Source organism: Pieris rapae, chromosome 9 (assembly GCF_905147795.1).
Source record: "Pieris rapae chromosome 9, ilPieRapa1.1, whole genome shotgun sequence".
Taxonomy (NCBI): Eukaryota; Metazoa; Arthropoda; class Insecta; order Lepidoptera; family Pieridae; genus Pieris; species Pieris rapae.
In genome coordinates, this window is record NC_059517.1 from 2054008 (window position 1) to 2126096 (window position 72089).

A 72089-nucleotide genomic window follows, 5' to 3' on the forward strand; every position below is an offset into this window, starting at 1 on the left:
TCAATACACCTGGTCTTGGTCTTGGTCTTGGTATTGCGCTCTCAGTCTTGGTCTTGGTCTTGATCTTGCAGCAAGAGTCTCGCAAGTCTCGCGAGACTTGCAAATACCTATTAGCCAATTGCTATTTATTGAACACGTTAGTTTAGATTTTAGATCATGATTCGCGTTGTAAGACGTATGTAGTTGACTCTGTAACTACATACCTCTTAAAGCGCGAATAATATTTGAATCAACAATCTAGCACTAGCCTGCAAATTGCAAAAAAAAATGAGTTTCGCGGGCTATATTATTATAAATCTATTTACTTAAATGTAAATTTATTTATTTAGTAAAGACGATGATTTACTAACTAATAATAATTAATTTGTTTAATGGAATGGGATGGAAGAGTTGTAGAATAAAGACAATCTATGCAATTTAACATTTATTTCAATAAGAAAATTGCAGTACAGTACACTAGCATTGACATAATTAACTTCCAGTAGACTTGCAAACGTTATACAAAACGAGTTCGAAAAGTAATAAGTACAAATCAAAGCGTTTCCTTACACAAAAATTCGCCTAATGTACCTATGTAAATACCTATGTATTATTGTATCTACCTATAAATTGGTAAAAAAATGATATGAACGGCTCGCCAACATAAACAGATATAAACCCCGAGAGGCTTTTGTTGTGTGGCTAAAACTAAAAGTGAATATAGTTGTTTTAGAATAAACAAAAATTGGTTACTTTATATTAATTCTTTTGACCAAGAATTAATACAAAGTAACCACCTGGCTGATTCATCACTTAATCTATTTCTATGTTTTCTAATTACTAACGATGCTTTAGAAAATAATCTCTCAGCAGGTACTGAAGTTGCAGGTATCGAAAGAAAATCACGAGCCATCTGGGATAAAATCGGATATTCCGTCTCATGCGTCCTCCACCACTCTAGAATGTCTTCTGAGCTGGCGGCTCTCGGTTTACTTAGGTACTTCTCCAACTCGTCAGTAACTAAGCCTTGAAGACAAGATCCAGATGACGACGTAGAGGGACATGCATACAGTTTCTCAAAGTCTATTACATCTTCATCTTCACATACTTTGTTTTCATTTCTTGGTAATTCTGGAGATTTAGACACCGAGTGTTGCTGTACGTGTAGACTTTTATATTCTTTATAAAGTTCCTTAAATTTGTGCAGGCTTTCTGTTTTAATTTGCTGCCCCCATAATGTAATATCAAAAGTCTGAGCTTTGTGCCTTGGGTCTAAAATTAAAGTGGTACAGTAAATCCAGTTGCTCTTCTTATAATGTTTAAGCATTTTATCTCGGGCTGCTTGGAAACCTAAAATGAGCCTTTCATCCACTTCAGTTCGATTAGGTTTCTCATCTAATTTTTTTACCATGGATTCAATGTTATCAAGCAATAGATTGAATGATACAATGACTAGCGGTAATGTAACATATTTTTCTCCACCAAGTTTCGTTGATAAAAGTTTAAAGTTTATTAAAAACTTATGTATTTTTTCGAGTATTTGCCATTCAGTTTCTGTGATTTGAAAATCATTCAATTCGGTAACTGAAACGCATAATATGTTAATGCCAGTTCTCACTTTTAAACCAAATCCAATCATATCATGTGTGGAATTCCATCTTGTTGGACAGTCGAGTATAGGATTGAGATTTGATGGCACGCCAACTGCTTCACAAGCAGACTGGAACTTCCTCTTCAATATCTCGCTTCTTTTTATTTTACTGGAAATACTCCGTAATTTTGTAATACCTGTACGTGAGTCAGCAATATTTGGCGCATATTCTTCATCTTCCTCAGTTTCGTCTTCATAGTCTTCATACTGCTGTTCTTGTTCTTTATTGTCAGTTTCGCTGTATAATGCTAAGGTCTTTAGTAAATCTTGTACACCAAGGTTCAAAATGTGAGCAAAGCACCGGAAATGTTGATTATCTGAATCAAAATGCAGCAGTTGTTTGCCAAGTTCACACATAAATTTGGTATTTGCAGTTGCGTTGTCCACCGTGATACCCTGTATTTTATCAATTATGCCATATTCCAATAAACATTCGTGGAAAATCGTTGCAATATCTAACCCAGTATGTCGACCGCGCGATGGTATAAAATCAAGGACTACAGATCGATACTTCCATTCATTGTCTATATAATGAATAGTAACCCCGTAGTAACTCCTACCAGCAATGGACGTCCATCCATCAATGGTAAATGACATTTTACATGAATATTGTTGAAGTCGATTTTTAACATTCGATTGTAGTTCTTCAAATCGCTCTTTGACTTTCCTTCTTAGTGTCGACCTTTTAGGAAATATCGTATTCGGGCAAATCGATCGAAAATATTCCTGTGTATCTTCATCATCGAAAAATGAGAAAGGAAGATATTTTTTTACAATCCAATCAACTGTAGCTGTCATGAAGTTGTCACTGCGGTTTTCAGATACTGACTGAAATAAAATATTAAAACATGTGTTAATAATAGTAATAATAGGTACCTATTAGATTTTAAAACTATGAGTATAGCATGATATCTATAAAAATATACTATAGGTACTAGCAAACCTGCGGCGGCTTTACTGTCGTAAATAAAGGCATGAGTTTCTATAAATAAATACCTAAACTAGCTTCGCATTTGAATAAATTACCTAGGTATAGGTACAGATTAAAATCGTGTTACGGAAAGCATATACTTATGTACATACAAATCAAGGGCACGAATTCCTATGGTGATAAGTGATAACAAACCAATAAGGCAACATTTTTTAATACCTATAATTACCTACATAATTATAAATGTTTGTAAGTGAATTCATTCAAATCATTCATTACATAGGTACCTACGTCAGCTGATCGGTGTCAAATAGTGTCAATCAATTATTCATCCAAGAAACAACTCCGTATAAGATTTGATTTTTATTATTATATTGATAGTTTTATGCCACAAAATAACAAATACTTGAACACAAATTAGTTAGTAGTAGTAAAATAAACTTAAGTACTGCCGCGGCTGCCTCAGTAATTAAGTAACGATGTACCTACTTAAGTAGAGTACTTTATTTAGCTCACGGTTCATATGAATTGCCCATAATGGCCACGCTGAGGACTACGTACTACTAAATAATTTATAAAAAAAATTATAAAACTATAAAAAGTAAAGTAGACCTAAGTAAACTCATAAATTTTAAAGTAGTTATTTATGAAACACCCTTATTTGCATTGTTTTTTCATAAATTTACAAAAATAATGTACTTACGACAAACAGCTAGGTACTTTACTTTGGTAAATTACTGTAATTATTAATTGGGTACCTAGTATTTACGTAACATATTTTTTTCTTACCTGTCTACTTATTGCAGTGGTTGTTAAAAACCTTGTGATATCTCCACTTTGTCTTTGACTTAATGTTGGTTTTCTTACAGGAAGAAATATTTGAGATTCCTTCCCGTGAAAAGATAGTAGATGCTTCCTTAAGCCTGAAGTGTTTCTGTTTTTCATTTTTATTTCAACTTTCTTAGGTTGGCACAATTTACACATACCAATTTGGGACGCATTAATTATTTCGAAAAACTCGTCATATTTGCTTTTAGGTCTTTTAGATCTAATTCTGCAACTCTCACTGCTCCGACTAGAGCTATTTGAATCTTCGTCACTCATGTCAAATTGTAAACATTCACTCCGAAAGCAATAAGAATTTAGAGTACCTAGCTAATGGGCGAGAATAATAAATAAGATAGACTCGAAGCGAAGCTCAATTGGAAATGACCGAAATTGAAATAAAAACTCATATTTATAAGCACACAAGCCGAAGACCGACAAAGAAAAATGCGGCATTCTTTGATAGATAGAATAAATCTTTGAAAGATTAAGAAACAGAAGTATCAGAATCAAAATCAGATAGGTTTTGTGCCTACGCAAAAATAAAGTGTAGATAATTATGCAAATAATGTTGTTTATTATGTTCATTTTTTATTGAAACTGTAAGTTGCCTGCTGTTTTTATGGAGGTTACTAGCTACTAGAGTAGATACGATAGAAGTTGATAAACCGACACTGCAAATCTCGATTTTTGGAAATGTGTGATTTTAAAACCAAATGCGTAAAGCAACATGACGTCGCTCATATTTGGAGTTTTTCCACGTTTCAAGTTTGTTTAAATCACCCACTTCCAAATTTGCAGTGCAATGTCCTTCAAAAAGGTATAATAGGTATTGATAATAATATAAACTAGGTATATTATGATAACTAAATTTTTTATAATATAAGGATATTATAAAAAATTTACGACTACAATCTTCCTTGCGAGGACAACATAATCTACGTCCGTTCTGAGCACCCGAAAACCTATTTTATTCTTTGGAACCATAGGCAGTGGCGGCGACCTTTGACATGAAAGCGACGCGACGGCGGCAACACAAAGTCTAAGACAAAATTTTTACCTATTTTGGTAGGGTTGTCAATGGTGGCATTAGCACAGAAAAATAAAATTAAGTAAGCACAACGTTTATCACTTTTTTAATAACTAGGTATCCACGATAGAATATTTTTTCTACTAATTCCCTAAGTACTCAGTCTTAATATATTTTTCATAATTTTTTGTTTTTCAATAATTTATTGTGTGTAATTTAAAAGTAAACTCCAAATCTTACTTGAGAGCTTTTTTAAAATAAACTTAAGTTAATAAAACGAAAGCACTGACATGGCATATACAATTTTCAATCTTGCTGCTCACGCTTTAGTACCTAGGTATATCACTCACTATCTATCATTTACCGATATTAACAATGATTATTTCAAAATCAAAATATTCGCAATTCAATAGATGCAATACCTACTTAGTTATTAATTATCATCTCGCCCGACAGCCAGTGTGAGAATGTATTTGTACAAGAAACTCAGAGCATTCAATTTATACCTACCTACTGCTAGACATCTTCACGGTCATTTAATTTTATCCTCCTGTACCAACCCTACCAAACCCGAATGCGGCGCTCAAACAGTGTCAAATGCTGTGATACACTTGTTGCGAACCGCGGCGTCTTTGTCGGTAAATTATCAAATATGAAGGTATATAATACACCGACCGACCAATAGTTTATTCGCAGAACGTCACATTTTCTCAATCAACCTTGAACCTTAATTCTCTAACGATAAAGTTGAAAATCCGTTAAAGAAATTTGATAACGCCCAAATCTCAGTTTGTCCTAACTGCAAGACGCAAGAGTATTGCAGGCTTAAGTATTGTCTTGCTCAAGTCTTGCAGGCTTCAGTCTTGGTATTGGTCTTGCTACGATAAGGCGGTCTTGGTATTGGTATTGGTCTTGCAAAAATGCAAGAACAAGACCAAGACTGCAAGACCAAGACCGATTTTGGGCAACACTACTTCTAATGGGAAGTCACTCCACATGACAGTACCACAGAATAAAATCGCTCATAGCGTTAGGGCTGATTGCAAATTACCGCAGAGAAAAAAAAACTATAAAGTCAAAAAGTGACTTTAGATCAGTCACAACTTAGTCCATACATAAGTTGAGGCTTGAGAATACTTAATTTTTAAAGCCTATTAAAAATCACTATGACTTTCATTTAGTCAATTTAAATGATTTAAAGCCCTAGGCTATAAATATGTATGACATGCATTTAAAAGCACATCATATGCCAGACATATTCAAAGTTTGAGTCAGACTTCAAATTAAATTGTGAGCTTTGCGCAGCTTTTGATTAAAAAGGATTCTTTTGTTTTTAAAAAAGGAATTGTATGCGCCCAACGTTGTCTGGGGTTTTTAATCTGGAACCTTAAGTTCATACAAAGAGTCTTCAAAATCTACTATTGTTTTTTTATTAAAGTGAAATAGAACTTTGATTATGAATGGTTTAAATGTATACAGTAGTCTTGATACGAGTTAATTTATAAAATATGAATATAATATTAAATAATGTAGGCTCAGTATTCCTTGCTAATTTTATTAGAATTGCATTGATTTTTATTAATAATGTAAATTACTCTACTCTATGATGATAACGATTATGTGTGTCCTGGATTCGATTTACAGCGACCGGTCAAAATAAACACAAAATATCCTTTTTAAAATTAATTAAAATATAAATAAATAAAAATTATTTTTATCGCGTTTTAGGATCAAAGGTCATTCCTTTTAAGAGAAATGATCCACAGATGAGACCATTTGGCAAACACATGAGTAGGCGTTCACTAGTCCTGGTACTCTGTAATTACAAAATCCAGCATCAAAATTTTACGTTCAATTTGATTTCGGATTTTTTGTTACATATGACACAACATTTACATATAAATTAAAAAATGCAAGAAAATTAAAAACAAACTCGAGATTGCAATTGCATCGCTATTGAAAGTTACATAGTATCGGTGCAGTCCGTTCCTAAGCATAAAAGTATAATATGAGATCTGTTATTCCATGTCATTAAATTTGATGTCATAAAAAACTCTCGGTACTCTTTTAAAACAGCAAATCATCATACAAATTGACTATGTCAAACAACATTTATTTTAAAATAAATTTTGCAAATTTATTAGAAGTAGCCTGTCTAGCATTAGTCCCAGGCCATTTTATCAACAAGATAATCGTTAAATTTATAGTAAGCCTTTTTACACAGCTTTTCTTTAACGCATTTCCAAAATTTATTAAAAGATAAAAGAGCCTCTTGGATTTTATTAAAGATCCCTTTTCCCAAAAAGCATTACTAACATTAGATAGTCTAGTACGGGGAAATTGTAGCCTGCGTTTGTAGCCTGCGTTTGTTCCGAGTTGTATGTTTTTTCTATTCTAGAATAATTCATAGATATAGAATCACAATTGTAAAGTAGTTCTTAAGCTTATAAAATACAGCTTTAAAAAACAACCTCCGCACGGACTTCGCATTACAAGCTGAATTTAAAGCCTTCGACATTCTTCTACCAAAACGTCGACCAAATCCTCTAAAGTTATTCAAATGAGCCGCACCACAGTATTCCGAATAAATGCATATTGAATTTGTTTACGTTTGCAGAAGTCAGTGCTATACCTACTTTCTATTTAAATTTGAGAATTACCATATTATTGCTTTTGATTCCAATCCATGGATTTAGTGTCTGTCTCGGCCTAACGCTACTAAGATCTCTTATAAAAGTATATATGACATCTATGTGAATGGATTGTGTGTGATGTTTATAACAAATATTCAGTCAAGTTGCACCTTTTTAACTATATTTATTTGTATGTTGTAAAACAACGTGAATGCATACAAATACACAAATGTTTCAACACATACATATCATATTATAACATAAGCGTAATATATATATTATTTGACTGAATGCGCCAAGAATAGATTAGATTAAAAGTGTGCGGCTTTTACTTTGTTTTACTGGGCCAAAAAATCGGTCATTCAAAACGTAAAAAAGCTATGAAACTAAAACTAAATCTAGCTCTCCCCCCGCTCTCGCACTGATTACCCACGAAATAAGATCACGAAATATGCACGTTCTATAGCAACACCTGTAATAAGACAATAATTATTTTTTTATGTAAATTAAAATAAATGAGAATATAATATTTATGAAAAAGTACTACAAACAAGTAGTCTTAAGCAATACGATAACTGTAAAAAAACTAAAACAAATCTTATAATTAATTTTAATTAATAAAAATTGGCACCAGTAGGATTATTAGGTCTATTCCACCAAACCGTTTTTATGTTGTATTGATTCAGGGCCTTTTCCGAAACCTTATAATAATAATAATAGCCTCCCGAAACCTTACAAAGTTAAAAACTTAAAACAAAATTTGATATAACACAAGAAAACAAATTATAAATCAGAGACGTCCGATACACGGCAATCACAGTCCACCACTCCTCTATTATATTATGTACAACATATATCGGTTATATTTTCTGTGTTAAACATTGCAATGAATATAGGATTATAAGATGAAACTGAAGATATTGGTTCCATCAATAGATGATTTGATGAGTTGATATTGTATTGGTTTTTCTTCGGTCTTATTTTTGCAGCACCACAAAAGGCTTCTTAGTTATATTAAGAATGAATCGAATGTGTTTTAATCATAGATAATAATAATAATACATTTTATTTCCTTACAATATCGCATTCTACAGGTGTTTTTTCGAGAATTCGGATGTGAATGTCGATCTGTATTGGTACATCATCCATATTTAGCCGTGAGGTGTCATTCTTCTGTTTGGGCGTCACCACAATGGTTTTAGTTTGAGACGCAAACTTCAGAATATCATTAATGTATCCCCCCCTGATGGGGGGATACATAATGATATCCTCATATTGATATATGAGGAGTTAGTTAACTTGGGCTTCAATGGTGACAAGTGATAACAATCCCAGCGGCGAGATCAGTAGACGCAACTTGATGAAAAATCGCTGCTTCTTTGGCCTTCTGATCGCGACTTCCAGAAATAATACCACCACTATGGTTGTAAAACCTTGCCGTTTATCAAGAAAGACGAGATTACTCTCCTTTTATTCGTATATACTTCGAGGAACTTTCGCTATGTTTGCGAAAACGGTGTTTGAATTCGCTACAGTGAAGAACTTTATAACATCATTGAGGACGTCAACATGGTCCAATTCATAAAGTGCAACAGGCTCAAGTGCTTGGGTTAGTGGTAGGTCTGCATATCGAACGAAGGTGAACTGCAGAATCCTAAGGTCCTTTCTGAAGTCACAACCCGGTGGCAAGAGAAAACCCGGCTGTGGTGGCATGGAGTTACTATTGGGGACGTGGGAGGCACACGGCCCACAAGGGGCTGTTTAGCCATTGATAATGATGATGATGTATGGGGGTTGTCTCATACTCATTTATTGATGTAAAGAATCAACAGTAAAATTATTAATTTAATGTATGATTAAGGCTAAAAGGTATACATAATTTTTAGGATCTGTGTCTACCATGACTGGAATAACCCCCGTGAGTTAAAAGATTAATAACTTACTTAAAAATTAGTGGACCAAAAATAAGTACACTTTTGTTTTTAGTGAATAAAAATCACGTTCAGCCCTCTTCACTAAATACACTTCTTATTTTAGAGCGTCGTAAAGTTGTGTTTTGTTTTATAGGCATCATGAAACTAGTACAAGATCTTATCTTTATAGATATTTTATATCTCTAATATTACTTATCTTTATGTCTATTTTAGGAGATATGTACTGTTGTAAAATAATTTGTGTATGATTTTCTTATGACACTACTAAGTACTGTGTAAAATATTTACAAAATTCGCGTAAGTGCAGTAGTCAATAGCTTTATACACTTGTTACTTGTTTAGACGTTAACGCAAACTTCGTAAAACACACGACACTCAAGTCTTTACTTACCTTGCCCCACGTCCCAAACCGCCATCATCTCTTAAATTTATTTTAAATAGATTTTTTTAAACTTATTTTTAAAAATAATGACGTGAGTTTTGTGAGCTAACCAGAGTTAATTTACACGTTATATTATAATATTAATTAGTTATGCGATTTTTTTTATGTTACAGAAGGCGAAGAATTAGATATATATAGATTGTTGTATCTATTTCATGATCAAAAAGGCAATCAAAAAGGCAAGAATGAAAACCTGACACCACCACCGACACCCGCCGTCGACTTTTTGAGTCTGTAGGAAGCTGGTTTCCTAACGATGTGTTCCTTCACCGTTCGAGGGAATGTTAAATGCGCATAAAGAAAGTCCATTGGTGCATAGCCGGAGATCAAACCTACGACCTTATAGATGAGAGAAACGTTGAAACTGCGGATGCCAAGGCTGCTCCTCCAAGACAGTATATGTAGAATGTCCTATAGCGATTTGCGAATTAAAATTTTGATAGGTTAACTTTATTAGTTAGCTTCGCATCATACAAGTATGTTTTGATTAATTTCTTTATTAGAACAGTTCATTATATGAATAATATCCTAAGTACATAGTCAAGATATAAAATATATGAATGTATTAAAATGCACAATTAAATGATAGGAACGTGGTTGATGACTGAGGACATTATCGGAATCGACTCCGACGCCATTACGAGAGCGGAAGTCCGTTCATCAAGATTGTGGATTCGAGACGCCATTCCATTAGGGACGTATATCAAAAAGATGCATTTTTCAGTCAGAAATCGAATTTTCAATATATTACACAGCATACAAAAATACATACCAACAAATTTTCAAGCTTCTAAAATTAAACCCTACTTTTCATTTGCTAATTAATAAGCTAATAAGAACTCCGTGGTTCATATAGAGAAAAATAGGTAGGTAGGCTAGGCATTAAGGAGAAGCGAAGGGGGCAGCTTGTATTTTGTATATAATACTAGCGGACCTAGATGTTCTCCTGTTTGATATTTCAAGTGATTAAAAAAATTAAACAAAGTATGAAAATACCGACTGCAGCACCGGGCAGCATCTGCCGGGCTGATGTGTGAATCTAAACCGGGCGCAACCCAAAGGCATACGAAAAATTCATTAAAATTGTCAAGCCGTTTAAGAGGAGTTCGGTGACATACGAAGGTACGGAAGAATTATATATAAAGACTAGCAGACTCGGCCAATCGTTGCTGTGGCATGTTTTTGTTATATTATGTATCACATAGTAGTCAAGTATTCAAACGGTAAGATGACTGTGAAAGGATAACGCGGACAAACATCAATACAGGAGATTTATATATATTAAGAATAATATTTGCGATCTTGACCACGAGATTGTCAAAGCTCAGGCTGTAGGATTTTCGCTAAAGGTTTTGCCTTTTTATGTATGGAATTAACTCTTGCACGTACGATAAAAGTTGATACAGAGTAAGTAAGTAAGCATATACATGTATAACATATAACATATATGTTATACATGTCTTACATATAACAATTTACGGTGTACGTCAGCTACAAAAGGCTTACTCTGCTTGTCTTTAAAAAATAATAATAATTGAAGAAACTGAAGCAATTCGATATATACTCGTACAGGTATTAAAATAAGATTAGATTTTAAGCAAAAGGTTTTGAACTAGCGTTTGAAAATGTAGTGTCGTGTAACCCGACGGGGGAAATCAAGGAATTTCGGGCCAATAAATTGTTTTCGCTGATTTCCCGAGCGTAGGAAAATTGATTTGTGTTATAATCTTGTATAAGCTCTCAAGAAAACCAGAATATTTTAGCCTATAGGCTGTTTTAAGAATAGAATGTATATGTTATTATTTGTATATTTTTAAACGTTGGGTTTCTATATATACATGACAAGAGACTGTTTCAGTTTCATTTACAGATAATTTTTTGTCATTGTTTCCGTTTCTATCATGATCCATTCAATACTACCTACTTATTCAGCTGGCACAGTAACTTAAAGGGAGGCCTTCGAAGCTAGATACAACAATGCGTAACGGTATCGCAACAAATACTGATGAACTCCAATGTTTTTAATTCAGTTTTTAAAAAAAAAGAGCGTACAAATTCTTAAAAGGCCGGCAACGCACTCGCGAGCCCTCTCGCATCTTACACCGAATATGTGCGTGACTGATTCCTCTGCACTGAAATAGTGTCAATTCACCGTGTGTCATTGTGTAAAATAATACCTAGCTTGAAAAGTATGTAACAAGTAGCTACGAAGCATTATAAAAGACGAAAATGCATTTTATTCTCTCTCTATCCAATTTTACCCTTTAAAGTCCCACAAGCAGTATCATAGACTCGGGGGCAACTTGAGCAAACACATTTCCCGGAAACTATATTTGCAAATAGGTGCCATAGAAAAAGCTATTATAGCGTTGTACAGGTATCGCGGGGCCGTATGTTAGACACGTTGACGGCACAATGCATACAGAGTAGCTGGCTCTAACCACTCTAAAACTGAATACATTTCGCGAATCGAAAGCATTGTTTAGATGCGAGTAAAAAGAGCAAAGCCTGTATATGTTACGACAATATTGTATAAATTCAAACAACTAGGTTTTAAATTCACTTGAAATACTTTGCAGTACTGTAGTAACTTAGTCATTCTTAGTTGTTTTTCAATAACAATTTAGAAAAAAATAATATACTTACCCGCTTTTTAATAAAGATCAGATATTATTTAATTATATATATTAATACGTGAATTAAAACTTTGGATTAAAATTTCTTTAAATAAAATGTCTTAAGAGATTTATAAATTCAAAATTTCATCAGCACCTTCATGGCTGATATTCCACAGTCCGTTTTACAAGGCATTTTCTTTTGCGGACTAGCGAACTGTGGAATCGACTTCCGGTACTTTAGAGATACGACCTCCAATTATTCAAAGTTATACTTCGCCCTCAAAGGCCGGTAACGCACCCACTAAACATGAGTGTCGATGGGCTGCGATGACGATTCATTACAATTATAACAATTTTACGCGTGAAATACTTGCAAAAACCAAAGAGCAAAACTATCTATTTTAATTTTACCTGTCTGGATGGTGTTCATACTTACCAGAATCATTACTGAAAATCTACCACACTATGAAATAAATATTGAACGCACAAAACAAAAAGCAATCAACCACACCGAAACACGAATTACATCACACAATAAAATGACCCTTTCCTTTGATAAATGTCCAACAGCAAAAATGTCATTTCCATCTCGGGTCCGCTATTAAAAGGACTAATCTTATGAGAGCCTGGAAAAAGCGAACCTTTTGTTTTTATAAGTGATTGATCGCGGGGAACACAATTAAGATGACCCAGATCAAGTGATCGAATGTGACAACGATTTGATTCTTGAATGAATGCGGGTCTAGTCTTTATAAATGAGGCCTAGAAATCTGTAATGAGTTCTATAGTCTCTGTAATAAATGTTTTTATAGGTTTTTAGTGTGCTTGTTTATGTAAATGTATTCTCCTCCACCGTACTAGCGGGTATTATTAGCACACTTGAAATATCATTTGGTGCACAGCCTAGTTTTAAAGATATGATCCTAGCTTTAATGTATATGACAATCCTAAATTTAGAGTTAATAGATATTTTTATATTTATTTTGCAAACAAAAAAATAAAATAATATTAATTAAAATAATTAATAATAAAAAAATATTATAGTTGTACCAAAAAAAATTAAATGTATAGTTTTCTACTGTATCTATTTCTCTATTATAAAAGGTACCTTAAATAAAAGAAAAAATTTAAGCTTTTTATCTCGTAGTAACAAAGTTGTTTTGAAATCTACTAATAATATTTTCCCTTTATTCTTGTTTACTTGAAATACATTTATTTTGATGTATTCCGATTATACGATAAATATTCGTGTTTCAATTTAGATGACAACTGATTTGATACGATGTTTTATTATTTCTAGATATTATTTCTTTGATGTTATGGTGTGTGTGGCCACGATATCTATCGATATGAATCTAATTTCATCTTTCAATCTAATAAGGAATCAGAAAACCATGAAGATCCATTTACCTTAAAATGTATTAAACATTGTTTCACATATTTCATATTTTTCAGTAATCATTTTTTTTTGAATCTGTATTCTATATGTTACAAGTGATAAAAAGACGTTAATTATTTAGAAATAGGACTAGTTTTATATTGAAAATATTATATTTTTACAAGAATGAAATGTTTCTCGATTTTTCTCCTTATATTTACCAAACAATGGGAAGTGTTAGAGATAGTCTTTGCCAAGAGGCACACTAAATATCACAGGGCAAGCCTAACTAAGACTAAGGCAAGCAGGTTTCTTAACAATGTTTTCCTTTGCCGTTCACCGTTCACCGTTCACCGTTCACCGTTCACCGTTCCAGCGAATATTAAATGCGCACATAGAAAGAAAGTCCATTGAACAGGGATTGAACCTACGAACCTATTCTTGATAATGACAGTTGCTCGCTGAAACCACTTGGCCAGCACTGTTCATCACTGCTTCGGTTTTCTAACCCAATACCTAGCTCGTAACATTACATATTATTTTTATGTGGTATATAATAAGGTATATCATTGAGTACACAAAAAAAAAAAATATTTTTTAATGTTTCAATCTCTATTTTAGTGGCCTCAATTTAGGGTAACCATGAAGTGTGAAATCACTTAGGATTTATTTCTCTGATAAATTTCGTACAAGGTTGTAAAGATTCAATAAGAAAATTGCGCTCATTTCCAGCATCACTCTTCTTTCTAAGGTTTGTTAACAAGAATATTTTTATGTTAACCACAGCTATTTTCGATAGGTTGGTTTATTCATTTAGTTGGTTTATTATTTGTTGGTTAATTCTTTTTAACCACAGCTATTTTCGATAACTTTAAATATTTATATGGAAAGAGATAAAATTTATTATAACAAAAACATATGACAATTCTGGCGAACAAAACGTGTCAGCGGCTAAAAGGTAGAACTATTTTTCAGCGGATCTTTATATCAAAGACAAGTAAATGTTCTTTTAAATATTAATGCCATATGTAATCGTTTCACTGAAAATTCTTTTACAGTTTTTTATTAAATTAAACAGCGCTTTAAATCTTAATTGGTGCGAAAGTAATCGGATAATTTACAAACGACTCCATTACTGTGCAGCTCAATGAACATTTAAACTCATCAAAGATGAACCCACAGTGTATATTTAACAGTTGAGGATATTTTTTAATTTTATCAACCAAAAAAATCTGTAAATGTATCATCAAGCATCTCACTACACATCTATAGTCAATTTTCAAAATCATCATAATTGTGTTAAAAACTGACAACTCACAAGGCTTGTTTCCGACAAATGTGACTAGCCAGTTAATACGTAATAATTATGAATGCTGTTATCTATTTGTGAAATGCAACTAAACTAAAATGTAATAATTCAAAAAAATGAGTACAATGTTGGGAAAAGGTAATTCAACGTATTATTGAAAATTATAAGGAATATTGATTTGCTCAAAATATTAGTTCGAAGTAAGTGTATATATAAAAGGGACTTAATATCGTTAATTCCGAAGCCACAAAAACGTCAAGACTATTGACACAATGGTTTTATAACATGGCCTATATCAGCAAAGTACCTACTTTAAATTTTTTACATATGTTTTTTTTTTTAATTTTATGAGGATGAGCTGTGGTATGGGATGCTACTAGTGCGGACACGTTCGCCTTGTTTTACCTCCCTCGGACAAGTACCAAAGCTGGCACGGCTGCAGAGCAGGCGGAAAATAATACGGCTCAAATATAGAGTCTTTGCTGCAACATTGGAGTAGAGGCTCTTGGGCCATGGGGTGATCACAGAGCTGGTACTATCCTCGCTCAACGAATGACTATCGCAAAGCTCCGAGGAAATGCTGCTACAGTTAAAGGTACACTAGTTTAATTTAATCATTTATCAATTATTAATACTATTTAGGTTAATAAAAGCAGTGTTGGCCTAGTGGCTTCAGCGTGCGACTCTCACACCTGAGGTCGTAGGTTAAACAGTTTAAAAATCTTCATGAGAAGTAGAAAACATAAAAAATTTTTTTTGGCTTAACGCGCGGTGATTTTTCCTTTCATAATATAACAATATTAATGGACGATTATAAATTTGCTTTACAAAAACTGACACCCATATCATAAAAATAGAACAAAGAAAATATTAGAATATTGTGATATCCGCAATGAAAGGACTAATATAATTTCGGTTAGGCCATTTTAATTTGAATTTTTACCACAAACAATTCTGAAATGCTTTATTGCGGCCCTTTTTTGAATACAATTGAAAGAAATTGTTGTTTGCAATTTAATAACCTTTTGATCTGATTTATATAGTGCATTTGTTCTGGTGTTCATTTGTCTGTAATTACGTAACACTGATATTTTTGAGTTTTTTTTTTATAGAACAGGGGGCAAACGGGCAGGAGGCTCACCTGATGTTAATTGATACCGCCGCCCATGGACACCCTCAATGCCAGTTTATTTGGTATTTCTCACAGATGCATGCGGTATGAGTTCGCTTTTTTTAAAATTGGCCATCTTTTTTCTTCTGGAACGAGTTAATCTTAGGAGATTTTTGGTGTTTCCGTTGGACGCCTATATGGTCACAATACACTACGACCAATGAGTGCAGGCGAATACGCGATCGACCATACATGATAGATGATTGTAAAAAAAAATTACTTATTTTTGAAAAAACTTTAAAGTTCAAAGGCAAAGTTTTAGTGGATATAAAAATTGTTTCATTCATAAAACATTTCCATATCATGAAACCTTTGGCTATATTAATGTTCAATTATAAGTCTTCAGAGAATTTAACATTGCATTTTTATTTATGTAAATGTATAGAAACGTGACGTATAACAATGATCTTGATAGACAAAACCAAATTTATTGTTGACTATAATTATTATATACAGGGGTGCTTTTGCATTGTAAATAATGAGTTTAAGCGATAGTCAAATCATTGAAGTCTATCTAGTGTTCATTAATTAAGTCCTAATTAAACGAGCATTAAGCGAAGAGTTTGTTTATAACATGAACTTCCTTTAACGAACTTCCAACTTGCAGTATTAGAAGCTACATCATTTATAATGAAAACATACTTTTGTGTACAGAATAATAATGTGTTACTATCCAAATCTTTTTATACTTTCAACAAAATTAATTATATTATATTATATCGATTAAATTAGAAATAATTATTATTTAACTAAAAAATAGGTCTAATTATTGTTTGTTGTGTTGTGTAGACTGCAACCTCTGAACAGACCATAGTATTATTTAAAATCAGCTGAGCTTTCCACTCGTTTCCTCCTATTCTATAAAAACCAATAAGGCAACAGACAAGAAAAAAAGAAAGAAACTAGAAGTAATGAGTGGGCCTCGGTATTAATCACAGAACGCGTGATGATGAAACATAATGCTTGCAATATATAACATTAATAAGTTAATGTAAAATATTTAAAAAAAGGCTATGATATAATAAATAATTAATGGAAATACTTGGCTACTATAATCTTATTAATTTATTTAAAGCCAACTTCAACCGTCTTCTGTTGCTAATATAGATTGTCAATATACAGGCCTCAAACGTGCACTAGGAATATCTTAAGCATTAATTGCGAAGATGGAATGTATAGACATTACTTCAGACGGGGTTCAACGAACAACCTTAGCTTGAGACACAGGCCCATACTAGGCCACTACTACGCAGAAAAGCCAATGTCGCGAAACAATTAAATAAATTAATAAAAAATAAAAAAGCCTATTTATTTCTTGCAAAAAACAAAGTAAACATTAAACATACATATTTATTTTTTAAGATAAGTAAATTATACTAATTCTATTTCCCAATTATTTAAGTAAAACTATTATAATAATCAAATTACAGTTAAGTCTCTTAATATTAATTTATTATGAGCTATAAATGACCTATTTAAGTTCACGTCAAATCCAGTAAAAATTCTAACCCAATAACTTAATCTAATAAATTTTCACGCACTAGTAAATTTGTTACGTTAGATAATTACATGACAGACATGATATTCTTTTTATTTTCGTTTAAATTCTTTTGCCTATCCTTTTTGTATTATAGATAATGTTTAGGGTAATGAATTTTGCATTAATCTAGAGAATTATTGAAACCGTTGCATTGTTGCTGCAGGTCAAAAATAAATTTAAACTACAGATACTGGAAATTCCTTCCCTTGTTCTGGGATTGGTCCTATTGCTGCCAAGTTAAAGGACGTACCAATTCTTAAAAGGCCAGCAACGCACTCGCCAATCCACTCGCATTGAGACTTTCCATGGGCGGCGATATGACTTAATATCATGCGAGTGTCTGCCTGTTTGCCTCTGTTCTATAAAAAAACATCAAATTAATTCCCTTATATTTATTATTTACGTCAATTCTTATTCATAAACATTTCACATATTTTTGTCAAGACTCCATTGCCTTAATGACTTATTTATTAAAAGTTAGCGTTTATATCTATATAAATATATTATATTATTTCATATGTATAAAATTACAAAGAATTACATTAGTGAAATAAGTCTTTCTGTAAATGTATAAATTATATAATTATAATATATATATGTTGAAACAACATAGCATTACATTTAATTAATTCTAAGCAATATCAAGTAATGGAAATTCGTGGTATATTTTTCCTGGAACTGGGGAACTCATCGTTACGCTGTACAGGCAACGGTTACAGAGTTTTAAGTTCAGTCTCCTTGCGTCGTTCGCAGCGGACGGACGTGCGTTATAATTAAAGATTTCACGTACATTCTGTGGGAGTGAAGTGTTTGTGTTTCGGATTATTAATTAAGTGAGTTTGTAAGTATCAATGTTTGAGAGAGTAAAATAACTTTGGAGATTGTGGTTATTGCTATTATGGTATCGAAAATACACAAGAAAACTTTTTACATACATTAGCATAACTTTATATTATATTAGGTTTTGGATATAAAATTTTTATACATTTGCATTAATAGAAAAGGGTTTTTTGTTTTATATGGAGATGTTATCTTTTTTTATATAATTAATAATTTATTGTTCACTTAAGTTATTGATTTAATTGAAATTCAATGCTGAATAAATACGATCATATAAACGGGAAATATTGGTCCTTTGAAAACATATCACTAACTTTTTATACATAATCTATGCTAACCTTATAAATTATAAATGTAAATTTCAGTATATAACGAAAATGAAGGTATATTAAATTTGAGCAACTTTCTCAATCGCAAGCCATTGCTAATTAATTGATTGATCATTGAAAGAAAATTACCCTGAAAGATTCTTCATAAATATTTTATTGAGTATGACGTAAGACACCTTGTATTATTTATTCAATTATATTACAAAAATCAGTTAAAAATACTATTGAGTTATGCCTGTAATATATATAACATTAAATGTGTATTGTATACATGGCAGTTCCATTAAAAAATATTGATTGCGTGCTATTGTTTTTCACAATTTTATGCATTAGCCCTAGAAGAAAATATCCACCCATCGAACAATATATATATTTATAAATAGTAAAGTAAAAAAAACACCGTATTCAAGCTTGTTTAAATTTATTCAATTGGATTCATAATTTGATTAGGGAATAAAAGAATTTTTGTTGGCTTTCACACATCAGTTCGTATACCTGTAGTGTCATTAATTTGTGGCATACGCCCTTTCTAGGATTATCGAAATTGTCTCATACAAATATCCATTGAGTTACTATATAATTCCGAAATATTTTGCTTAGTTACGTATAATATCGCAAATTATTCTATGATGCTATTTATAAACTAAGACTATTAAATTCTGTAGCATAAATATATAAATATGAACAGATTTTATAATCTATTCATATTACATACAGAATTTAAACCAATGACAAATAATACAACTCATCCAATTAAACAACACTTAAAGAAAACATTTATTGTTCTTGACTGAATTGAAATACGTAAAATATATGACGCATATTATGATGCTTACAGGCGAGGCTCACAGCAGCTCTTTTGAATGATGAAATGCGGTTTTTATATAACGCACTTATAAAAAACAATAATTAAACATCTGAGCTCGTCACATTTCAATTGTTTTTTCATAGCACAAGTGAGAACAGCTTTTTAAGTAAACGATAATAATATGTAATTATAAAGAACTTACTAAGCTTTAAGTTGAAACAATAACCTTTATATGCTTCAATTAGGTCCTCTAACAGATGCAATAATCTCTGTTATAACAACTTATTAGATTTATTTCAGAACATAATATATTAATTTTGATGACGTGACGTACGTGCTACGACGCCTACGACGTAGCAGCGTTTCAACAAACCTCGGTGCGACTAAGCGTTAACATTTTCTATTAATAATGTCAAGTTAACTTAATACTCATGGATTTTTTTTCATTTTTTTGACAATGCCTTACAATTGTAGCTGTCTCTAATGTAATAAATCGTTCAACACACATCAGTAGCACTACAGCCTCCGATAAATGAATGTGTTTCGTGAACATTTGTCAATCTAATAAGCTAGTAGATGATATCCTTCTGTGTCTGACACACGCTGTGGACTTTTTATTTGTAATACAAGCTGGTTTACTCAGAATTGTTTCCTTTACGTTCCTGTTTTAACGAATGTTAAATGCGCACATAGAAAGTCGTTTGATGCAAAGCCGGGGATCGAACCTACGATCTCAGGGATGAGAATCGCCACTAGACCAACATTGCTGTCTCAAATCATTTTTACTTCTTATTCATCAACCTACCTGTTAAAGCTGAATATAACTAATAGAGGATATTTATATATATTTAAAGCATAATCTTCATATTAGTTCTACTAGAGTAAAATCTTAATAATTTGTACGATAAAATGTATAATTAAAATTTGAATCAAAAGATAAGAAAATTCTGTCGCAAAACGCTATTTGATTTAGGGTTAAAGGGTAAATGACGGATATGACAAAACGGAAGTCTTTTGACAGACTGACTTCTGATGACTTTGATGTAACGTTAACGAGTGGATTTTAATTAGAAATGAATGTAGATTTATTAATTTACTATGTTCTATTTATACTAAAAAGATTATCCACGGAACAAAGTTACCGCCTCCATGATTAGGTTGGTATGAGTAGAAGTTTATTGTACCGTAGGTAAAGGTAATCATTCTCACTTATTATATTTATGTTACTAAATCTATTATTTATTTTATTCGACTTAGGGTCCTTCAAGAAAAGAATGTACGAATTCTTAAAAGGCCAGCAGCGCGTTTGCGAGCCGCCTGACAGTGCGAGTGTCCAAGGGCAGGTGAGCCTCCTGCCGGTTTGATTCCTGTAACATTAAAAAAAATATTATAGTGGGACAATGAGTAGTGCCTAATACCTAAGTGCGTGACCGCGTCAATTAATTTTCTGCCTAAATGCCAATGAATACTTGTTCACATCCGGCGTGTGTGAAGCAGACAATAAGACAAATTAGATAACTGACATCCGATGTCAGTTTTTAAAATAATAGTTTTATTTTTAAGACATTTCATCACAGGAGAACGAAGAGCTGGCAGCTACCTCGCACAAAGAATTAGTCTAGCTATTCAAAGAGGGAACGCTGCTAGTATCTTCGGAACCTTGCCTAAAGGGACTCCTTTTAATAATATTTTTTAATAATTAAATTTTAAGGTTAGTTATTAGATATATTTTTAGTTTGTAATTGTATATTAATATAATTATAAATAAATATAGTTCAAACTTAAATAAGTCACACATCTGACAACTGGGTTCCAAACTGTCTTATATAATATTTATATATTATTATATAATGGCTATGACTAAAAAACAATGACGGAATATATAAGTTTGACTATTTAATTGCTGGATTTTTTTCGTATATATTTTAAACGACAACATTACTTTAAATATAAAGCAGAATCTACCAATTCAGTTGTTTTGAGCGACGTGATTGAATTATCCAATTGATGGATTCTCGCTCGGAATAGTTATCAGATTCTGACAGGCTATTTTATTTATATTTATATGGTTTTTATTAATTTGTTATAATCATTTTGTTTTTCCAATAACCATTACCTTATATAGCAAAACATCTTGATGGATTCATTCTATAACTAAACGTATTACGGTATTATATTTTGATTTTGCCACACATTACTCCCAACCCGCCTATCCTGGGAAACCCTATAGAAAGAGCCAGTAACATATTTGGGCACCTTTTGGTAGAGTAGGCTTTGTTAATTAACACTAAATAAACCCGACTCCCCTTTTTTATAAAAAAAAGTTACTTGATCAAATGACAACACGTATTGTAGTTATTTGTAAATAACGTCGTAAAAAATCGCTAAAGTTATTATTGATTATGTATGTATTTATAGTTATCGGAAAACCACAGCGGAAAACCATAAGTTACGAACTAGTCGAAGTCGAGTAATTAAAATATATTTATAATACTTAATATTGGTAATTAAAATGTTCCTATATTATCGTTCAATGCGATAAATTTATTCTTGGGATGACCTCCTCTTTGACTTAGTTATCGTAATCGAATAGAAATTCTCTGCTGTAATCGGGAAGCTGGCAAAGCATTTTACGATTTAAAAAAATATCTGGACTATCTAAAAACTACCAGGTACTATGGAACTATTGTGTGTGCTTGCAGATCTCTAATTTTTTTGTGCTCTGCTCGTAAGTGCTCTGTTCAATTCACAGACACACCCCTTGACGGTCTAAATTAAAAGTTATATATTTGTATTATCCTATCTGATATCGTCAAGAAGAAATGTTTATTCATTTCAATACAACACTTCATAACAAAATACCATTTCATCCTAACAATGGCTTGTTAACATCGCCAATGAAAATTATAATTTCGAAATAAGAACGCCATTGTTTTGTTTGAGATCTTGAACAACTCGTAAATTGTTTTAACCCCCCGCGATGCTCAATTGTTTTTACTTGACATTGAAGTCGGTTAAGCAAACGGCTCAAATTATTGCTTTTACTTGAAAAGTTAAGGGAGTTTGAAACAATAGCAAATAGGTTCTAAGCCTTTTCTTAGGTACTCTGCTTTAAATAAGTTACAATAAACTTTGTGTTCGAGTGATTTCTTTGATAAAATAAGATAAAAAAATCTTCGTAAGTTATACTTTTCACAAATGACACAAGAATTTTGAAGAAAAAATTTATTGATGTTCTATAACGAAGTGCATATAAACGTAAATATAGTTTAACCATTTTCTTAATTTTCGTAGTAATAATAAATTAAAAATGAAAACAAAGAAAATTAAATCAAATTTAAAAAAAAATTGGTTCAAATTGGTTGGTTAAATTCGGTGACAGAGGAAAGAATCATTTATTCATTTAGGTAACACAATGTACATATTTTATGAACGCCAAAAAAAGGAAAATGTACATTAAATGCTTCTAAGTTTACATTTACTGCCAGTTCTCAAATCAAGGGCGTAGAACGAACGGAAGAGAAGAACTGGCAATAAACTCTTTAATCGCCAACCATTTGCTAGTTCATTCAACGGACCACTAATGGTTAATAACGTTAAAATAGATTCCAGTTTCGGACGAAATTAGTCCTTTTTTACGTCTACACTTCTATGATTTGGCCATAAACAAAAATATCGTGTAAGTTTTTAACAGTCGCAATCGACTCAATCATCTAAAAATATATTTCCCATCCTACAGGATATCTGAAGTTATTATAGTACAATCGCAAACTCAGCACTTAATTATCGCTAATACCGAAGACATTCACCGACGTTAGATAATGATGATTGAGTAAGCGATTTATTACAAGCCGAGGTAAATTAAGCCACATTTCAGAGAGCACTTACGTCTATCGATCACAGACAATTAGGCCTTGATGTATGGTACTGAGAGTAGATCTATTGTCTGCAATTGTTCTAATGTATTAGTAAATATAACTGAATCAGTCAAATGGGCTTTGATTACCGAGTGTGGGATGGATTATTACTCGGAACTTTAATACCATTACTTTTCGGCATTGTTCGGACATTGGACATCATTACAGTGGTCTTGTATACACGTGTATGTATTATGTGATCACCAAGATAATATTATTATACTAAAAAATATCTTAGCGTGGCACGATGCTGAACTGAAACTGAAAAAGCCCTGGGATTTTTGAAAGTTTGTTGAATAAGAGAGTTCGGATTTTAATTATTTGTAGAGTTTTACCAGTAGATAGCGTGATTCGTTCGTCTATTAAAAAAAATCTTGCCAAACATAAAACCCGTGTTCACCACAATGAAACTGACCATTAATGATATTAGCTCTGCAGTGTAAAACCGCATTTAAGACCACAACCGCAGCTAATTACAAAAACAATCTCCATTTAATTTACTTTAAAAATATGTTTTTATCGTAAGCTTGATTTTAAGGATTGTAAACTAGTGTAATATCTAAAAAGACCTATTACTATTATAAATATAAATTTATAGGACAGAATGTGTTGTAGTGTTTTCAATGCAATTTTTTATTGTTTAAGTTTTTTTTATAAATACCAAATTGGAAGCTAGATTACTAAGTTGCATTTTTACCTAAAATCGGGTGAGGAAGGCTCATTTGTTCAAAACAGAAATATATACAGTTAAATGTTACACAATATATGCATTTGAATTTTATGTACAACTATCGACCCGCCCCGGCTTCGCACGGGTGCAATGCTGATACTAAATACACTACAGAAAATCTGTGAACGTTGTATATAAAAATGTGGGTTATCCATAAGAGATAGACATATACCATCAAGGACTTTTCTGTAGACCTTTTCAATGTGTACAATACTTAGTACATTATTTTGATAAAACTCGTAGGGTTCAGCAGTTCGGAAAAAATGTAATTATTTACGACATCACATTAGAAATCTCAAAAATAACAGTACTTCTACACTATTTAATAGATGTTATTATACATATAAACCTTCCTCTTGAATCACTCTATCTATTACAAAAACCGCATCAAAATCCGTTGCGTAGTTTCAAAGACTAAAGCATACAAAGGGACATAGGGACAGAGAAAGCGACTTTGTTTTATACTATGTAGTGATGCATAGTAATCTATGGTGGTGATAAATATGTTATAATAATATTTGGTATTGAAGTAAAGATACAAATTTGTATGATGCATACATGATTTGTAAATTTAGGTAAAAATTTAATTGTTCACTTAATAAACTTAAATGTTTTAGAAAAAGAATCGGAAATTGTTACCGAAATAAATTTTCAGACTGACTCAAATTCCAATTAATTATAATAAAAAAGCCCCCGTTAACAATCAAATCACCTCCCTGTTGGGCGTGACCCCCACGTTGAGAAACACTGATCGTGACGAAAACCCAACGTAATTTCGGTATTGATTTCTCATATTAAATATCAAGTTCATCTAATATAGAAGCCAAGTGAAAATCGACGCGATTCATCAAACATTGCCCTTAATCCATCAAGTTGAGCCTACTTAGACTCGACTCGTGTTAGGTGAGCCCTTAAACCTTTAAGAATGTCTGCGAAGATACGGCGTAGCTTACGTTAGGATGATACTCAACTGTAAGGAAATTTTTCAGGAGCATTTTACATTGGCAAATTTTCGTCGTTTGTTAGTGAAAATCTTGTAGGTAAATTTGTCGTTCAAAACCTTTAATTTTTTGGTAAAACGCGTTTTAATATAGAACATTATAAGTGTAACAAAATATGTCTTAAGCACTTACAAATTAACGATAATTAAAAATGCTCTAATTAGACTATTAATATTGTAAATCAATAGTTTGTAACGTTTCTAAAAATAATACATGAAAATGTCGAAAGTATAAAAAAACTCCATAAGATGAGCTCACACTATTGTATATATACTTGCTCACACTAATACACAGCGTTAAAACTAGTGTGTCCCATTAGGGGGCAAATCTATTAGTAAGGGGGAATTTTCAAAAAATATTTAATTATTTGGATTTTCAATTTCACTCATTATATATTTTTTTTATTTCACTCACTGTTTTTCGTTAACAATTTCCTAGTTTTTTCCTCATACCTACAATTTAAGTGTCAAAAGTGAACATTCTACTATTTTTATGAAAGTTACACATGTTGAATGAAAAAAGGTTGGGTATGGCTGGTTTATAAATTTCAAACGATGATAAATAGTTAAAATAATCAAAACTCTGTCGTAGTTAAATAATATTTTTAATATATTTGAAAATGCCTAATTTCTTTTTCTAAAAGTCTTTCTGAATTCCTATACGTGAATCGCATGAATTTAACAAACATATTTGCCGAATCGGTTGAAAACAAATCAATCTTCAGGGACACATTGTTAGACGAGGGAGTAGATAATCCGTGCTTATGTATAAACTGTGATCTTAGCTTATAAAGTTATGAGGTTAGAGGACCTCAAAGGGTTACAAACAATATAGGCAATTTGTGTGGAATTATGTGAGATATTGTTTGAATAACATAAGTGGTTATAAATCCAATTCCACAGACCCGCTTACATTTTAAACTGAAAATGTAACGGCATCTCCGCTTGAATCAACAATTGTAAAAAAAAGTCTATACTTTGTGTTTTGATTACAATAAACTAAACATTTTAATTAAACTATTGAAGTCTTAATAGTGAATGTAATTATTTTCAGTAAGTTTCATGTCAATATCTACTATTGAAATGAAAATAGCTAGAATAGTTTATAGGTGTAGCAATACATTTTTGGATGGTATTCATTGATTTTTTTGAAATAAGTTTTGTATTTTATAAAATACGTATACATAATTAGTAATTTTCAATTGCGAACTAGCAAACCGTGAAATTAACTCCTTCATTCAAAGATACTGCCTTGTTTAAACAGATCAGAACATTCTCCTACCTCAAAAGTCGGCAACGCACCCACTGAAATAACAAAAACATATACATGCAATAAAGAACATAAACATGCAATAAAAACCAGTTTATCTTTCATTTCAGATAATGCACGCCAAGAAGCGACAACGTAAGCGAAGATCAAAACGCAGTGCGGTAAAATGAACGTTACTGAATATGTAATGTTATCGACTTGAGACCGAAAATGGCATCCACTATACGCCCGCCGGGCGAAGTTTCCAGCAGAGATTTGTTAGTTGTGCTTCTGTTCTTGTGTCAGACGATAGTTTGTGACAGTCAGTGCCCGAAGTTCGCGGAGCGGCCTCTAGAGACGAGGGTACTGGATGCTTCCATAGTTTTTAGAGCTGTTGTGGTTGAAACCCACTTGCAGGTAAATTTATTTATACTATACATATTTGAATATCACTTTTACGTAATAAATATAGTTAAGATTTAGAATTTATTTATCAAAATCGGTTGCGGAAGAAGAATTGTAAATATTACTTCCATTGAGACTAATATGAAAGGATTGAATGTTTGTCACTTATAACGCTTCATAAATGGTCGTGGGTGTATAAAAATAACTATTTAACGGGATACAAGAAGCATTTTACCTCTGTTTAACTTTTTTATTTTTTTGCTTCATATACTCTCTACATTATTTTCGCATTTACTAAGGAATGTTGGCTGATGAGTTTCAGGGCAGAATACGAAATACCACCCGTATCAACTCAATTCCGCCGAACCAATTTGACTAAGGGTTCTTCAAGAAAAGAACAATCAATTCTTAAGCGACCAATCTTGTGGCAATGTGACTGACCATGGGCGGTTTCCTAAAAATAAAAAATAAAAACAAATTCATTGCCTACTGCGTCTTCCTACCTCAGTCTTTGCCAGTTTGGACCTTGATTAATCTACACTCGTAAACAAAATTCAAATATATAATATAAGTATATCTTTATCACCATTTCAATGCAAACTTTGTATCATATAATACCTAAACTACGGCGAGTAAAAATATATGAAAGTTATCTTAGAAAACGAAAGAATAAAATATTATTTTGTATTACTTTATTATTTAAAAGTACCTTTATTGTTTATACCAGACCACAGATCTGCACTCGCTACTCTCCTCGACATAAAACCTCTCTCGTTTTATGGACTTCTATAACATTCAGCATGCATACTCATCTGTTACACTTTCAACCTTTCCTGTCTCTAGTACGTACTGGATTCTCTCTGGGTATGCAAGTCAAGCCGTCTGTGACCTCATCCACCACGGTTGCCTTGTATATCTTTCTCGTATGCTGCTTCTCATTCTTCCGTTCTACACGTCTAAACCAGCTAAATATTTCCATTCGTATCCTTGTCACTACGTCCTCTTATATATCACACTGCAAATAATTTCATACTGTTAATTTCTGAATAAATTTCGCATTTATCAAATGTCAAACAGTGCAATGTGACGTTCCGACCAAGGGATGAACAATAATTCCAATATCCGAAATGATTTAAAGCTGAATTATGCTAACCTGATTGCATTTGCATTGAATTGTTATTGTGATTTAGGTAAATAATCGCTGCATATTTGACTGATTATTTGTTTTCGACATGAAAGGGAAACAAAACGAGGATATAAATTGTAATACTCTAAATGCGTTTGAATGTATGGAGAATATTACAATTACCGTTTCCATATATGTTGTATAATGCTTTGGGAGTACGGCGCCAGAATGGGGTTTAAGTGCACAGGCACTAATTAAATATTTAGGTTGACGCCTACGACGCGTACGGGTGAGCCATAGATAGAGGTATATCAATAGAGCGAGGATGCTACCAGCCTTAAAGCTACACTGCCACAGGGACATACATATCTTTTAAGCTGTTGCAAGTATTATCTCGGACATTAAGCGCGAAAGAATCAAGAAATTTCGTAACGAAAATTAACCTAACACACGATGACGTTAGAGTAGGACAGACATTATTGCCGTGTTAATCTGGTAGAGTGGTAGATAAAAATAATATAAAAAAAGAAATACTGCATAAATAAATAAACAATACTATAATTGCAAAAGTTGATAATAAATGATATGCAATGCTTTACAGCGGTGGCCCCGAGTACCGCATTGTTTTTTTTAAAGTTTGATTTTATTTTCTATTTATTAATTTTTATTCTTATCATTATTTCAATGTAAGCTAAATGAAGTATCTAGATAATAGGTTTGACACCAAACAACTAATTCTAAATAACTTAACTTACCTATTATTATGACATTATGTTAATGTTTGTAATATAATATGACATTTGCATGCCTATTTATATATGGCGGATTATTTTAAATTTAATCTATCTTATTGTATGTATCTTAGCAAATAAACGATAAACGATTAAACTATTAGAAATATTGTACATGCATATTTGTGTGTTAGAAATAAATATCAATAGGAATACGGATCCCTCACAATGCTTTCTTCTATGTACAAACAAGTGTTAATTGCGCACGTTGAGAATCTTAAAATACACAACCAGGATCTGAATTACTCTAGGGATTGAGACTCGCACGCTCAACTGTATGCATTATTTTATATTATACATTGCTTTAAAGTCACTTTGCAGTGTCACACAATTCCAAAGTGATAAATGGCTGATAACCTTTTTTACATTTTCATTTCGCTCCTAGAATATAGAGGTAATTTATTGCAGATCATAAAAATGAGACTGTAAGACCACCGTCCAGTTAAAGCGAAGCTATCATTTTTATTTACATAACAAATGAAACTAGCGACACCTGTAATCTACGGCTACGATTTAGTACGATGACGTCATCGACGGCTTTGAATCGTCGCAAACACAGTCAGCATGTCAAGATTATAGAGTCGTTGAGGGTCCTCCCTTCAGATAATAGAAAGAAAGAAAGAGAAAGAAACCAAATAAATAATTATTGTCAATTGTTACAAGACACTAATAAGATCACATAATTGGCGTGTACTTATTCGAATATTTTCACTTAACTCTTTTGTTCATTAATTTAATATTTTTCATAATATTGACATAAAATACTTATATAAAACTACTAGCGGACTAAGATAGCTGCTATGCATCGTTTTAATCTATTAACATAATAATTATTTACACAGTTTAATTAATCAAAAGTTACTTTAATACTTCACAGTTCTAAGTATTTCATTCCAAGACTAAACTGTCCTCTAAAATACATTTTTATGTATATTCCAGTCAGCCACTACCCGGTTTGGGAGAAAGTTATTTAGAGAATTTGTATTATGTTGAGTGATCTTAAGTTTTAAAGAACAACCCCCTCAAATGTGTATTATCACTTAAAATAAAGCGCTTATGAATTCCTGGAACATTGTTGTGGCCATTGAGATCCTCTTAATCGCCTACTTGCGCCTATGTAGCTTTCACTTTTCTTTTGTTAACATTTTAAAAAGTTCCCATGTACTTGAACCCTTTTAAATAATATTGGTTAAATCATCCAAGAATTTAAAAAGTGGGAAAAGGTTAAAGCATATGAGTTACTCGAGCATATGCGAGCGTAAACTATCCATTTTGTCGTTGCATTATTTTATATTAAATAATAATTTAATATAATTAAATTTAACCGAAATATGTCAAGGGCAATTTTCGAATTGTAATTTGTAAGCTGTTGTTTTTAAAACGTTAAAATGGACAAACACAAAAACAATTCTAAAACAAGGGTCCTGTGACAACATCACTTATCACTCGTCAAACTAAACAAATAAAAACGGTTCAGATTAGAGTTTTGCTTTTACGTTATAACATTCATCACTTTTTTATTACCCCACTCTGGAGTTATTTAAAAATAAATGCTGAGTTCTGAAGTTTTTGTTTCTAATTAAAACTTGTTTTACAGTCCCGACCAGATGTAATTAATATAAATTAAAATGATTCGTATGTAGTTTGTGATGTTATTACACTTTTGAGTATGAGGTTATTTAATATGAAGAACGAAAAATTAAGAACGTGGAGAAATACATTTGTATTATCTGCACATAATGTGTTATCTATACGTAATTGTATTTCTTAGTTTTTTTTATTTTTATATATAATTATTGTCAAACGAGCCTGCGGGACGCCCAAAAACGCTGTCATCGCAGCCCATAGACACCCATTTTAGTGGGTGCGTTGTCGGCCTTTGAGATCTCAAATATTGGCTCATATTTATTTTTAATATCACGCGTATTTCAAGTCGATACGTATAAATTTAGTTTTATTGGATGTACCTATTGTCCATCAATTAAATTATTTAAAAATAAGTGAAATAATAATATGTTTCTTATTTTTATCTGTTTTGTACCGGATAATGTTAATAATATACACCAATATATTGATTGTCAACCTTAATTAAGAATTTAAGTAAATCGAGTAATTTATACTTAATTATGGCGGTGCTTAATAAGTGCTTTACTTAGGTATATGACATTAAAACGTATCATTAATTTTATATATAATGTATAATGAATTTAAATATACTATATGTTATACTAGCGACCCGCCCCGGCTTCGCACGGGTGCAATGCTGATATTAAATAGACTACAGAAAATCTGTGAACGTTGTATATAAAAATGTGGGTTATCCATAAGAGATAGACATATACCATCACGTTACCATACCTTCCTCTTGAATCACTCTATCTATTAAAAAAAAACGCATCAAAATCCGTTGCTTAGTTTCAAAGATTTAAGCATACAAAGGGACATAGGGACAGAGAAAGCGACTTTTTTTATACTATGTAGTGATGATTATATTTATGTTGTAGGTGAAGTTGTGCCCGCAAACACATAACGACTTCAATTACACAAACTATTTCACATCAAAAATTCAATTTGAAAATGGAACAAAGTTGTTTAGATCGAGTTATACTGCAATTTCGCTTCCAAATAAATACAGTTATTAGCGGAGTGGAAGATTCAATATAAGAACTCGGATAGCCGTAGGCGTCTTATTAAATGTAAGATGAAACTCGTCATATGTATCTTAGGAAGACGAGAACACATCCACACAATTTTACACCTTAGTACTTTGAAATAGAAGTAGTTTTTAAAAGTAACGTTTTACATTTAGAATTAATATTTTTTCCTCTTCTTTACGACGCAAAGGACACGCGCTTAATATAATGAAAGTTCCCAAATGTACATTATATTAGCCGGACACAAAATCCTTTGTAGTGACAAAAGGTAAAGTCACAATTGAAAAACGATTTTTAATATAAGCTTTACTATTAAAGATTTTTAATTACACCTGTTAGTTTACTGTGATTAGGATAATTGACAGTAGGAGTTTCGTTTTAATATTTTGTTCTTATATAAATGTCGTGAAATTTCGTTCGACAATTCGTGATTGTATACTGACTGATAATAAAAACGAAAGTATTACGCATAATTTTTGAATTAATTATCCTTGATTAATGTAAATATGCATGCAATACAATAGCTTTCATATAAAGAAGAACTGTACAAAACAACGACAAATTCAATAAGTGTTGCAATATTGATGGTTTAAATAACTGTAATATGTTTGTTTCAGAGTAAGACATTAGATTTAGCTCTCGTATCAATATATCGGGGCGGATTGGACCTGGCTTCAGTTAGTCAGTATTCTGGCTCGCCATACAACACTACTGATAGGTAAGTAATTAAAATTACTACATTTTCGTTAATCAAATTATGATTTGATTCGTTATATCGATACTCATATACTGTATGAGAGGTCTTTAAAAATATTTCTGAATAAAGTGTATGTGTCTTTTGTAAAGATCGATGAATGTTTCAAAGAATGAGGCTTAACTATTACAGCTTTACAATTATGTCGCTTTACTAATTTTCAAAATAGTAAGTATTTAAAAATGTGTGTAGACTATACTTAGCCACACTGATTTAGATATTTTTAAACGATAGGGAGGCAAATGCAGGCTGTCTTCGTATCCCATGAACACCAGTTTAGTGGTTGCGTTGTGGGCCTTTGAGAATGGAGTATCTACATTTTGTAAACAATAGGAGGTTGTATCTTCCAGGGAAGTTTGCTACCAGGAGTCGATACCAGAGTGCCCAAAAGTTAATGTCTTGTAGTGTGTGGGTGTAGGACTCATATATGAAATTATCAATGTATAATCAATTTAAAGTAAAAAATTCCTTGTTAAAAATTTATGGATGTCATAAATAAGTTTAACAAGAAAATTTCTTAATAAAATAAAGCAGATTTTTAAACCCGAATATTTTCAATTGCCAACGCTTCATAAAGCACGAGCCAACAATATTAAAATGCAGGGTAAAATGCGGGTAATTCACTATGGTTTTAGTATTCTCCGTAAAATTTAGTTTATGCACCGCTTTTATTGCATCCGTTTAATATAACGAAAATATTTATTTAAATAATTCATGTTTTTATTTCACGTATTTTTTAGTTTAACAGTCACGACGACTGCCTCGAAAAATGGTGGGTAATATTTGGGTGTTAGTTTGAACATAATTAAGATAATAAAAGACCCACTTTACACTCAAATTCAAATTCATTTATTCATGTAGGTAACATAATTCACAGTTAAGAACATCAAAACAAAAATATATTGAACGCTTTTCTCAACTCAAGGGAGCAGAACGGAAAAGAAGACCTTTCAATAAACTCTCCGCCACGCTTTTTATTCGCATTTAATAATTCGGGTAATTTATAAACCATTATATAAATTATCAAAGATTATATAGTTTACTTAAGTAACGTGTGTAGCTTCGTGCAATTTAACGTACTCATTGTACAGCTTGTTTGTTAATATTCTAGAAGCTAAGCTAGTCTATAATAATCACTATGTACTTTGCTTAATTGAAATTGGAAAGACAGCTTAGGTTTGTAATTAACTTAGTACAGGGTTGCGCAATAGAACGTGCATATTCCGTCATCTTTTTCGCGGGCTTAACAGGGCGCGAGCGGGGGGAAGTCTAGCGTGGTTGCATAGTGGTACTCATGGAGTTTTCGTAACCATGATTAAATGGTTGCCTGATGTTAAGTGATGTTAAGTGATACCGCCGCCCATGGACTCTCTCAATGACAGAGGGCTCGCGAGTGCGTTGCCGGTCTTTTAATAATTATTTACTCGGTAGTAGCAACACCTTTTCCTTTTGCTTCGTGCTTACATTTTTTACTTCTAATAACGCACATGTAGTAATTCACATTTTTCCATTTTATATTATATTGTAACAATTTATTGAAAGTGATTTTTTTAAATTGCTACCTTGCTGGGTATAACGATATTTTCGCGTAGTGAAAAAATAGTGTTCATCAAATATCGTAATTGCGTAAATAACTGGCAGGTAACATTGATTATTAAAATTTTATAAATCCATCATAAATATAGAACGTGTTCCAGGTTTTATTAACTAAAGTTGTAATAGCTGTGTAACATATAGCTAACAATGTATAAAAAACGCTTCCAAACAAAGCACATAAAACGAAACATCGCGCTTACAAAGGCAACAAAAACTATAACCAGGACATAGCAGGGCAGTTAGGAAGTTCTATCGTTCGCCTACAAAACGCTTACAACTGAAGGTAATAGCTACCTCAGAACTTTTGATAGTGGTGAAGTTCCGCTAGAAGAGTGTTAAGATCACGCAAACTTACGTTCGCTTCAGGAGTGATAAGTGATAAGCGATAATAGAGAAGAATATACAATAGTTTAATACTGTGTTGACCTAGATACCCGTTAAGTTTATAAATAATACAAAAGCGTACTTATGAGCCTACTTGCTTACATATTCATACCAAATTTTGGAGTTGTTTTGATCAGCAGCTGAGTTTCATCATTGGACGTTGAGGGAGAATACGATATTCTATCCGTTTTACATCGACGACAACTTAGTCGTGATTAGGGCGGTTTTTTCCGTGCCCCACCAACATTATGTGGAAGCTGTCCATTGAAGTATTTCCGAACCATTTCGGCTTAGAGTCCTTCAAAAAAAGAGCTAGCTAATTAGCCAAATGCTCTGGCATTTAGATTGTCTATGGGCGCAGGTGTCACGTAACATCATATGAGCCTTCTTCCCATTTGCCCTCTGTTCTATAAAAAAAATATAATCAACTTTTGGTTTGCCACCTTGGACGTACTTGTGGTGTTACAAAAATCCACTTTTTATAAATATAGAATCTATTGACCTGTGAGACTAACTTAAACCTTTGGCGCTACAATATTTTTAAGTCTGGGTCTCAAATTCTGTATCCGTTTCTTGATCATTTGTGAATCTCATGGACACAGATCAATCGCCGTGGACTTTTTGGGTCTAACGCAAGCCGGTTTCCTCATGATGTTTTCCTTCATCGTTCGATCTCCACCACTAATTTTACACTGCTTATGATACTTTCATTATATTTTGTGACTTTGTGATGGGAAGTATATAATTCAATAAAGTAATTTAAAGTCTGAAGGAAATGGAAAATTAGGTATTCTGCAAACTTTTGTTGTTCTAAACTATTCTCGAATATTCTTCGCCGACGCCTCTACCTTGTGTGCTGTCATGTACAGTAGAGTGAGTTAAAGATTAGTATGAAACTCAATTAAACCAACAAAGTTCACGGGTTCGCGATCCGTGTAATTAAATTTCTACCCGAATACTGCGCGGTTCGAATACCGATACCTAAAGACGCGAGAAAAGTTTTAATATAACTCCTTTAAGTAATGCACTAACTAAGCTCTCATCGAGTGGTTAATATAAACTTTGATATTATTTATTTAGTTGATAAAAGGATATTTGTTACATATGTTGCGAGAAATAATGTTGCATTGCTTTTATACCATTATATTTTTATTTTTTGTTCTGGCTCTGTCGTTATCTTTTAGCACGGGTTGTTAAGAAGAGGTCGCTTGTTAAGACTGTTAATGCTGTTTTATATAACTGTGTTTTATGTTTATTGATTGTGAGTATGGAAGTGAAAATAAAAAAAAATCAACGGCCTCGATCTCAGATTTCTGTATCTGTTTCAAAATCATTTTTCAATCTAATAGGCAAGGTGATCAGCCTCCTGTGCCTGACACACACGCTGTCGACGTTTTTGGTCTAATACAAGTGTTTCTTCACGGTGTTTTCCTTCACCATTCGAGCGAATGTTAAATACGCATATAGAAAGAAAGTTTGATACCGAAGTTACTTCATACAAAAACATATAATAAGTATGATTCAAGGAATTCATACAATAATATTATTTCACACTAAAAATTATATAAATATTAATATGACAACTAAGTCTTAATTACAAGTTTGAAATGATTTTCCAATAAATTAAAAGTTATAGATTGTATTTTATCGTATACTTTCAATAAACATGATTGTTTTTTTGTACATTATACAAACTGTTCGTAATGGTTCTGCTTAAAATCAAATGAAGCTTTTCCAATCAGAACTCGCATATATATTTTGTCTGTACATAATCCAAATTTCAGGCAGATTAACCTCAAAATCGGCGCACAGCTGATAGGTTGCTTTAACTGGAGTATGGCCCCGCAAAGCGAGCTCGTAGTGTTTTCAAGAGTCAGTGACCCAATTGAAGACCTGGAGACTACTCCACCAGATGGACCCTGGTTAGAGGCCACAGCTGCGGCGGTACCATGGAGCTTAGGTGTAGATATCGCCATTTGGAATGCGGTTGGTACGTAAACGGACAGTTACTATTTAATCGACTTCAAAAGTTTATTGAAATTTTGGAATGAACACCGAAACATCACATGCCTCGCCTAGTAGGATATAGAAACGGTAATTTAATGGCTTTTAATAATTACATTTAAATCTCATACATTGTCAAATGTTTATATTTGTGCATTTTGAAGTCGGTTATATATATATAGTAAGAAATTAACAAATAAAATTACTAAAAATAACCAAATTAAATTACACGAAATTAACCACAATTTCAACAACAATAGTAACGTCCTATATCTAGTGCGAGCGTCGAAGAAGTGCGCCCGACCATACAGCGCGCCGTGCTTATATAGCCTGAAAACCAGTTTAGTCCAGTATACCCCACTGCTACACGTCACTTGACTTTTTACAGCTTATTCGGCCTCTCCTGACGACGGTGCGTCCTCGCCCGTGTGATGATAGGCAGGTTGGCATGTTGAAACTTGACCTGCTGATGACTCTTGTATCACGTGCGGTGGTTGTGGTGAAGGACTATCGTCATCATCAGCGCCACCTAAAAATTACATGATTTTTGTTATTATAACGTTAAATTAACATAACTTCATCGAAAGTAAGAGCGCATCCATTACTCTCGACACAACATTAGTTCATTTTTTTTTTTTTTTTACATAGCAAGAGCGTCTCCATTGCTATCAACAGTAAGAGTGACTCCATTACTGTACATCACACTAAGCAAGAGCGACTCCATTGCTTTAACAGTAAGAGCGACTCCATTACTGTACATCACACTAAGCAAGAGCGACTCCATTGCTTTAACAGTAAGAGCGACTCCATTACTATCACACAAGACTCCCGCAGGTCTTTACCAAAATAGGTACTACCTATATGATAAGCAGTTCTAATAAAATGACAGTTTTCACAAACATTTATCAACATACATAAGTTTTGAAAAGGCAAGTAAAAATTACTTACTCTCAAAGAATGCGGCACACACATCAGGGGTCCATTCCCCGCGCCAGGGCAACATGTATTCCGCGGCAGCTTTACCATAAGAACCAGCGACTAATTTTAGTTCATATCTGTCCTGCCACAACGTCGCTAAAACCACATATGGTCCGCGCATACAGGAGTCTAGCTTACCAACAGCTTGGCACAAATGCAAAATCGCCGCCATTGAAATGCACACCCATGCGAGTCAACCTCGCAATGCACGATGTCTTCATATCTTGACCATTGCTAATGACTCGGCATAGATACTCGATCTCCGTAGTCTGAAAGTTACATTTTTTTTTAAATTAATGGAAAGGCCTGTCTGGGTCCCTTACCCTTACCCCCATCTCTGACACATCATGTAATGTACCTAAACCCTCTTCTATTGTTTTACTAGGTAATAATACGTCATATACACAATTACAACACACAAGGGCTCTGCCTAATCTATGTAAAATCGTAACGTATTTGATATAATTCGTTGATATACAACCTGTGCATTACCTAATTCTTATGGCATCTTTATGTACTCATAATGACCCTCAGGTGTTACGAATCTCGGGAGTGGTGTCGATTTTTTTATTTAATTTTATCTGGTGAAAGCCAGTAGCCATATCAAGGCAAATATAATAGGTAGCTTTATCTAGCCAATCAATATTATGGTCCTCAATTAACGGAAGCGGGTATTCCAACTGTCTTTGAGTTTTAAGTTTAAAGTCGACACAAAGCCTATCTGAATCGCTTTTTTTTTTACAAATCTCTATCTCTAATTATTTATTGATTCAACACATCTTTTATGATATCTCTAACGCGTAATTTTTCATCATACGACATTTTATAAGGGCGGTAAACTATAACTAATTTAGCCTACCGCTCGACTCGGAACGCTGTCGAACAAAACAGTCCTCCGTTTTATGTCCTACCTTCTTACAAAATTTGCAAATAATTTTGATATTAGAAAACTGCCTTTTATCTAAACTTGAATTGTTTGTAGATTGGGTCTCTGGTGCGGTTCCATACTTAGTTTTTTTTTTTTAGGACACAAAATTTGTATATGACCAATTTCCCCACATGAAAAACATTTAATATTAGACTGAAAATTATATCGTTTTCGGGAATTATCTCACAAATTTGGCCTTTTAACATGATTTTGTATTATAGAGCGCGGTTCTAGGGGCTGGGTATATAATGAGAGGAATTTAACTAAGCCTTCCGATGATAAATTAGCACAAGTCGCGGCGGCGCGAACTTGTGGGTCCTTAATACCCCGAATAACTACTGCGACAATTTACTTTTCACTCATTCCTCGTACAACACGCAATACATGAGATAACTATCAGAGTCTGTTGTCTCAACTATGATCATTACTAAGCCACTCATTTAGCCACACTTTAGCATCCCCTTTCAAACAATATCCAATCAGAGATAAGCACTCACGGTCATCCCAATAATTAGACAACCGCGCAGTCTTCCTGCTCACACCATATATCGAAATATTTGAAAGACGGATCAAAATTAGAAATATAAATGGAGTTAGATCTTACCAGAATTGTGCTCAACGCACTTACTAGTTTGTCGGTCACCTGATTAAGTACCAGATCAGTGCTTGACTCGCAAGCGCTGCTTGAACTTGGCACCGGAGCGTTCTCAGTACCATTGTGCGAACCGTCAGTACCAGGTGGTAACGAGTGTCACTTAAGGAAGAAAGCAGCAAATCCGATGGTGTTGCGCATGTCGGTGCAAAGGGCCGATCCCCTCGCGGTGGTGTTGCTGAGCACAGTTGTGGTGACACCACTGGTGGACATAGCTCAGTCGCTTGCGTCGGTTGACGGTTTAATATCGGTCAGAGACGGGCACACCGTCTTTTTTTTACGTGTTCACCGCCTACCCTCCATTATTTTTATTAAACGTATATCACTCGCGTTTCAAACTGACTAAAATAAAACCACGTGGGCGTTAATTTAAGCTAATCAGAAATGAGAACGAATCCCACTACTGAAGTAAGAAATTAACAAATAAAATTACTAAAAATAACCAAATTAAATTACACGAAATTAACCACAATTTCAACAACAATAGTAACGTCCTATATCTAGTGCGAGCGTCGAAGAAGTGCGCCCGACCATACAGCGCGCCGTGCTTATATAGCCTGAAAACCAGTTTAGTCCAGTATACCCCACTGCTACACGTCACTTGACTTTTTACAGCTTATTATATATATATTATTTATTTATGTAGGTATCTTAAACTAATGAACGTCAAAAAACTTTTATTAATTATACTCAATTTATATTTACTGGCAGTTCACAAATCAAGAGAACGAACTGATGAAAAGAACTGGCATTAAACTCTTCGTCAAACGTTACACCATGCTCCTCATAACATGTTAAAACTGTAAATTAATAAAATAAGATATATCTTTTGTATTTATTAATTATTCGTAACAGAAACGTTATATACTTTACATAATTAAATGAAAAGAACTGGCGGCGTTTACGCTTTCGAGCGATCTTTTTCAGCCAACCACTGTGAAAATAAGAAAAAGTAAATAAATTAATGAAATTAGATAAGGCAAGTAAGAAGTTTAGAAGTATATAATACATAAATTTATTTAGACAATACTAAAATAAGACCTTAAAACACAAAAAGTACTACTAATAAATAAATCTAAAATGTTTCACCTCTGCACGGCCCGGTGAAATAGGATAGCTTCATTTAAATGTAAAATCACAATGATTAAAGTCCTGAGTATCATTTTCTGCAGCAATTGTTGCTGGATAAAACCGTAACTGTCTATTTGCATAATGACGAATATTATACTTAGAAATAATTGTCTGGTGGGTAGGTGTCTCATAATCAATGTTTGCACTGCTTGATATAGACGCGAATTCAACGAATTATTATGTTTTATTTATATTCTCAAACATCACGAGGATAATCACACAACAAATATGTAAGAAATAAGATATACACGAGAATGTATGAAATCAGGCGCAGCTATGATCATATCCATGCAACTTAATCGCATTCCAAGAAAAGTAAATTTCGAGGGTACTTTTTGTATCACGTAAATGGCATGGATATACAACATACAACAATGTAAATTCATAAATCGTTATAAGTCAGTAATAAAATAGTTTAATACAAATAATATTAGAAGCAAAAAAATAATTAATTAAAAATTATGCGCATTTAAACTTACAACAAAGGTAAGGACAGTTAAAATCATCTCTTTCACTGTATAAGTGTTAGGTACTGAAAATACAAACTTAAATTCATAAATTGAATTACAATGCTCTTCAAATTTGAATAAAGATTGATAGCGATTCTTTTTGTCAATAAAATACAGTATTATTAAAATGTTGATAGCGATTGCTTTTGATTTGCAATCAATCAAGCAAATAATATAAATTGAATACGAAGCAATAAAAAGGTTATATTCGCATCATCAAACAATAAATGCGAGTTCAAGTTCGAAAAATAAATAGTATTCTTAATTCAAAGTAGAGAACTACCAAAGAAACTACAAAGAAACATTTAAGGTTATAACTTACAGAAATTTTGAAATAAACTCAGTCTGATTTTGTTGAACTCTACTAGAATTGTAGTCGGTTCAATAAGATAAGATAATCCTATTTAAACCAAGAACATACGCTACCATATTAAAGTTTGTGAGAAACGAATTCGACTTGAAACTGCTATCTATCTGTTTATAGTAGAAATACGAAATATAAATTATTATTTATTAATTTTGGTAACACAATGTACACTTATGAACGTCAATAAAGAAATACATGAAATGCTTCTAATTTAATATTTACAGCCAGTTCTCAAATCATAGGCAAGAACGGACGAGAAGAACTGTAAATAAATTCTCTGCCACTCTTTTAAATCGCCAATTTTTATGTTTTACGAAGTTTTTTTGTTTAACACTATTTTCCACATGCCTGTAATTTAATAAGAAAAAAAATGTGAGCCGTCACGAGACGCCTGGCAGGTGTGAAACATCGACATTATTTTGGAAAAGTAATAAGTAGAAAAGAACAGGTTGTGATAGGAACTAAATAATGATAAAATAAAATATTACGATTTTTTTCCAGATAACGATGACTATTTATTGAATAAACAAAAAATTATTTTCATTAAATAATTTTAATAAGAAGTTTACTACTGCATATAGACTGTATATAGGTATATAATATGTAACTGCTTTTGCATGCATTTGTCGCGCTCCTAAACAAGACTGCTATGGTTACAATTAATACAAACCACAGCGGTTTTATAATGTAACATATTGTGATATATTATTATATTATTTTGTAATAATAATACCATCAAATAGCGCGGCGACGCGTCGCCACGGCATGCGTCGCCACGGCAGAAATCGGTTTTACGTGCGGCTACAGATGTTTCACATCAAAAAGGCCTCAAGCAGTAGGCATAGTGAAACGCAATGTAACCCGCTTCCAAATACATTGTAAGATAGAAAAATTATTTTATTGTTATAGGTTGGGCAGGTTGGGGCGAGTGGGGGGTGTGTAGCAAAACATGCGGTGGGGGGAGACAAACGCGTAGACGCTATTGTTCTAAAGGCTTTTGTGAGGGATTCGGAGAGCAGTGGAGATCCTGTAACTCTTTTGAATGTGAAGGTAAGATTAGGGTGTCATGTATAAAGGATTTTCTTTTTAGATTGTATATATATTGTATCATAACGCTCCTACCTCCGCGCTACATTTAGGATGATAAATGCGCTTCATATGAACTAAGTGAACTTAGTACTACAGTAGCAAAAGGAGGTAAGCAACAATATGAATTCGATTAACATATTGTAATAAAGTTAGAGTTTAAAGAAGATCTGGAGATAGTTCGGAGATATAAACCAATATTATAGTAATCAAAATTACATTTAATTTATTTTATACAATAAAAAACAATATATTACTTTAAAACTTGAACCTAAATATATTATTCTGTTAAACTAACAGTTTAAAAAAATCTAGTATTTTTCACAAGCAAAAATACCGCGTTCATTTTCCCGATATGTAACTAAATTAAAAACCCTGAAAAATAAATAAAGAATATTTTGAGTTAGATAAGGGTTAAAATGGTATTTGAATTAAATTCGCTAACGTATTTCCCAAATATTTATAATAGATAATCTGCCTTCCCGAGAAAGACTTAATATGCTTGTAATTTTAAAACACTATTAAGTGTTAAAGCTCGAATATCAAAAATCTTTAATACACTATAATATCGAGTACGTCTAACGTTATCTAGTGTATAAATATATAAGGTTCCCAGAGCTTCCTCGACAATTTTACGATCTCTTAGAGTCCAAGGCGACTTCGCTCCGTGGCAAAATTGTTTCCATAACTCTCCTAAGGATATTTTTATTTGGCATTTGTGCTACCTACATGAACATAAATTTATAACTTATTTATTCAACTCAACGTACTAAATTTAAACAAAAATGCTTATAGCCTTTTTTAACGACATACCAAGATATGGAACATTTTGATATGCCTATTAATTTTATTTTTAATTTTTCTCCTTACAGAGTTCAAGTAATAAATAAAAAAATACTCGCATTGATCCAGGCGTCTTCAAGTTTTGCGTCTAGCAACACATTTTAGAATTAATTCTTATTTATATAAAATATAAACATATACATTACACTACCTTAAAGAAATTAATGTGACTTAAAAACTGGCTACTTTTATTTCACAACTTACCTAAGATCAATCGCACTAATCTCTAAGACCAATAGAGATTGATGAGATCCAAATCCGTAGTAATTCTCTAAATATCCGTAATACTACCGTAGATTTACGCATTACAAGATACTGACATTTAAAAAAATCCTTATTCATAGTTGTATATCAGCTATACATATATCATTGGTTGCATTCCCTACAGGCACAATAAATCCACTCGCGCCCGGTGCGAGACGGAATTTCCACCCCGCTCAAGCAAAGTGGGGCCGAGTAGCAGATAGACCGCATGCCTTCAGTTTGCGGCCAAACTCCTACATATGGATTGCCTCTTCAGAACTATTTGCAGCGGGGAACGCTTTTCCGCGAGAGTTCACTTTATTCCTCTCGTTGAGGTTGAGACCTGAGGTAGGTATCGATGGAACTTGAGAACTACTACCTTTACGCACTTAGTACTCTGAAATACTGCAAAGACTTTTAAACTATAGAAAGCTTTTATAATACTTATACATGAAATAGTTATTATTTTATTAACGATAATAAGTTATATAAAGTGAAGCTAAATTTTCGTTATTATTATTTAAAAAAAAAAGAAATATCAGTGGCGCTACAACCTCTGTAGGTCTGGGCCTTAGATTTCATGATCATTTTTCAATCTAATAGGCAAGTAGGTAATCAGCCTCCTGTGCCTGACACACGCTGTCGAGTTTTTGGGCCTAAGACATACCGGTTTCCTCACATTGTTTTTCTTCACCGCTGGAAGGAACGTTACACATAGAAAGAAAGTGCACAGCCGGGTATCGAACTTACGACCTCAGGGATGAAAGTTGTAAACTGATCATTATTTTGTTAACAATTTGTTAACCCAACGTCCATTTTAATGCATAACTTAAGAGCTAACACAGTTTTGTCATTAAAATCATAGACGATAGCTTTTTACATTTAATAATAATTACATACTATGTATTATATTATACTTCATATACTTTTACAATTTGTTCTAGAGTGGCGGATACGGTCAAGGCACTCTTTTCTCTCTGCGATCACGTCGTCGTTCAGGTTCCTTTTTATCCCTGGAGCTGGCGGGAAGAGGTGCTGCAAGACTTGTACATGCGGGAGGTGGATCCAAGAAGACCATCTATCTTGCTGTACCACTGTACGACTTTAGATGGCATCATATCGCCATCAGGTGAGTTAATATCTCAGATAAAAATTATATTTTTGTAGAGTTTTCGTTAAATAAACACACCTAGTTTCGAAAGAAATAAATTTACATCTTCAAAAAGGGATCGTGTCTCGAATTCGTATTTAAATACGTATTCATTCAATTTATAATATTTTTATTGGCACAAAATTTGCTACATTTATTAATTGAATACAAGAAAAATATATAATAATACAATAGCCTATATTATATTTATTTACAACATATAAAACTCAAAAAACCTTTGGACAATTTTAAGTATTTATTTTAGAGGAAGTTTCTTATGGAGAGAAAAATATAAAAGAAACACATTAAGTTCTCTTTTCTCGGATCCGAGTTGAGCAGAGTCATAGTAGCGGTGCCGCCCATTCTCATCCGAGTATTCGACACCCAATGTACTATGTGTCGACCACTCGGATCCGAAAAATGTAAATAGAAATAATAATATACATTCATACATATTTTTCAAACGTTCATATTTACTGAATCAACATTCGCCATAAAAAGTTTTTATTTCCGGCTATTTTGTACTTTGTATCCATTGTTTAAGCATTTAATGTGTTAAGGCGGAACGTAGTTCGCGGGGTTTAATGTGTTACTTTTAATTTTACTTTGACTTTAATACCTGGGACATATCTTAATATATAGATTTCTTGTGTGCGTGTGTATGTGACTGAACTCCTCCTAAACGACTGGACCTATTTAGACGAAATTTTTTGTGTGTGTTCAAGGGGATCTGGGAATGGTTTAGATTCACAATTTTGTCCGCTGGACAATGTTTTTTTAATTAATTTTCAATTTATTAGTTGTTGTTGATTTTGGAATGTTTTACATTGCATCCGACAGACGGCGCTACCATCGCAGAGTCAAATTTTAAATAATATTCGAATTTTAATTTTAGTCTGTCCCGAAATTAAAAAAAAGTTTTGTTATCATTGTGTTATATCGTGTGTGACCATGTGCTGGATCGTTAGATATTGTCATAACATTTGAATAATAATTTTCATCAAAATGGCTTATTAAAAATTGAAATTTTGAAATTAAAGACGTGTAGACAGGACAACGTCTGTCGGATCCGCTAGTACATTTATAAAAATACTAGCAGACTCGGCCAAGCGTTGCTGTGGCTAAGGTTTTTGTTAAATTAGTTTACTATTTATGGGAAACGGTAGGAGAACTTATGTGAAAGGTAGATAGCTTATTTGAAACGTGGCTACTTTTAACACAGCGCCATCTGTTGGAGTTCTGTTAAATCATAAACAAATTTGCAATAAAATAAAATTGGGACTATAATTTGAGATTTAAACTATCCTATCTCTCAAGTTGGATCGAACTGCACATGGTGTGCGAATTTTATTATAATCGGTTAAGTGGTTTAGTAGTCCATTGAAGACAAACATTGTGACACGAGATTTATATATATTAAGATTACACTACAGATTTTGTACACTCGTGTCTTTCTGTCATGTGATAGTGATTTATCCGTTATGTAAATTATTGTATGTTCATAAAAAAAAATTCTTACTATAACAATTCTATCCTAGCACGTAACAGCCACTCTAACATTATATATTACAGTCGACTGAGTATTCGAACCCCAGCTATGCGCCAACGTATGATGCAATGTTTAGAAAATTCAACGACGTGTCAGCACAAATAATTAAATATTAGAATTTTATGTACACGGGTAGTAAGACTTTGTTTTTCTTATTAAGTATAATCAGAATCATGATTGTCTTTATCAATTATGTAGTTACATATTGAATAATATTATGTAATTCATTTATGTTAAATTTGGACTCTCATAACATTTTTGCTTTGTATTTTTCAATTGTTCCAATTAAACCAACCCGTCTTTTAATTCCACAATTTTGAGTTGGAATTTGTAGAAGCTTAGTAAATATCTTAGCCAAACGTTTGATGTTGGAAGACGAGGTAAAATATTTAATGAGAAATTAAATATGCATTACGTTCTGGTAGGATTTTACATCACCTATTTTAAAATTTGCCGAATAGTTTTTTTACAAAACAATATAAAATGTTGAAGAATGGTAAGGTAGAATTACATTTTAATGTTAATCAATGAAAACTGTTTGTCCTTACTGAAAAACGTGAACTAAAGATAATATCTTGTTACCATTGTAAAGAGGTTTTTCAAAAATTATAACTTCGGTAACAGACACGGTAGTAAAAATCAAAGACACAACTATACGCAATACTCGTCGAGCGAGTTTGCTTATCTTGCCGAAGCCGCGTACAAATTATTTGAAAATGTCTATTAGGTATAAGTGTGCAATTATTTAATCAATTACCATCTAAAATTCGCAATAATAGTGTTTGACAAATTCAAAAAGGCATGAAAGATATTAGTGTGAACATAGTAGACTAAAATTGAGACGGCTAATGGCGACGTGTATTTCGCTATATTAATATTAAGTTTCTTATGTAAATACAATTTTTTTTTGTAATGAGAAATAAAGTTCATTAAACATTAGTATCTTTTATCTACGATTTAGAAAAACATGAAATGGTCTTTCAGTAAATATCAGATATTAAAACTTTGATAATAAGATGATGTCAAGATCATCTTTTTATTAGAATTGCGCTGCGGATTTTAAGGCGCAAATTCGGGCGTAGCCTACAAGTACATGGACTGTCAAACTAAACAATAATTTCAATCTGAGCCAATGGTTGAGATAAGCGCAAACAACAAAACACACTGCTTGTTTTATAATATTTGTCAATATAGGACTCTTAGGGGAAGATGTTTAAGATTGATAAGATCGTTTGTTATTTCATTTTTTGATGTAGGTGGATGGATTTCTGTGTCTAATGCGCGCTGTTTTGAGTCTAACAAATCTATTTCAACCCTATGTCGTGCTGAGAGATAGATAAGTCCTTTGGTGCATATACTTGATTCTAACGGTTAAAGAAAAGCCGCACGCATGATACACTACGCCAACAGTGCTGACGCATACGACATTTGTGTTCTGCAAATTAAAACAACAAACAGAAAAAAACTGACTGTAGCAGTTAAAAATTATGAGAAAAATCTATAAAGAATATTTACGAATGAATCGTGTGTATTTGCAATCGGATAAATATTGCATGGAAATGAAATACAAATCCCCTGGGAAATTTTATTTACGGCGTGTGGTGTGGGTCTGAGTCGGACTTTTTGACTAAATATATATAGCAAACAAATTTTTCCATATAAAATACTATAAGCTGACAAACAAATTTTTTGAATTGAAAACAAGTTGATTCAAGACTGTCCAAGGTTAGAGTATCGCAGGTACGCAGAATAACGTTAAGAGCAATAAATTAAATATCTCTTTACAGTAATCAAAACAAAGGAAATAATTTAAAGCCTTAAAATACAGACCTGCGACACGATAAATTTCATTAGACATAGTTCGTTTTTTAATATTATGTAGACTTATATTATATTATGCACATAGCAAAACGAAGACTAAGTCAGCCACAACATAAAACTAGTACAAAGAACAATCATGTAAAATGATACAAATTACAAAACTATCATTATACCATCGCATGCCGCACGAAGAGTTTCAACAAATTGCAAAACTACGTTGTAATTGAGTTTTTACGTTTGTTAAAATTAAAGTAATGCCTCAACCAATTGTACGCTGAAAGGAACCTCCCTCGAGTACAATATTTACCAGTGAATAATGACTCACAAGATAAAAGAAATAAATGTAATTCATGACAAAGAACGTAAATTGAACTTTGAGCTTCTGTATATTCTACCTTGTATGTTTTATTTACAAGTCGAACGTATCTCACTGAATATTGCATTTCGTATTATGTTTCCTGTCTTATATCATATACATTTATTGCTAATCGTTTTCAAAGGCACTTTATAATAAAAACAAAGTAAAAAATAAAACACAATACTAACACACTGGATGCATCCACAACAGGTTACACTCGTTTCCTCACGATCAAATTTGCACATACATTCAGTGCTCAGCTGAGGTTTGAACCTACGATCTCTAGGCTAGGCTAGTTTTACTTGCGGCTGAAATACAAAACGCTTTCTTTGTCTTAATTTATCGTTGAAGAACGTTTACGTATAAACCCCTGCTAAAATACACGCCTACAATCTGTCACAATATTGATATCAGAATAGTTTCTATACGGACCGGAATTTTTACATAAATATTTTTGTAATGTTGTCACACACTGTAAGACCGATTTTACAAATTTGCAATTCTCCATTATCCCATTATATTATATATTATATAGTAATAAATGAATGTTTTATATGCAAAATAATTAATGTACATATCCGCTGTTATATATAGTTTACATAATATTTAATTCATTCTAGCGTTCATGATGATAACACAGTACGAGTTTACGTGGACTGTCGCTGGCTGAGGACGGATGTACTTGAAAAAGACGCTTTGGATACGCCGAGGGACGCGGATCTTATTATAGGCTATCTCTTCTCGGTAAGACCTTTATTAAAAAGGGACAACCCAAATATTTATACGGCTATTAAGCGACGGGTCCCTTTTATGGTTTATAATCAGTTGACATGAGATATTTAACAAGATTAGGTATTTATATTTAAATGCTTAAATCGCTTTTGAGTACTCTGTTTATTCTAAATCCTTATTCAAAAAAAATAAACTGTCTTATTTCACTAACATACCCTTCTCTTTTTATTAAAACGTAAACATAATTAGATAGAAAGAGACAATAAGAGTGCAATTAAGCCGATTTAGTTTTTAGGAAAGTTATTTGTGTTAAGGAATTATATTTTCGTATGATCAGGCATCTTTGTCTACCAACAGTGTTTTACCGATGAACGTTTTCTCTCCCTTTCTAGGTATATATTTCTGTTTATTCATGTATCTATAAAAACATTCCAAAGATCAGTTTATTTTTAAAATATTTATCAAATTATTTCTGCATATTAAAATGTAAGAATAAGCAAGAAAAAACGAAAGAAGTGTTTTCTTTGATTCAAAAGGAATTATGCTTTATTAATCCTATGATTCGTTAAAAGCTTTCGGTGAACTAAATATAAGAAAAACGCGCGATAAATCTTATTTACGACACGATTTGATGAAAATAAAAAGCGGAAAATTAATTTTCCGCGAATGACATAATTTTTCCTGAATGAGTATAATGTGTCGACATTTTTTTCATAACGCCACACTTTGTTTAATGAAACCATTAATCATTTTTAAAAATGTTTTTCCTTGTATACGTGATGAGGTAGTTTGCCAACTTAATAGAATCTCATTTTAAGTGGAATGTTTTTTGATTAGCGTTGTAATTTTTAAAACATTTGGCTTTTTTTCTCGGTATTTCTGCATGACAATTTAAAACAACTAAGTGAGGTTGCGTTTTAATACTGCAGTTGAAATCCAAATCCACTTTCAAATGATTTTTAATCACATTCGATGTTCGATTCGATAAGAATCAAACCGTTACACATTCAATAAAATAACATTATATACTTTTTCTAGCTTACAAAAGCTAAGTGTTAATTCAATACAAATCGTTTAAAGAAAAACACTTATTACGGATTAAAGTTATGTATTATTGTATTTAAACTTATAATTATTTAAACATAATTTTAATAATTTTAAACATATTTTTTTCATATAAATCGATTATGGTTTTCAATATATCGGAGCAATGGCTTTACTGTCGCGTCGTGTAATTATGCCAACCTTTTAAATTAACAACATCTAAGTTAAAAATCGTGGTTCATTTGATTTGATAATATTGCTAGATTATTAGTGATTATTATTATTAAAAGTAATACTTTAAACCATTGCTATTCAAAGATATTCAATAATAAAGTAATTATTTAACACCTTTTCCTATGACTACTATGACCATTAATAATTTGAAAGTCTGAATTAGTTGGTGAAGCCCTCGGTTTGAATCGAATCAAGCAGATGCCTGTAAAAAGTAGACACTAAAGTCAAAATAAAGCAGTCTATGCTGACAAGGGAATTTATTATTTAAATCCAAGATTTATAATAATTTATCTGCTGATACTATTTTCGTTAATATTTGGGTTGGGTTTAGTCATAGTTCAGATTATCGTTTTCTGGTTTGCCAACAATTGGTATCTATCTTGCCTTACTTTCATTACACAATAATATTCCTTGCCAATTACTGTCTTTGACCTATTTCTCTTTTTCCGTCAAATTCTAGATCCTAATCCGTTGATTCTTCTCCTACCTCTTTGTGCAAACTAACCAATGCAATTCCTCGACTATTTATAAACTTTCCTATTCATATTGTAGAGATATCGATTTAAGTAAAGTTATATAAAATCTAAAGTCTCGATATGCATCATTAAAATGTTATTTGAACTACCGAATAAACAAATTCAATTTATTATTAATGTAACAATGAAACCTAAATAAACTAAATAAGAAACATGACCTACGTAATGTTTTCCTATTTAACTTGTGTTTGTTGTTGCAGGGTGACCTGGAACAGTTAGTGCTGGTGCCAAGAGCTGGACAGGCATATAAGCAGTGTTCCAGTCAAGCCAACGGCAGCATCACCCCATATGTCACACTAAATACGTAACTCTGACTGAATTAGTAAACTTCATTGGTCTCATTATAATATCTGTATATTTGTTCGAAATTTAAATTTATGCACTTTGTTATTATCAGACAGGAAATAGTTGATAGTAAATTTAAATTTCAAATGTTTATTATTTTATTACTAGTTGTTTAACTTATATTAATTAAAAATATTTAACGTTAAAAGAATGCAGATTCTTTATTATTGATATGGTAACGAATTTTTAATACAACTTTTTTTATTTAGATTTGAATTGAAAAAAAAATACTTTAGGTGTTTAACGCATTTAAAGTTACTTGAATGTATAAAATTACAATGATTGATATTTGTGGACATTTTGAATTCGTTTGATTGATTTTAATACTGTAAAAAATTATCTAAGAAGACTTAGTTGCTATTAAATGTGCATAGTGTTTTATAAAATATTGCAATTAATGTTAACAGAATTAATACATAAACTGTAGATTTTGTGTCAAGCCTAAACAATCCCCTTCAATAAAACGAAATCAGTAGAGCGATTCTGTAATTTCAACTTGCAGAATGTTATGAATGACGTATACAGAATATTTGCACACACATATATCAAATATCGGCAAATACACATAAAACGGAAAGGTGATAATTGTAAACCAGTGAAAGCTATTATACTAAAATAAATATAATATGAAAAATCTAACCCCATTCTGTTTACGCTGTTACGATAAGACAGAAGCTAAATTAAGTTGATTTCGTTTTATTTAGTATGGGATATTGAATAAATAATTTTATTTACAGCAATTTCAATAAGCTACAATCGTTACATAATTTCTTGCTGTGTATGTGTAGATAATGATTGTTAGAAGGACCCGTATTTTGTATCAGTATTTATAAGAATTGTATATATTTTATCCGAGTAAACAAATAAACGAGTCAAAATATACTGCTTTTTTACCACTCAATAAATATTACCACAATTGAATTCATTTCAAAAATGAACTTTTAATTCCACCAATTTTCTTACCCGCCAAATCTAGCTACGCGCCCACGTCATTTAATATATAACAAAAGATACAAGGAAAAGCTTGACACGGCTGTACATTCCAATACTAGATAAATCAATTTAAATACTGAATCCTGTTTTTGGAGACACAAGTGGGCGCTGTTTTTATGTGTTAACCTACATACTCAGTGGCATTGCCTGGCTGCGACGTCGTGGTCCTTTTTGTGATATATAGAACAGGGGGCAAAAGGGCAGGAAGCTGATCTGATGTTAAGTGATACAACCCCGCCGAGGGCTCGCGAGTGCGTTGTTGGTGTTTGAGGAATTGGCTTTTCCTAAAGGACCTGAAAGAAAGAAGAAAGAAGTCGATTGGTTCGGTCCACATAGCGGTGCTGCAGCGTAAGCATAATATACCTAATATACCATATGTGTCAGGCATATAGAATATTCTAGAGGAACGCAAATATAATAAATAACTAAACAAAGGTTCTAAAGATTCTATTGAGATTATTATTTCGTACTCTAGATGAAAATTTACTTGCATAAAACCTCTGTTACAAAGTTTAAAGCCTAAATTCTTTTGAGATTCATTTTAGTTGCAAAATTCAAGGATTAAGTTTCCTCAGCGGAAGTTAAAAGTTACTTGAGGTCGCTCACGTACCTTAAAACTTTTTGAACACTTTTATTATGCTTTTATTTCAACTTTAGAAGTAATGTTTTTGAGGATGAGGTTTGGTTTATTTTAAACATTTCATCAATTTCTTATTATGCAGATCAAACAGATTCCAAGGTTTTTTAATTAAGATTCAAAATAATAAAATATATTTATTGTCACAAAAAAAATAAAATACGTTTATTTTGGAACATAAGATCATCAAGATATCACTTATTCCACGTCATTAAATTCGAACATGTAGGCATCCCTACTTATCGGCAAAGGGGACATAGGGTGTAGGCCGAGAGAAAAAGCCGGCGTAAAAATCTCTCGGTACTCTATAAAAAAAATTACGATACTTAAGGGCAAATACATATAATCGAATGTTCGTTTATCCTAACAAGAACCAAGGTTAGATGGTACTGGAAGTTTGTAAGTGTAATAAAGTTATGTACTTACACAATGTAAGTAAGTTACAAGAAAGATTGTCATTGCATTATTTCTATATGTACCTGGCTGGCGAAGGTACTAAACATCAGGATTCCTAGTCTTATATCTATTTACGCTAAATACCTATACCAGGAATATTGGTTTATATAACCCCCAAAAAGGGTCGGTCATGTGGCAGCGTGCGACTCTCCTGCCTGTAATCGTACATATCATCCCTTTTGTGCACCAATGGACTTTATTTCTATGTAGACATTTACCATTCAATCGAACAGTGAATAAAAATATCGTGAGGAAACCGACCCCAAAAGTCAACGTCGTACGTCAGGCACAGTAGTCTGATCACCAACTTTGTAATTGGATTCTCAAATGTTTATGAATGATACAGAAATCTGAAATCGTGCAACTGATTTATTTCTTACTTTTGTACATACAACAGCTGCAAAGACTTAGCAATTAGACGTAGTTTTTTTACATAAAAGGTGGATAGAAAAAATGGAAGCTGGAAGCGAATGGAGAAAGAAAGCCATAGACGGAGTCAGTTAGAGAAAGCTGCTGAAGCTATACCTACGAAGGGGTTCCGATCGACGGTAATGAATTTAGCTAAGATATAAGATATACAACACGAAAAACATAATAATGTATAAAATGTAAAAAATCTAAGTATATTAAAAGGTGGATAGAATATAGCTGCCAGTACCCTCGGAACCTTGCCTAAAGGGACACGTTTTAATAATATATTTTAATTATTACATTTTTAGTTAGGTTAGGTTAGGTTAGGTTAGTTGTTTATGTAACTTATTGTACCCATATATGTAGATGATATCACAAGGTGAAGCTGTATATTTATTATCTTTTTTGTCATGATTGGAAATTAAACGGGCCATATTATTATAACTATGTAAACCAAATAAAGTTCGATTTTGCCATGTATCCTATGCGTATAATATAAGAAGGAATTTTACTTAGAATTCCAATTACAAGAACGCGTGACTTGAATGTATAAAATCTGGGTATGGGGACGATTTCAGTTGAGCATCAATCGAACATTGTGCTCGATTATTCAATTTAATAAATGATCTGCATCATTAACCTGAACCGTTTCTATAACAGTATTGATCGATTGACGTCGAAATCAAAGGAAATGACTCAAAGGGAGTCTAATGGTATTTTGATACGTCGGCTTTTACAAAGTAAGTACTATAGAAGATGTCTATTAACAAAATCAGTATACTTCCTGTTTAGTTATGTTTACCTGGTATTGAATAACGATTAAAAGACTGGCTTATGAATTCACCTTACGCAGAGTCACTCACTCACTTGCACCCACACACTCACTCATGCACTCACACGTGTTTCAAATAAATAAAAAGATGTTATTAAACAAATATATTTTTATGGAATTTACTTTATTTATGATTTGTGTTTTTTACTTAAAAGGATTCTCTAATCTTACACATAACGAACTTTTGTCAAATAACACATTTTATTATTTTTTAATTTTTTTTAACTTATTATTTACAAATAAAGCTTTGTTGAATTACAAAATTTATAAAATTGAATTAATATACAAGTCAGTTTAGTTACTCAAGAATACCAAGTGTTGATAATCTTTCAATGGATTTAATTTGCGCTCCGAATACCAAGCAACCTATAATAACAATAATCACATTTAGTTATTCTTATTTATAATTTTTATATACGTTCTATTACGCGCCTTCCTTGGCCATTCGGTGCAAAGTTTAACTCATAATGGCAAAAGTATTACCAATACAAAATTATATTTACAACTTAATGTATGTCAATCTGTGTCAATGACAGTCATTATTGAACTTGCTACAATCGTTAAGTGAAGGACTCCTCATCAACGCTCATTAAAAAAATCCCTTACTAATATTATCCAAGTAATTGCACTTAGTGGTAGTTATTTAAAAAAATAGTAACATTTTGAGTGAAAAAGTTTTAAGCGAATGTTGTAAAGCGTTGGGTTGTGCTATTCATTAAAGTTTTTTAAATGAGAAATTTTGTAGTACATTTTGATGAGTCAGCGAACCTGTTTCTTTGTTACATTTCATTTAATCTTTTGTTGAAAACAAAGACGGTGACCTTTTTTGGAATTACAGCAACACCTCGAAGGAATGAAGGCGTTAGCTACTAGAACTGTATTAAAACAGAAATTTTAAAATGGAAATAGAACTACGTAATCTTTCATAAAAAAATTAATGGTTTTTATAATTATTTCCACAATATTATCGGAACCAATGGAAAATAGACGACGTTAAACGAAGTATAGAAATTTGAACTAGCTAAGTGTGTCTGAAAACTATTGGAAAATACAATAGTTAACATTATGAATAATGTCTATTAAATAAGTCATCGTCACATAGGTAGGTTCTTCTCACGTATTTCGTAAAAATGCATAGAGTCAGGAATGGTTGTAATAATATATGATCACGTACTACTCGTAGACAACCCGCTCACCGCTACAATATTCTAGACCTACGATCTACGGCGTAGCCACTACGAATACCACGTAGCATCATTGATTAATTGTAGTTGGATAAACAATTTGATTTTACTTCACCGAGAAATGCAATTTAGTGTCGATGTACATAGTTTTAAAATTCAAACAATCCCCAGTTTGGCAACAATTCGATTTGATAACAATGTTTCCGAGCAATTTCACGCGGACTTTGTGCTGTATATTGTAATTTTTATTTATGCGTTAGACAACAATTCGACAGTTGTTTCGCAACAAACATCAATTCTATTACTAGTTACTAGCGGGATCACTGTATTTTTATCCAATAACCGTGGGTCAATCATTCTTTGTGCAGTATTTCAATGTAACCGCTGGCTTTGACGTGTTTGAAAATTGGTATGAAATCGATTCCTCAAAACTACTGTTCAATCTACTGTATAATCTAATTTTTCAATTAGACGTTTGAAAGTGTGTTGTGTTAAGATAATTTAGGGAAAAAAATTCTTTTCTTTCCTATTTTGGCGCCTTAGGAAAAAACAATGAAAGTAAATTCTCTGTGACGATACACGTCACAAAAACTATTTAAATACATTACAACTTAATTAGATAATGCGTTATTATAAAACTTTCAATGTATTCAATAAGTTTTTTCTACAAACGTAAATTATATTTTTTTTATCTTGTTACTAATGAAGTAACACTTGTAACGCGTGGACATAAGTTACACGTTTTTTTATATTATGTTAAACAATGGTCAAAAAACCTTGCTCAGCGAAAAAAAATATGTACATTCAAATGATAAAGTGCACTTGCGTCCTCACAAAGATCGTGAATCGTGGGCAGCTAATATCTTCCATATTAATGATTACAGGTACTTAAAGTAATAAATTCTAAAAAACACCTTACGTATATAATATTCTCTATACATATACAAGAAGTATAGTTTCGTATCGTTTCGTTTGAGTGTGAGACAGGTTTAGATGATGCTTAAATTGTTAGCTTTAAATCGAGAGAGAAATGTGAATGCGAAAGTGGTTTAATATGAATGAGAAAAACCGTTGAGCCGAGAAAGTTGCTTTTTAGGTGGTTTATATGTAGATCTGCGTTGGATCGACGTTTGTTTTCAGAGTGCACATATTGCCATTGAGTTTACTTGTCTAATCGTGAAATTTTGTTACATCGTACAATTTTGAAGTAGTTGAAAATATTCAGTAATGCGATGTTGGATGGTTGCTTGGCGACACTATTCTAAAATCACCTAAAATAAATCGACACTTAATTTGGCTGCAACGCTTAGCTCAACCATAGGAAATTCAAATATAATAATATTGAATGAATGCCACCATGTGCCAATGCACCTAACATATACTTGGCATAACAGCCTGGCGCTTGGCCAAGTGGGAGAGCCGTTTTACTCCTGAATTGGCAAAAGCTTATTGTGAGCATATCTCAACTTTGTTCCTCAGGACATAACAGTATATTTGAGGCTTTCACAGTTCGCTAATAGAAAGAAAGCTGAAAACGCTGCGTCGCCAAGATCCTAGAAATAAGCAGTTTCAGCTCTTAGCTTGTTCGTTATTTTGTCACTAGGTCAGTTACACACAAACCTAACAGCTCGAGACATTGCGTGATGTCTTGCGCACCCTATTATTCAATATGAGGCTGATCGATTTTATTGCACTGTCTTTATTTACAAGAATCGCATTTATTGTTTGTTATAAAAATGTTTGGGTTTTATTATTTCTTGATATGTTTATATTCTTAATACTTTATAATTATTAAATGATAACGCGTAGTCTCCGCCTAACGTATGGGTGTTTTATACTAGGTAACAGCAGCTGGGCCTTTTTAGATTTGGGCCCAAATATCATCAATCAAAAAATCATCAAAAAATAGTATTTGTTCCGTGGTCTTAGTTTTTTCTAATACGTAAGTGGGTTCTGTGCCCGACACGCCAACGACTATTTGGATCTAAGGTATATCCGTTTCCTCGACATTATGAGCCAGTTGGGCACACAGACATTAATTCACAGCCGAGGATCACGTAAATAAACTATGCAATTGATGTTGAGGCGGATTTTATCTAACTAATAAGAAAGAAATAAAAGAAAGACCGCTTTTTAACGTTATAGGCACTTTAAAGAACGATTTCCCGCTTAATATGGATTTTATGTTTGTGCAATAAATATAAAACATAGACATCACACGCATCTTGCATCAACGTAATGTACTACGCATGACTTGACATGACTAGCATATATAATAATGGTTATAGAATTTCACTATTATAGTATATAGTTGTTGGTAACCATAAGAGTTTAAGTACAATTATTGGCTTAATTATAAAGGTAGGTGGATGTTGGATGCATAGAAGAAGTAAGGAGATTGAGGAGATGGCCAAACCAAAATCATGAGGAAAGCCAAGAGACTCAGCTGGACTGGCTTCCTAGAGAGAATGGGAGAGTATTTTAGTAACAACAAAGTAAATCTAATGGGCTGACAGCTATCGGACTGAGATATCGATAGCAGCGCAGGAGATTTGAAGATGGCCTTCTCTTCTCTTCTCTTGGAGGCCAAGACACTCTTCACGAGACGTTCAATCAGCGAAATAATTAAGTCTTCCACACCACTGAAATCCACAGCATAGATAATTGCGGGTACTAAAAAAACATTATTATTTATCCCAAACCACATACAATCCCAAAGGAAACCCTTCCCTCACCTGTTTCGGTCGTCCCTGTAAATTGGCAAATATTTTACGCAAATATTTCTTACACAAATTATATACAATACGGCCTCTCAAAGAGCTTATGTTATTTAATTAAAATAAAACGCTCACTAATTAAATGTGCCTTACGCTTTAGCAGGCATTTTTAATTCATTTGGGAATCTTTGATATTCTTTGAGGCTCGTTTTGTAACTTGTGTTTTAATGAAAATTGGAAGCTCCTTGCATAAAAGGAATGTTAGTAATTACAAAAAAAAGAATTTTGTTGTTTAATTAAGGTTCTAGGTCGGCCTTATGGGGTATGTAAATTTTCAATGTGTTAATTAAAGTATGTTAACGTGTATGTTCTTTTTATCTGCGAAAAAAAATTCTGTTGGGACATGCACAGAGGAAGGGCAACATTTTCTGCTCACTTTCCTATGTTTGTTTGTTTTTTATTTATGCTTATAAGAAGAAAGCTATCTCTTCGCTTTTGATAATTATAAAGAATATAATTTCATTTAAAATCACTAAAAATGTAAGAACTTATATAACGAATGTATGTAATGTAATCATTTAGCATTTACCATTATGTATTGATTAAGTTCTTATATTTGTGTCAAATCAAAACATTTCATCGGCCACTGTTTCAAAATAATTTAATTAATAAAAAATCCAAGACGTGAAATTTTAAAAAATACAATTAAAAGTTACACAAAGGCCACAATTACATTATTATTATACAGGTCAAAGGTCAATTCCAAGAAGTTTATCACCAAAGAGCTTCTATTATTATTTATTGTTAAGGGATTCGCAATTACTTAGAACTGCCATTACCGTTTTTGCATTTCAGTATTAGACCATTATTTTTCTAAATATCTATTACCGCAGTGACATTATAACTCACTGCAGTAGCAAGATTTCAGTGCACAATCGTTAGTCAGCCGAACAAACATGACTGGCGGTCTGCCAGCGGTAATACAACTTAGCAGTGTGAAACGATAACAGAGTGGGCGGCAAAAATTGCTATATGTTGAACTGAAACGAGCAAATGTATAGAAAGTCAAGTCTCCTTAATGATTCGATTTCCAAGAAGTATGGAGGTATGTTGGAAATGTTAAATTACAAACATCAAAACAAGATCAAAGTGGTTGTGTAATGATGTATTGCATGGAATATTGAAATTAGAAAATTTATTATACGATATTTTTGCTAAAAGACCCGTAATTTCTAAAGTCTATGTATCTACTATATACAAATCACAATTACTTATCTGTGGCTGTTCCCGCTTTCTTCGTAGATTGAAAAGTTTACATAATAGATAATGCGCAAAGCTTTCATATTTTCATTAACTTACGGTTTTACTAATCAATCATATTTTAATTAAAAACATCAAAACAAGATCAAAATATGTATTTATTTAATTATAAATAATCTAACATCTTATACTTATACATAATATAAGACAAAACACTAAGACCATACATAAAGATAAAACAGATTGCATAGATAAACAATATATATATATAAAACAGAAAAAAAGCAAGTACATTAATAGATAATACATTAAAAAAAACTTAAGAAAACAGAAATTTAACATTTTAATTGAATTACATAGAAAATTTTAATTAGAATATGTAATAACGATAATTAATAAAATCTTTATTCAATTATGCCAAGGAATTCTTTGTGCTAAGAGACCTACATCTTCTACATCTTGTTATGAGAAATCAGAATTATTTATTTGTGTATAATTTGATACAACAGTGAGGTGAGTAATTATATATTTATAGATATAATGATTAAATATTTTTGATCACTACTAACGTTTCTACAAACATTAGTTGCCGTCATCCACAAGAATATCTATGAGTCAACAGTTGGAGAGTACACACTTATGAATTTGTTTCCTGTGAATAAAAGTTTAAATAAATAAATCAGTGGCTACTGATCTCCAACCTCTTAAGACCTTAGTTTTGACCTCAAATTTCTGAATCTGTTTCATGATCAATTTAAATCTAATAGGCAAGTAGGTGATCAGCTTCCAGTACCTGACACAAGTCGTCGACTTTTTGGGCCTACTACATGTCGGTTTCCTCACGATGTTTTCCTTCACCGTTCGAGCAAATGTTAAATGCGCACATAGAAAGTAAGTCCATTGGTGCACAGCTGGGGATCAAACCTACGACCTCAGGTATGAGAGTCACACGCTGAAACCACTAGGCCAACACTACTCTGAATAAAAGTTTACTAATAATTTCATAAAAGTCTCACGACAAATATGTACCTAAACGTTTTAAACGATTACTTAAAATTATATGACAAAAGTACACAAACTGTCAAAGATTTAAGCGTTTACAACAACCTAATTTAGTATTCCAAGCACGTACGTATCTTTTAAAAACATTTTCACCGAGCACGTACAACTCAAACACTACTAACAGAGCTTCACAAAAAAGTCTAATACAAAATCCGTTGTGGTAATGTGCAAAAATTTTTGAATAAAATCCTTTGCTTTTGCACTTTTTGTGCAAGGGGATATTACTCCAGTGTCGGCGGAGAGCGGAGATTGAGCGGGAAAACATATCCGTTTTCTTGAGCTTGTCTATTGACATCTACTCATTTACACCATATTTTAAGCTGTTTTATTATAGGTAAGCCATGATTTATTTAATTAAAAGTTCTAAAACATAAAATTATACAAGAAACTATGTCATCAAATACACAAAAACAAAAATTTTAACCTTTTAACCTACACCTCATGAAGATGATAAACCAACTTACAGGAAGTTGGTAGATTGTCGTATACATTTTGCAACAATCAATTGATTATTGCAAAATGTATACGACATAGTAAAATAATTATTTCTAATATCGCTCTTGGCAAGCCTTCACCCGTAAAATGTCGTTGAAATATAAGGCGACATATGGAAAGCGTATGAGTTTTTTGTAAGGATCACAATTTCGCCCTGAAACAAAAGCTGTGCAAAATCTTCTAAATTTATTATAATATTTATATCGCAAAATCTAAATCGACAATTTACTGTAGTAATATTTATAAAGAATATATCCATTCATGCTGTATTCAACTTAAATGCCTTTTATCACTACAATAATCAAATTATTTTCAGCTTTCATTTAAAAAAGCATTGTTAGTGCTATTCTTCTGTTACCCTTTTAACCCTGGCAACCAATTAACAGTCGCTCCGGGGATTTTGATAAATATCGTAACAAAACCTGCTTTCAATGAAATAATTGACAGCGTGTTTGGCATAAAGTCTGCTTAAAGATGAATAATAATAATAATATATTTATTTTATTTCTCACAAAAACATATACAATAATTGTCATTCTTCTTTGGAGCACTGCTATTGCTTAAGTGAGACTGATGCTTGTTAAAGGTTGTGCACCTGTGTTACAGGTCATCAGGCCTCCACCACTTCGGATCGACAAAATGATTATATGTAAAGAATAGACAATTATATTAATTATAAGGAAACCACATGGTGTATGCGTGTGTGTGCGAATGAAACTTAATTGAAAATTAGTTTCCTTCTTACAGTTCGTTCGTTCTTTTTAACTTTTTCTCGCATACCTCCGACGTAGTCCTACAGCGTTTAGAATATTCAGAGTGGTTTTGAGAAGGTACCGATCTTCCCTCTCTCTAACGTATTATCCGCCCATACCTCACACCCAGAAAGTTTAGTATTGAATATTTTATTTTTTATACAGGGACTACATCCTAGTCTATCAGACAGGATAGGCTTAGCAGTAGGGGAGTGTCGAAATCTCCCCTTTCCTAAAAAGGGACATTATTAACTTTGACGGTTAGCGTCTCCCGCCGGGCCCGGGCGACAACTACTCCGGAAATATCGTCTTAATATTTATGGCTGAGTCAGTGCCAGTCTCGAGCTCCAGATCGCACCTGGCCCTTTCAAAGGTAGCACAGTCAACCAGTAACTGAACCACCGTTTGGTCGATTCTATAGTCACAGTCACACGCGGGGCTTGTCTTCAGTTTGAGTCTTTGTAAATAGTGTCTAAAAGCCCCGCGGCCAGTCAGGAGCTACGCCATGTGAGGTCAAAACGCCTTGTCTTGATTTGTCTGTATGCCGCATTTGCATCTTTAAAAAACTTTTTTGTCACTGATGCTATTTCGACCCCGCATAGCGTTCACTCGTGAATATTTCTTCATCAAAGGGTCATATAAAGCCTCGAAACTGGTTTCCAGAAACTTAAGAACGTAACTACACATGCTCTGTAATGGCCTGAATAAATGTTTTAGCCTCCTGAAAACTAGTGTAACTTAATGGAAATTCCATTGTGGTATATAATAGAGCCTCATTTGTGACATAAACTACATTGCAGCTTGCTAGAAACTTCTCAAACTATAGAAAAATCGAGAAACATTTCAGTCAACCTTATTCTCTTACAATATTCTTAGTAATTAGCGCCGAGAATTAAGAGATATATAAATTTGTGTTGATACTGACGGTTTCGAAGGAAATGAATAATTGAATTAAATAACGGTCTCAGCTAGTAGCTAATAAATTATTAGTGAGATGAGATGTTCCCTAAGGAAAGGGATTAAATAAATAGTTTGTCCTAAGATAAACAGATTTAACTGAAGTTATCGGTGCTTCCTATTCTATTTTTTTTCTAAATTAAAAGCTTACTGACATCTCAAATCTTATATAAATTTCACTATAATTATATTTTTGCATTTATATTCTTGTTTCAGTATTCACGACTGTTTGTGACGAAAAAAATTAACAAAAAATCAAATTCCAGTACTTAAAACTAAATTTAAGAAAAAAATATTTTTTACATATATATAGCTCCTGATAGTAACTGAGCAAACAGTTATATCATAAACTGAATCATTACCAATGAAAATGTTTAAGCAATTATTTCTAGAAAATAATAAAACATTTCTGGACTGATCTCCTAAGACTATCCCTATTGACACTGACAATTAACGCAGGGGATCTTATAGAAAACAATGCTATTCCATAACTTTACTCCAATGAAAGGCATATTCAACAAGAAAACAATATGTGGTGAAAATGTACGGAGGCATTGTACTTCAGATGCCGTTAACGAATCACAATAGATCGGAACGTAATTCCATCACAATATTCTGTAGAGATACCCTGTAAGAGATCATGGGCACATTTAAAATCAATATCTTATATATTAAATTTTACACAAATTAAATTCTTGTGTCACGGGGTTAGTAACTGAACTCCTCCGAAACGGCTCGACCGATTCTCATGAAATATTGTGTGCGTATTGGGTAGTTCAGAGAATCGAACAACATCTATTTTTCATCCCCCTAAATGTTAAGGGTGGTCCACCCCTAAATTTTTTGTTTTTATTTTTTTACGATACACCATACAAAAATACATGCAACCCTAAATTTTCACCCCTCTACAATCATCTCTTATGTTTTTTTTGTTAATTATAAACTTTAACTTTTTGGCACAAAAACATGGCAAAACAACGTTTGCCGGGTCAGCTAGTATTAGATATGGATTCTTCAATTCCCAGATGTGTGCAAGTAGATAGCTACATAAGGCTGGATTATATACCTAGGTTATAATGTCACCTGTAATATTTTTTATATAAAGGAGACATCTTTTCTGACTGTATTTAATATCTATATGACCACTATATTAAAAAGAGTCTGTAGATAAATCGGTCTTTATCGGTGCCAACTGAGTGTATTACTAAACCAGTCTAAGAAAAAACCTATTATACCAATTCTTATAAAGTTCAATCCTTTAAAATAACTTAATATTTCTGCTATTTAATCGCATTACAAGTCGATCGGTAAAATGTTCACGTCTTTGATCCGCACTGCAATATCGTCGGCACGCCGCGAGCATCGAACACGACATAATGACGTCATAATTCAAAGTATAACTGTAGAACTGGTCATTGTAATTTTCAGTTATTTAATTGTGTTTGTAAGAATGTGGGAGAATCTTCTCTACTATTATTAGGTGGTCTGAAAAGTTCGTAAGCTAACATAGAAAAAATGTTTATATTTATATAAAGTTACACATTACAATCCCCAGTTTTTCTATCCACCAGGACGTCGAACATATTTAAATAATTAACTTATATACATACTAAGGCCAGTGACATATACACTATAACATTTTTACTATTAAACCATTAAAATTGCACGAACAACGTAATAAACCAATTGAAACATTGTCGCTCCATATCCTAATTAGTTCTTGACGAGAATTCTCATTCGAATACAGGATATATTCTTTTATTCGAATATGAATTAAATGACGATGATACCTGGTTAGCATAATTTTTCTAATGCATAATTAATATTTTTTTTTACTTATGTAATATTTTTTAATTTAAATTTAATATTGTTTTTTTGTCTCATACCTGAGGTCGTAGGTTCGATCCCGGGCTGTGCACCAATGGACTTTCTTCGGTTTCCTCATAATTTTTCAAGCTAATAGACAAGAAGAGGATCAGTCTGTATAACACACGCTGTTGATCATGAGTCAATCCACCGTTCGAGCATATGTTAAATACTCACATAGTCCATTGGTGGGAGTTCTTCTCTAATATTTTATTTATTTTGTTAGTTATCTACTGTTGATATAAGTTAATATCTTTGATTTCTGTGTACCAAATAATGCTTAATATATCTAAAGTATCAAAAAGGATTAGTGAGGTATATATCATAAGTAGATTTACTTACATCCGAGAAACCAAGTCGAAACGCAAAGTCGTTAGCGGAAAAATTACTTTCACCAACCCCAAACAGAATTATCCATCACGCTAATGTTATCTTGGATTCATTTTTACGAATATTAACGGCATGAAATATTAGCGCGGAAAATGTGTATTACATTTTAACTTTTATGAATCAGTGTAGAACTAAAAGGAATATTTTATGGTTCTAATGATTTTATGTTTGTGAATTTGATATGGGTTCTTGGTAATCGATTTATCATAAAATCTCGCAATTTAGGTCGGAAGAAATGGAAATAGGGTATATTTCTGCGGGTTCAACCAGCGCTATAAAAGGCTATCTATAGGCGAATCTCTTCTGTCGTGTTGTCATGTGAAGTGGCTTCCTGTTGGTAGCATCCACTCAATCTGCTTTCTTCTAGCTGTAGAATATGGTGACGTTTTAATAATCTCCCTTATGTTTAAACTATTATCTATAATCTGGCAATGTGACTGTCTATATCTGACCGGTTGCCTCCTACTACATAATTAAAGAAAATGGAATGCTCATTAAAACCCAAAAAGGTCATTAAATTACTAGTAAAACACTATTAAGGCGATTTAAAAAAACACTTTTCCATTCCAACCCGCCACAATTATCCCTGATTCATACAAAGCTGTGGTCGTAAACAAACACATTTAACTGTATCCGGACGTTTAGATAAACGACCCTCATTCTAAAATGTAGATTTAAAAGAAAATGGCGACTCAGAAAGAAACCTTAAGTGTGCACATAGCTCACGGAAGTCACTTCAAGTCAAGTAAACTGCTACATATTTCCTCAAAATTGTTTTGCATTTTACTCAACTCGGCAAAGCTATTTCCGGCGAGTCGTTGACGTACTGTGATTTCGTTTAATTTTCAAACCAAGGTAAAGCCGCTTTAGCAAGCGTTTACGAACAACTAACCTCTCAAAAAGGCACACGTGACACAATGTAAGGAAATAATGAACTGCATAGATTAACAGACGTTTTTAATTGTCGGTTGAGTGAACTAACAAAAGGTTTGCTTCATGTCAGTTCCTATACGGATAAAAATACTATTTTTGTAAATATTTCAATCTATAAAGTGTTGATTTTCTCTGTGTTTGTATTAATTTGTATGTAATAAATCTGTACCAAGCAAGCTACCATAGCTTATTTTGTCAAAATAAATAAACTCAAAAGATGAAAAAAAATCTCATAGTAGTTTTCTATCCGTATTTATTAATTCTAGAAGAATCGAAATGTGATACTTTAACGAGCACTTCAAACTAAGTTACCTTAGATACTTAACGTACCCATAAAATGCTATGAAAAATAAAGTGCGTGCGTACAAATTACATAATAAGTCTGAAGTGATACTTCTTTGTAAATTAATGATTTGTACATCTCTATTTACATTGTTTACACACTGTATATGTACTAATGATAATATAAATAAATGAAAAATCTACGTTTACTGCACAAGACGTTATGCGTCAGAATTGCAATCTAAAGTTCTAATTTGTAACTACTAAACGAATACATCAACCAATAGCATGTATTTTGTCTCCCTTTCTCACTCTCTCTCAATCGGTCCCAATCGCTCTCTCCCTTTTTTTCGACAAAAACGCTGCGCATCAATGTCGTTTCATCCGTAAAAAAATTACCCTCATGCGACTTAGAACACAGATTCACTTCAAAAATAAACAGTAGGTTCTTTTTCTTCAAGTAGACCGATGTCCTTACTGATCCGGTATTTCAGTTCCTAAGCCATTGCCAAATCTGGAGCAATCGCGGATAACTAAAAATAATAAAAGAGCGTACAAATTCTTAAAAGGCCGGCTACGCACTCGCGAGCCCCCTAGCATCGAGAGTGTCCATGGGCTGCGGTATCACTTAACATCAGGTGATCCTCCTGCCCGTTTGCCCCCAGTTCTATAAAAAAAAACTCACGCGTAAGGTACAAACGTCCATAAAATAGGTTATATCGCTAATATTTATGAGGTTTATCAAGAATAACTCACACTCGCGTGATTCAGAAGATATATCGGCGGTAACTCGGCTGGACGTAGAAATAAATCTTTAGATATTAATACAGCCTTGTAGTTTCAATAGACTTATATTTCTAGAATGATTTTCGCTTGACGACTTGGAAAAGAATTTCCTTTATAATTTCTTGTTATAAGATTGATTTATTGTATGTATACTTATGATATTATGGACCCACAATTAAATAAACTTTTATAGTAAGTAATCCTAAAAAATCTATACTATGAATGTGTATGTATAATACTAACAAATTTTTTTTTCTTTCTTTCTATACTAACAAATAATATTCATTAATAGATATTGTGTAAGCCTCTATATTTGTGAAGTTAAACTTACGCTTTTCACAAAGATAAGCTACTAAAGATAACTACTGGCTACATAGGGGAATTTAAAGTTAGCAACAAATCATAATCACCTTATATAAAATTAATAAGAAAGCGCGTTCCGAATAATGCGTTTTGGTCAACGGTCATCGATGTCCAGATTGAGAATTGATAAACGAGTTAGATCTGGATATGCATAATTGCTCCCTTCACACTTTGAAATCGATTTACATTTAGTTTTTTTTTTAATTTTAATTGTAATTGGTTTATTTGCTATTTGTACTGTCTTTTCACGTATGCCATGTTTGCCTATAAGTGTTTGTTACTTTTAAATTTGTATGTGAGAATGACAGTTCAACTGTGCCAATATCCTATCTTAAGATTTTAACATACACTTGTTTTTAAAATAGTTAAAAAGCAATTTGATATGTTTTAAACATAGACATGTATATTTTAATATAATTTGTACGGTTTTATTTACTTTTTTGGTATATATTGATAACCAAATATGAGTATAAAGAGCGAAGAGATTGCAGTCTATTCGTCGCAAAAAATGTTACCGGGATGCAGATAGGACATCGATGGACTGTCACGGTCTGATAATTTACCCGTGGATAAATTATTGGGTTCGGGCGTTAAGGTGCTAGTTAACGAACTGTATAGTTCTTATCTCAATCTTTTTATATACAACAATATAACCTCAAACTCTTTGAAATACAAATCAATATGACCACTAATATAATCATTACGTTCCAGTGGGTAATGTATCGAATATGAACCGAAGGAAATAATGATGTCTTCGATTTCCGAGTGGTCCTCTTACATTTCTGACCCAATTAAGAAGTTACTAGACACTCTAAGGGGTAGCATATTAGGGAACCTCAACTTAGTTGCGTAGATATAAAGTTGATTTTGAATTGCACCTACTATTTGCGGTTGTATTTAATTCTATAAAGACCTTGTGAATTAATACATAAGATTGGTAATTGAATGGGAAGGCTGCTTGTCCGAGCAGTTCTAGTACTTGTTAAAGACATTAGGTTAGGTCGTGTAACTGAGTTTAGTTTGGTCTGTTCCAGCATAGACTAAATGGTGTAAGCTATTAGAAAATGATACTTACTGAACATATACAGTATTAGCTTTCTTTTAAATTTATTTTACGATGTATGAATAAATTTTTATTTCAATTAAATGACGTTAGTATTACACATTTGAACATTGATTTCTTTATATAATACGGGGCCAAGCGAGCCTATGGGATTTCCATAGGGTAGTCATCGCATTGTTAGTGGATACGCTGCCGGCCTTTGAGGTCTATCTTAAACCTTAACTGCAAGTAAATTAAATTATTTCATAAATAAATTGCTCTTTGTGTATCTTCATAAAGATTACTTATATAGAAATTCAAATTAATAATGTTACATTCCACTTAAGCTAATAAAATAATACGATATGAATGCAATTTATTAATCAGTCGTTTATATTATTTCCATATAAAACCCTTTCACGTTGCAAAGACTAATTAGCGTAATAATTGATGCTCGTTTCCATCATTTCCAAGAATTTACTTTTGATGTTTTTGATTTGTAGTAAAAATAGTAAATATAAAACTTAAAATTATATACGTATATTTTTTTGAAGAAATATTTAACCTACGTTTATAGAATTAATTACGAATAAATGAAATAACTTAACTTCTTTATTTATAAGGAACTGGATAGATGTTGGGCCACTATCACACCTGATGTTAAGTGTGTCCCACACAGAGCGAGTAGCTTCGCGAGGCAATTGCCGCGCGATGAAACTTATCGCGTGGCGGCCGCGCTCGGTAAACCCAAGCCTCCAGAGTACGCGTGGCAAATGCCGACACTCGGTGGCTCGGGCACTCGGTCGCTCGCCCGCGGTAGCTCGCGCGCTTGTCTCGGCCGAGGCACGTCCACATTAACCGAGCTGCTTCACGAGGCAAATGCCTCGTGGATGCGCCTATTTAATAGCCGCTTAAAGCAACCCATATTATAGTCTAGGAAATATGGAAATCGACAAGGAGTGGACACCTTTGCTGTTTTTATCAGAAACTACGAATAAAATCGTGCAGTGCGGCACCTGGGAATGTCAACTACGAAGGGGTGAAACTCTAGTATGTTTCTAGATTAGCGCTGTTTAAAAGGGTTTTGTGTTGCAATGGTATCCAATAAACTTTGGTAAAATTAATAATAATAAATTTAAATAAAATTATTTTTTGTAGAAATATTTGATTGTTTGTTCTATAGACACGAAGATGGGCCATACATTTGTGTAAAAGATATGCAGATGTTGTCAAGACATTTACATTACCGAGCACAAAGAAAAAATATCGATTGGGGATCGCGCACTTTATGCCTTATTTGCTAAGTATATTTTCTTTTTATAGAGAGCTACTTAAACTAATGAGTCGGGGCAAAATTTTCTGCTTAACTACTTAACCAACATTCACAAAAATGCAGCCAACATCAGGGAAAAACTATGTCTAAATATTTTAGTTATAAATTGTATATTTGAATTATTAAATTGGTCCAGTTTTATCTCTCGAATATTAATTGAAATATTTATCGATAGTGACAAACATTTCGATATATTGTGGTTATTACAACTCGAATACATTCATGCTTTTGAATTTCCACATAAAGTTTTAAATTGCAATGAATTTTCTGTTGAACCCTGTATTACGATAAATTGTTATAAATTTTTTATTTTTATACGCGTTTTTAATTGAATCTCATAAAATATGATGAAAACTTACAAATAATTGTTTATTATTAAATTATTTATTACAAAAATACATACATTACAATAAATATAATAAACGAGTTAATGCAAAAATCGGTTAATTTTAAATAAATATATAACATGTGCTATATATATATATTAAATAATGGCCTCTAGCACTAGCTACTTTTGGTATTAATTCTCTCAATGGCACCACCAAATTGAGGATTATTTTTTCCCGAATCAGCGCCACGAAGAACGATGTAGCAATTATAAGCTGAAACAGGAAACTTCCCTCATTTCATGTCTTTGCGTGTTGTTCTCACGAGTACGTAAGTGCGTGCTCCTATTTCACCATGCCTCCTGCTGATAGAGGACAAATCTTTGTTTTTAATTTTTTTATTTTTATTCTTTATTACTCAATATGTCATATGGAACATGGTGTAGTGGTTGCAGCTCCTTACAAGCATTGTGTAAAAAAAAACTTGGCGATTAAAAAGAGTGGCGGAGAGTTTATTGCCAGTTCTTCTCTTCCGTTCTACGCCCTTGATTTGAGAACTGGCAGTAAATGTAAAATTAAATTCATTTAATATTTCTTTTTTTGACGTTCATAAGTGTACATTGTTACCTACATGAATAAATAAATTTTGAGTTTGAATTTGAATTCAAGGATTTTTATCTTAATATTGTGTTTTGAAAGGGTCACAGAAGTTTTGAACGAAATTAGTGCGGAGATATCCAGGGCCAGATTTAGAGGTCTGTAGACTTCTGGGCAATAAAGGAGTGTACTCACCCCAATTTTTTTTTAATAATTTGACCCATTATATCAGTGAAAAATTTATTTACGTCGATATTTTCTATCAAAATTTATTGTGAAAATAAATTATTTTAGTATTTAACAGACATATAAACACAAATAAAGATCAATGATTTGTTAATATTTAAGAGCAATAGCATCGTTTTTGTACAAAGATAAAGGTAAAACAGCGAAAATAATATCAAAAGAAAAAGTTGTTGCTTACTAGTCGGGATTTAATTTTTCCGAAATCTATTTCTCTTCTGTGGAGCACCCAGGGTTGGTGTCCCTTAAATCCAGTCCTGGAGAGACCATAGTATAACGGGTTCACCTCTGCTCTAGTTTAAACAGCTCATAAAATTATTTTTTTAGGCTCTCTTAGACTCTCTCTCGTGTATCTAAATTATATTAGAATACAGTATAAATGTATGAACATACTCATATACCATTAGCTTGATTATTTCATAGATAATATAACACATGAATTCTGCTTTTACTAAACAAATAATTTCATTGAAACAATACTGTCTCTCATAGACTGTAAGTGATCCTAAGCAAACGGATTTTGAGATGCGAATAAATTCCTGGGCCCATAAATACTGGCCGATCGACCTTCGTAATGGGTAAACGCATTAGCTGGGCAAATATTCCTATTGTAATTGAAGCTCGCAAATGAGGTAGGATTTCGAGGGTCGAAAGTCGAAATGAATAAATTTTTGAGTACCATTAAGTAACTCGATAATAGCCGAATCATTGTTTAGGATTTACTTTCCATTTGGGGATTTTGTAATACGATATTGCTTTGTTAATTCTATTAAGTAATCAGTACGAAACGTGCTAACTGCTTAGTACGAAATTTACGTTTTTTTCCTTCAGTATAATGTCAATTTTTGATAGAAATATCACATAGCATGTTTCCGTTTACATGAATACTGTTCTCAAGAATTACTTGTAGAATTATAGTCTCCATAGGAGACATATGATGAGAGAGATGGCATATTAAGTGAAAAATAAATATTAAATATAATTGCGTTATTCTAAATGAAATAATCAATTTTTAATACGTAAACCTTATATAAAATATAATTTAAACGAATAAATTGTTAACAAGTGTTGTGAATCTTAAAAAGTTTATACAAGTTGGGACTTTTTTGAAATTGTGTCTCGGAACGCCTATAAATTTATAAATAAAATTAAAAATAACTGCCGACATAAAATTCAAACTTGCTTAAAACGTATTTTGTTTTTTATATTATTAACGAATCATTTGTCATCCCAAACGAAGACATATTTACATTTGTCAAATGGTACATAACAATATAATTATAAGAATTTGTTCAACAGCTCTTAAAAGTTAAATTAAGTAAGCTAAGTTTGAGTGGCACTTTGCGAAGCAAGAAATATTTTTCATTACACAAACAAGAAATACTATTACAATCACTTTAATAAAAAAGGGCCCAACTCAGCTTTAAGTTTCTGTCACTAGATCGATCGAAAGCGATATGGCCGCCATTTACTCTCATTTTCATTTAACTACTTATATTCAATTTTTATATTATAATTTAACGAAGTGTTAATAAATAAATAAATAAAATTAAAAATATTTTGGAGTGACAGTTTAATCCATTCCATAATAAATAACTTTAAAAAATCAAACATAATATGGGCCTAGTTCAATTGTAC

At 32.5% G+C, this 72089-nt stretch overlaps 1 protein-coding gene across 1 annotated transcript; it reads left to right on the forward strand.

Moving 5' to 3' along the window:
* Positions 1-18191: 18191 nt before the first annotated feature.
* LOC111001431 lies at positions 18192-50657 on the forward strand. The gene is made up of 9 exons (XM_022271331.2): positions 18192-18282; positions 26446-26731; positions 31908-32008; positions 35809-36014; positions 41503-41643; positions 42911-43113; positions 43710-43894; positions 48264-48387; positions 50390-50657. The coding sequence occupies exons 2-9, from the start codon at positions 26546-26548 to the stop codon at positions 50495-50497; spliced, it is 1254 nt and encodes a 417-aa protein (XP_022127023.1). The 5' UTR covers positions 18192-18282; positions 26446-26545; the 3' UTR covers positions 50498-50657.
* Positions 50658-72089: the final 21432 nt, after the last annotated feature.

What these genes read in the sequence shown, in the direction of transcription:
- LOC111001431 (XM_022271331.2), top strand. Translation starts at nt 26,546, where the DNA reads ATGGCATCCACTATACGCCCGCCGGGCGAAGTTTCCAGCAGAGATTTG. An exon ending in CGCCATTTGGAATGCGGTTG is followed by an intron (nt 36,015 to 41,502) that starts GTACGTAAACGG and finishes TTATTGTTATAG; the next exon opens with GTTGGGCAGGTTGGGGCGAG. An exon ending in CGTTGAGGTTGAGACCTGAG is followed by an intron (nt 43,114 to 43,709) that starts GTAGGTATCGAT and finishes AATTTGTTCTAG; the next exon opens with AGTGGCGGATACGGTCAAGG.